At 51.9% G+C, this 72,089-nt stretch overlaps 1 pseudogene; it reads left to right on the forward strand.

Annotated features, from left to right (window-relative positions):
- The first annotated feature begins 22,138 nt into the window (after nucleotides 1-22,138).
- LOC147092227 (rho-related GTP-binding protein RhoF-like) lies at nucleotides 22,139-33,390 on the forward strand (annotated as a pseudogene).
- Nucleotides 33,391-72,089: the final 38,699 nt, after the last annotated feature.

A 72,089-nucleotide genomic window follows, 5' to 3' on the forward strand; every position in this document is an offset into this window, starting at 1 on the left:
GAAGGAGGGGTTTAGCGATTCACAACCGCTGATTGGAATTGGTCACAGTGCAGTGGAAAAAGGCTGCCTGACCAGGTAAATTACCGTAAACCAGGTAAAGGAAGGTAAATTACCGTAAACCAGGTAAAGGAAGGTAAATTACCGTAAACCAGGTAAAGGATGCCCCCTACACAAGGCAGCTGAAAAACACTGTAAAGCGTGCCACGGCTGTCAGATAGTAGCCAGACCCAACCCACCTGAGCCGTTGTGACCAACACCATTACCGGAGGGCCCCTGGCAGGATGTAGCTATAGACTTACTGGGACCCTTGCCATCCAACCACTCCATTCTTGTGGTAGTTGATTATTATAGTCACTACTATGAATACGACATCATGACCTCCACAACAACAGAGAAGGTTATTGATAGTTTAGAGTCAATTTTCAGCCGTCATGGTTTGCTAATCACCTGCAATTCTGATAATGGTCCCCAATTCAGATCTGAACTATTCAAAGAATACTGTGAAAACAATGGGATCAAACACCTGAAAACGACAGCAAAATGGGCTCAAACTAACGGAGAAGTCGAGCGCCAGAATGCATCGCTGATGAAGAGAGTCAGAATTGCTCAGTCAGAAGGATTAGATTGGAAACGTGAACTTAGAAAATATGTGACTGTGTACAGGAGCATTGACCATGCCACGACAGGACCCGGCAGAGCTGCTCTTTAAACGGAAAATGAGAGGAAAGCTGCCAGACATCACAGAGTCGCGCGCAGACATGGAAGTACGTGACCGGGACGCAAAACAAAAGACAAGTCCAAACTGTACGCAGATGAACAGCGGAGAACACAATACTCAGAGGTGGAAGTTGGCGACACGGTGCTGGTACGGCAGGACAAAGTGGACAAGTTCACCACTCCTTTTAATGCCACACCCCACAAAGTTTTGAGTAAAACAGGGAGTCAAGTAGTAGTAGAATCTCCAGACGGAGCACGCTACTCAAAAAAAACTACGTTTGTGAAGAAATACAGAACCAATGGACCAAAGGAGACACTCCATGAGCAGGAGGAAACACAAGGGACTGAGGACAGTATAGTAGACCCTGACACACATACCACTGTGACACAGGCAATACCCACTGACACCAACATGTCAGACATACCCAATACAGCCAGACCTCAAAGGGTTAAAAGAAAACCCCAAAGACTGTCTGATTATGTCACAACATAAACTGTGCGAGAACTGCATGGGTGATGTTAAATGTTTAAACCTGGGAATTATTTAGTTGTGTGTTAAGACACAAGTTTGTAAAAAGTTTATAAACCAAATAAGTTATGCAGTGTTATTGTAAGCAACAGTTTGTAAACTGCAAGTTTGTTTCCAAAGAAAAGGGGAATGTTGTGTCTTGATTGCGAGTTTGAGACCAGTAAATACGGTAATGTGCATTGCATTATGGGAATTACCCGGGAAACGGCCAGCCATTTTACGCAATAAAGTGAATATCGTACTTATAAGCCTGTCTGCCTGATTCTGTGCTTTAATGCGTTCAAACAACAATAACCTCCTCCAGCCCCTACAAACCTCCCTATCTCTGTAACCTCCTCCAGCCCCTACAAACCTCCCTATCTCTGTAACCTCCTCCAGCCCCTACAACCCTCCCTATCACTGTAACCTCCTCCAGCCCCTACAACCCTCCCTATCTCTGTAACCTCCTCCAGCCACTACAACCCTCCCTATCTCTGTAATGTCCTCCAGCCCCTACAACCCTCCCTATCTCTGTAACCTCCTCCAGACCCACAACCCTTCCTATCTCTGTAACCTCCTCCAGCCCCTACAACCCTCCCTATCTCTGTAACCTCCTCCAGCCCCTACAACCCTCCCTATCTCTGTAACCTCCTCCAGCCACTACAACCCTCCCTATCTCTGTAATGTCCTCCAGCCCCTACAACACTCCCTATCTCTCTAACCCCCTCCAGCCCTACAACCCTCCCTATCTCTGTAACCACCTCCAGCCCCTACAAACCTCCCTATCACTGTAACGTCCTCCAGCCTCACAACCCTCCCTATCTCTGTAACCACCTCCAGCCCCTACAACACTCCCTATCTCTGTAACCTCCTCCAGCCCTACAACACTCCCTATCTCAGTAACCTCCTCCAGCCCCGACAACCCTCCATACCTCTGTAATGTCCTCCAGCCCCTACAACACTCCCAATCTCTCTAACCCCCTCCAGCACCTACAACCCTCCCTATCTCTGTAACCTCCTCCAGCAGCTACAACCCGCCCTATCTCTGTAACCTCCTCCAGCCCCTACAACCCTCCCTGTCTCTCTAACCTCCTCCAGCCCCTACAAGCCTCCCTATCTCTGTAACCTCCTCCAGCCCCGACAACCCTCCCTAACCCTGTAACATCCTCCAGCCCTAAAAACCCTCCCTATCTCTGTAACCTCCTCCAGCCCCTACAATCCTCCCTATCACTGTAACGTCCTCCATCCACTACAACCCTCCCTATCTCTGTAACCTCCTCCAGCCCCTACAAACCTCCCTATCACTGTACCCTCCTCCAGCCCCACAACCCTCCCTATCTCTGTAACCTCCTCCAGCCCCGACATCCCTCCCTGTCTCTGTAACCTCCTCCAGCCGCTACAAAGCTCCCTATCTCTGTAACCTCCTCCAGCCCCTACAACCCTCCCTGTCTCTGCAACCTCCTCCAGCCCCTACACCCCTCCCTGTCTCTGTAACCTCCTCCAGCCCCTACAACCCTCCCTATCTCTGTAACCTCCTCCAGCTCCTACAACACTCGCTATCTCTGTAACCTCCTCCAGCCCTACAACACTCCCTATCTCTGTAACCTCCTCCAGCCCCTAAAACCCTCCCTATCTCTGTAACCTCCTCCAGCCGCTACAACACTCCCGATCTCTGTAACCTCCTCCAGCCCCTACAAACCTCCCTATCTCTGTAACCTCCTCCAGCCACTACAACCCTCCCTATCTCTGCAACCTCCTCCAGCCCCTACAACACTCCCTATCCCTGTAAACTCCTCCAGCCCCTACAACCCTCCCTATCTCTAAAACCTTCTCCAGCCCCTACAAACCTACCTATCTCTGTAAACTCCTCCAGCCCCAACAAACCTCCCTATCTCTGTAACCACCTCCAGCCCCTACAACCCTCCCTATCTCTATAACCTGCTCCAACACCACAAACCTCCCTATCTCTGTAACCTCCTCCAGCCCTACAACCATCCCTATCTCTGTAACCTCCTCCAGCCCCTACAACCCTCCCTATCTCTGTAACCTCCTCCAGCCCCTACAACCCTCCCTATCTCTGTAACCTCCTCCAGCCCCTACAACCCTCCCTATCTCTGTAACCTCCTTCAGCCCCTACAACCCTCCCTATCTCTATAACCTGCTCCAGCACCACAAACCTCCCTACCTCTGTAACTGTTACGTCTGTGAATAATTGAGACACGGACAGCAGGAGTGAACAAAATAAGTCTTTACTGGTGGAAGTCCATAGTGAAACTAAAAACACAGAGGCTCACTAGCGCCTTTTATACAGGGGTGGTCACTGCCAGTACTGCAGTCTGAGACCAGTTATTCTCTTAAAGGTACATACACAACAATTCCTCCCCTTTTAGATAAACAGTCCATAACATTCATTTAACAACTAAATGATAACTAATTACAATCACAATTACTGTTGCTAGATACATTGGTTAAGTTTAAGCAATTATAAGTTCAGTCTTTGAGGAGGCTTCCTGATTCTGTCTGGATAACGCCTCTTTGGGGTATCAGGTTCTTCTGGCAAGGTTGAGTCGGGATCAATGTCGTTGTTTGGTTCATCTGCTTCCAATGTCACCGATTCTGCGGTAGCTGCAATTGGTACGTCGATTTCATTACCAGGTGTATCAGATCGTGGTGTGGAGTTGACGTTTTCCAGTGACTCTAGAATCTGGTCAGCATGGCATCTTACAATGCTCTCTCCAACGTCCACGGTATACATGAGAGGTCCTTGCCGTGTACAAATCGTTCCTGGCTGCCATTTCTCAGTGCGGTAGTCCCGGGCCAAAACTGGTTGACCTATCTTAAAACTCCTGGTCGGCCTTTCATTCATATTCTGAAACTGCCTGTTCTCCACATCTCTTCGGACATTTGGCTTAACCAAATCCAAGCGGCATCGTAGTCTTCGATTGAAGAACATCATGGCTGGAGTTTGGTTGGTAACCGCATGTGTCGCATTCCGGTAGGCAAACAAGAAGTTGTCCACCTTGTGTTGTAGGGGTATATCTTCATTACACATTGCCTTGATAGCCTTCTTGAATGTTTGAACAAACCTCTCAGCCAATCCATTCGTGGCTGGATGATATGGGGCAGATGTGTAATGCTTAACACCATTGTTCTTTAAGAACCTCCGGAACTCTTCAGACACAAACTGTGGTCCGTTGTCAGAGCAAATCTGTTCAGGCAGCCCATTCCTGGCGAATATGGTTCGTAAAACTGTGATAGTTTTTTCTGTGGTGGTTGAGGACATTTTTATTACCTCTGGCCACTTTGAATGTGCATCCACCGCAATTAAAAACATCGAGTCCATGAAGGGACCAGCAAAATCAATGTGCACCCTTTGCCATGGAGATGAGGGCCACTCCCATGGATGTAGAGGAGCTTCTGGTGGGGCGTTTTGGACCTTCTGGCATCCTGCACAGCTCTTGGTCATCTCTTCGATTTCTCTATCGATTCCCGGCCACCACACAAACACTCTGGCTAAGTTCTTCATTTTTTCCCCACCCAGATGACCCTCATGAAGCTCATTGAGCACTCTATCCGTCAACTTAGGTGGAATTACTACTCTGGATCCACACATCAAGGTTCCTCTGCACACTGACAGCTGTTCTCTTCTCGGCGAGAATGCTGGCAGCAGTGGTTCGCCATGTGCTGGCCATCCCTTCACCGTTAAATCATAGACCCGTGATAGTGTCGGGTCATTCCGTGTTTCCTTTTCTATGTTTGCATTCGTCACAGGGAGACATTCGACTATGGTCGAGTGGAATAACTCCATTGGATCCACTGCAAGGTCTTCTTCTTCCACTGTCGGCAACGGTAGTCATGTCAATCCATCAGCATTCCCAAGCTGGTTAGTTCCTTTGTACTCGATGTCATATTGGTGTGCCCCTAGGAAAAGGGACCACCTCTGCAGCCGTTGCGCTGTCATTATCGGTACGCCCTTCTGAGGGTTGAAAATGAAGACAAGAGGTTGATGATCGGTTAGTAGAGTAAATTTTTGACCGTGCAGGTAGTGATTGAACTTCTTCACCCCCCACACTAGGCTGAGGGCCTCGCTGTCAATCTGGGCGTAGTTACGCTCGGCAGAAGTTAACGAGCGTGACGCAAAAGCTATCGTCCTCTCTAAACCATCAAGGAATTTACGTGACAGTACCGCCCCAATGTCGTAGGGAGACGCACCACACGCCAGTCTGATCGGCAGTGCTGGGTTGTAGTGAGCCAATACTTCTCTTGAAGTGATTAAGTCCTTACTCTTCTGAAAGGCCCGCTTACAATCATTGCTCCATTTCCATGCTACTCCCGTTCGCAGCAGGGCGTTCAGTGGGTGCAGAATTGTCGACAAATTCGGCAAAAACTTATGGTAGTAATTCACCAATCCGAGGAATGACCTCAGTTGCGACACATTTTCAGGCGCTGGGGCCTTAACAACCGCTTCAATTTTGTCAGGGGACTTATGTAACCCCTCTTCATCAATCACGTGGCCACAATACGATATCTGTTTCTTTCAAAATTCGCACTTGGGGCGGTTGGCTCGTAGCCCATGTTCCCGTAGTCTAGTGAGCACCTGCTCTAGGTTGGCAAGGTGTTCACTGTCATCTTCACCTGTCACTAGGATGTCGTCCAAGTAACACTGAGTCCCCGGAATCCCTTGCAGGACTTGTTCCATCGCTCTTTGCCATATCGCCGGAGCTGATGCTACTCTGAATACCAGTCGATTATACTGGTAAATACCTTTGTGAGTGTTTATCATGAGATACTTCCTGGAGGATTCTTCAACCTCCATCTGCAAATATGCTTGTGCTAGGTCAATTTTTGTAAAACGCTTCCCTCCAGATAGTGAGGCGAAGATATCTTCTATCCTTGGAAGAGGATATTGTACTGTGTGAAGGACTGGGTTCACCGTCACCTTGAAATCCCCACAGATGCGAACCTTCCTTGGCTCCTCAGACTTATTGCTTAACGTTTTCTTCATGACAGGAACGATGGGTGTCGCCCACTCGCTCCAGTCGACCTTAGACAACACGCCTGCCTTCTCCAGATTCTCCAGCTCTGCCTTGACGGCTGGGCGAATTGCATATGGTACCGGTCTTTCTTTGAAAAACTTGGGAATTGCATTCTCTTCTATTTTTATCGAGGCGGTTACGCCTTTAAGAGTGCCCAGTTCTTGTTGAAATACCTCTTTGGCGTTAGCTAAGAATGTTGACAATCGTCCAGGAGTGACGTCTTCATCTTTTTCACCGTCCACCGTCATTGCATGAATGGAGTGCCAATCTAAGTTTATCTTCCTGATCCATTCACGTCCCAATAACGGTGGTACACCATTTGGCAGTATGTAGAGATACAATTTCCGTATTTTCTTGTCGTTGTATTCGACAGGCACCCTTATTTTTCCTCTGGGGTATACTTTTTGCCCCGTATACGTCGTCAAGACGATGGATGTCTCCCTCAAGGGTATGTGTGAAAATAGCCGCTCGTAGTCTCGTCGATTCATGACGGTTAGAGCTGATCCTGTATCCAATTCCATTTTAACTTGGGACCCTGCTATCGTGAGGGTGACCCAAATGGTTCGGTGATCCTCTTTTGCGATTACATTGTGAAGTTTGAGACAGCTTAGTCTCTTGTTCCTGGATTCACTATCGCTCATCTGGTCTTCGGAACTACTGTCCGTCATCTTTTGTATTTTCTTGTACGGTTCCTTAGTAGCCTTTTTGTTGTCGCTGGTCTTCTTCCCAGACCTGCAAACTCGTGCAATGTGTCCCATCTTTCCGCATTGCCTACATATTTTGTCCTTGGACCAGCAGTCCTTCTGGTCATGGTTAGTTCTGCCGCAGCAATAACATTTTGCAAATCCCCGTGTCATTGCGTGGGTGCCGTATTCCTGTGGCTTTTGTTGTATTTCCGCAGCTCCCCTGGCTGATGCTTCGTACGCTACTGCCATGCTGAAAGCCTTATCTAGCGTCAGCTCTTTCTCTGAGAGTAACTTCTTCTGTGTTCCTTCACTCAGGAGTCCACAGACAAATTTGTCCCGTAGGGTATCTGCCAGTCCTGCTCCGAACTGGCAGTGCTTTGACAGCTTGCGTAGTTCCGTAAGGTAATCAGCATTGCTCTCATCTTTATGCTGAGTTCTCCTGTGGAATTTAAATCTTTCTGCTATCAGCAGCGGTGCAGGGATTAGGTGTTCCTGTAGGACAGCAACAATTTCGTTAAAACTCTTCGCCTTCGGTTTGGCTGGAGTAATCAGGTCCCGCAATAAGCCGTACGTTCTAGCACCCATTAAGTTTAGCAATACCGATGCCTTTTTCTCATCGGCTATTTCGTTTGCCTCGCAATATACCTCGACTCTTTCCACATACGTGGTCCAGTCCTCTATTGTATTATCAAAGGCAGTGATACAGCCAGTCTTCGGCATCTTGAAAATCTAAAATGGCGCCTCCCGCGCTTTGCCTTCTTCCCCGATTTAACAAAAGGGTGCCTCCTGTGCTTTGCCTTCTTCCCCACTGATTAAGATGGCGCCTCCCGCGCTTTGCCTTCTTCCCCGCTGTTGCTTGCGCTGCTTTCCGCGGTTTCCATTGTAACCTGCAGCTCCTCGCGGTTTCCTGCGCGTTTAATATTTCTTTTTTTTATTATTTTCCCGTCGTGGAACAACCCTGTGGGACTCTTGCCTCCCTCTTCTCGGGTCTGTACGCAGCCCGGCTTCGTAGCACCGGCCGCGCCCTGTGTGCTCCACCCTCTCTCTCTCTCCTCTTCCCGACAACGCTGCTCGGCCCCGTTGCAAGCCACCCGCTCGAGTTCTAGACCGCCGCAGCCCAGGAAGGATGGGTGTACTACCTGCCACCAGCCCGATTAGCTGAAGCACCGTCGACAGGAACCAGGCCCCGCTTTCGACAGCTTCTCCAGCAATCTTCAACTCCGCTAACACAGGGGCGGATGCCCACGGTCGACGCCCGTTTCTACTGCTTCTTTCTTCCTTCTGGCCTCGACCTCTGCTCACTTCGCTGCAGGAATGGATCCCAGGAGGTGGTGCAGACTGTAGGTAAGTTCGTATCTGCTCGTCGCCAGTATTATGTCCGTGTATGATTGAGACACGGACAGCAGGAGTTGAACAAAACAAGTCTTTACTGAAAGGAGTCAATCGGGAAACTGAAACTACAGAGGCTCTCTAGCGCCTTTTATACAGGGGTGGTCACTGCCGGTACTGCAGTCTGAGACCAGTTATTCTCTTAAAGGTACATACACAACACGTACGACCCTCCCTATCTCTATAACCTCCTCCAGCCGCAACAACCCTCCCTAGATCTGTAACCTACTCCAGCCCCTACAAACCTCCCTATCTCTGTAACCTCCTCAAGCCCCTACAACCCTCCCTATCTCTGTAACCTCCTCAAGCCCCTACAACCCTCCCTATCTCTGTAACCTCCTCAAGCCCCTACAACCCTCCCTATCTCTGTAACCTCCTCCAGCCCCTACAAACCTCCCTATCTCTGTAACCTCCTCAAGCCCCTACAACCCTCCCTATCTCTGTAGCCTCCTCCAGCCCCTACAACCCTCCCTATCTCTGTATCCTCCTCCAGCCCCTACAACACTCCCTATCTCTGTAACCTCCTCCAGCCCTACAACACTCCCTATCTCTGTAAACTCCTCCAGCCCCTCCAGCCCTCCCTCTCTCTGTAACGTCCTCCAGCCCCTACAACCCTCCCTATCTCTGTAACCTCCTCCAGCCCCTACAAACCTCCCAATCTCTGTAACCTCCTCCAGCCGCTACAACCCTCCCTATCTCTGCAACCTCCTCCAGCCCCTAAAACCCTCCCTAACTCTGTAACCTCCTCCAGCCCCTACAACCCTCCCTATCACTGTAATCTCCTCCAGCCCCTACAAACCTCCCTATCTCTGTAACCTCCTGCAGCCCCTAAAACCATCCCTACCTCTGCAACCTCCTCCAGCCCTACAACACTCCCTATCTCTGCAACCTCCTCCATGCCTACAACACTCTATATCTCTGCAACCTCCTCCAGCCCCTACAACACTCCCTATCTCTGTAACCTCCTCCAGCCCCTGCAACACTCACTATCTCTGTAACCTCCTCCAGCACTACAACCCTCCCTATCTCTGTAGCCTCCTCCAGCCCCTACAACCCTCCCTATCTCTGTAACCTCCTCCAGCCGCTACAACCCTCCCTCTCTCGGTAACCTCCTCCAGCCCCTACAACCCTCCCAATCCCTGTAACCTCCTCCAGCCCCTACAACCCTCCCGATCTCTGTAACCCCCTCCAGTTCCTACAACCCTCCCTATCTCCGTAACATCCTCCAGCCCCTACAACCCTCCCCATCTCTGTAAACTTCTCCAGCCCCTACAAATCTCCCTATCTCTGTAACCTCCTCCAGCCCCTACAACACTCCCTATCTCTGCAACCTCCTGCAGCCCTACAATACTTCCTATCTCTGCAACCTCCTCCAGGTCCTACAACCCTCCCTATCTCTGTAATGTCCTCCAGCACCTGCAACCCTCCCTATTTCTGTAACCTTCTGCAGCCCCTACAACACTCCCTATCTCTGTAGCCTCCTCCAGCCCCGACAACCCTCCCTATCTCTGTAGCCTCCTCCAGCCGCGACAACCCTCCCTATCTCTGTAACCTCCTCCAGCCCCGACAACCCTCCCTATCTCTGTAACCTCCTGCAGACCCTACAACCCTACCTATCTCTGCAATCTCCGCCAGCCCCTACAACCCTCACTATCTCTATAACCTCCTCCAGCCCCTACAACCCTCCCTATCTCTGTAACCTCCTCCAGCCGCTACAACACTCCCTATCACTGTAACCTCCTCCAGCCCCTACAACCCTCCCTATCTCTGTAACCTCCTCCAGTCCCTACAACACTCCCTACCACTGTAAACTCCTCCAGCCGCTACCACCCTCCCTATCTCTGTAACCTCGTCCAGCCCCTACAATCCTCCCTATCTCTGTTACCTCCTCCAGCCCCTACCACCCTCCCTGTCTCTGTAACTTTCTCCAGCCCCTACAACACTCCCTATCTCTGTAACCTCCTCCATCCCCGATAAACCTCCCTATCTCTGTAACCTCCTCCAGCCCCTACACCCCTCCCTGTCTCTGTAACCTCCTCCAGCCCCTACAACTCTCCCTATCTCTGTAACCTCCTCCAGCCCCTTCAACCCTCCCTATTCTTATGTTCATTAATAAATAGACATTCTTATTATGAACACAGCTAGCTTTTGCTACACACTTTTATTGAGCACATGTGGTCTAGGTACAGTATCTGTAGAGGCATCCATCTTGACTGCTGCCTTGTGGGTAGCCTAGTGCCTCATGGGTAATGTAGTCTTAATATACATACAGCTGGGTAGTGTAGTCTTATATACAGCTATACGGCTCCACCTAGTGTCCACTATAGAATGACATGTTATTGATCATTACATCCCCCTATCTTTGAGGTTTAACAAAATCAATATCAATCAACTTTCAAGAAAACAATAAAGATAATATCAGTAACGCTTTTGTTACTGCTCTATAAACATAAACATTTTCAAAACAGTCAACACATTTTCAAAGCTTTTCATTGTACTCAAAGATTAAGTCTATCAGGCTTTTTTACTTCACGTGTGGATCTTCTCAATGTGTCTTCATGAGATTTTTCTGGCGGTGAATGACAAGATCCAGTTGCGACATTGTCATCAATCTGGTCTTGAATAGTCTCTTGTGTTTTTGGGAGAGCAATATGCATCAAATTTTTTTAGCACATCTTCTAATTTTTCTCTGTTCTCCTCTGGATTAAATACAAATGTATTAAATGCTTCTATCGCCTGTGGGCCTGCAACCGTAAGCAGCAACGCTATCTTCCTTGCGTCTGGCTTCGTACCGAATCCGATGGCTGCAATGTAGAGTTCGAATTGTTGTTTAAGTGTCTGCCAATTGTAGTCGATATTTCCTGTGAGTTTCAAACGCTCTGGTGGCTTCAAATTCTCCATGTCGCTTTTCACAATTTTCAGCAGATCTTCACCACCCTGGTACCATCTTATGTTCATTAATAAATAGACATTCTTATTATGAACACAGCTAGCTTTTGCTCGACACTTTTATTGAGCACATGTGGACTAGGTACAGTATCTGTAGAGGCATCCATCTTGACTGCTGCCTTGTGGGTAGCCTAGTGCCTCATGGGCAATGTAGTCCCAATGTACATACAGCTGGGTAGTGTAGTCTTATATACAGCTCTACGGCTCCACCTAGTGTCCACTATAGAATGACATGTTATTGATCATTACACCGATCTCTGTAACCTCCTCCAGCCCTACAACCCTCCCTATCTCTGTAACTTCCTCCAGCCCTACAAATCTCCTTATCTCTATATCCTCCTCCCACCACTACAACCGTCCCTATCCCTATAACCTCCTCCAGCCCCTACAACCCTCCCTGTCTCTGTAACCTCCTCCAGCCCCTACAACCCACCCTATCTCTGTAACCCCCTCCAGCCCCTACAACCCTCCCTATCTCTGTAACCTCCTCCAGCCCTACAACCCTCCCTATCTCTGTAAGCTCCTCCAGCCCTACAACCCTCCCTATGACTGTAACCTCCTCCAGCCCCTACAACCCTCCCTATCTCTGTAACCTCCTCCAGCCCCTACAACCCTCCCTATCTCTGTAACCTCCTCCAGCCCGGATAACCCTCCCTATCTCTGTAACCCCCTCCAGCCCCTACAACCCTCCCTATCTCTGTAGCCTCCTCCAGCCGTACAACCCTCCCAATCACAGTAACCTCCTCCAGCCCCTACACCCTCCCTATCTCTGTAACCTCCTCCAGCCCCTACAACCCTCCCTATCTCTGTAACCTCCTCCAGCCCCTACAATCCTCCCTACCTCTGTAACCTCCTCCAGCCCTACAACCCTCCCTATCACTGTAACCTCCTCCAGCCCCTACAACCCTCCCTATCTCTGTAACCTCCTCCAGCCCTACAACCCTCCCTATCACTGTAACCTCCTCCAGCCCCTACAACCCTCCCGATCTCTGTAACCTCCTCCAGCCCTACAACACCCCCTATCTCTGCAACCTGCTCCAGCCCTACAACCCTCCCTATCACTGTAACCTCCTCCAGCCCCTACAACCCTCCCTATCTCTGTAACCTCCTCCAGCCCCTAAAACCCTCCCTATCACTGTAACCTCCTCCAGCCCCTACAACCCTCCCGATCTCTGTAACCTCCTCCAGCCCTACAACACTCCCTATCTCTGCAACCTCCTCCAGCCCTACAACACTCCCTATCTCTGCAACCTCCTCCAGCCCAACAACACTTCCTATCTCTGCAACCTCCTCCAGCCCCGACAACCCTCCCTATCTCTGTAACGTCCTCCAGCCCCGACAATCCTCCCTATCTCTGTAACATCCTCCAGCCCCTACAACACTGCCTATCTCCGTAACCTCCTCCAGCCCTACAACCCTCCATATCTCTGTAACCTCCTCCAGCCCTACAACACTCCCGATCGCTGTAACCTCCTCCAGCCCCTACAACCCTCCCGATCTCTGTAACCTCCTCCAGCCATACAACACTCCCTATCTCTGCAACCTCCTCCAGCCCTACAACACTCCCTATCTCTGCAACCTCCTCCAGACCTACAACACTTCCTATCTCTGCAACCTCCTCCAGCCCCGGCAACCCTCCCTATCTCTGTAACGTCCTCCAGCCCCGACAATCCTCCCTATATCTGTAACCTTCTGCAGCCCCTACAACCCTCCCTATCTCTGTAACATCCTCCAGCCCCTGCAACACTGCCTATCTCCGTAACCTCCTCCAGCCCTACAACCCTCCCTATCCCTGTAACCTCCTCCAGCCCCTACAACCCTCCCGATCTCTGTAACCTCCTCCAGCCCTACAACCCTCCCTATCTCTGTAAACTTCTCCAGCCCCTACAACCCTCCCTATCTCTGTAACATCCTCCAGCCCCTGCAACACTGCCTATCTCCGTAACCTCCTCCAGCCCTACAACCCTCCCTATCCCTGTAACCTCCTCCAGCCCCTACAACCCTCCCGATCTCTGTAACCTCCTCCAGCCCCTACAACCCTCCCGATCTCTGTAACCTCCTCCAGCCCTACAACCCTCCCTATCTCTCTAACCTCCTCCAGCCCCTACAACCCTCCTTATCTCTGTAACCTCCTCCAGCCCCTACAACCCTCCCTATCTCTGTAAGCTCCTCCAGCCCCTACAACCCTCCCTATCTCTGTAACCTCCTCCAGCCCTACAACACTCCCTATCTCTGCAACCTCCTCCAGCCCTACAACATTCCCTATCTCTGTAACCTCTTCCAGCCCCTAGAACCCTCCCTATCTCTGCAGCCTTCTCCAGCCGCGACAAACCTCCCTATCTCTGTAACCTCCGCCAGCCCCTACAACCCTCCCTACCTCTTTAACCTCCTCCAGCCCCTACAACCCTTCCTGTCCCTGTAAACTCCTCCAGCCCATTCAAACCTCCCTATCTCTGTAACCTCCTCCAGCCGCTACAACCCTCCCTATCTCTGTAAACTCCTCCAGCCCCTATAACCCTCCCTATCTCTGTAACCTCCTCCAGCCCCTACAACACTCCCTATCTCTGTAACCTCCTCCAGCTGCTACAACACTCCCTATCTCTGTAACCTCGTCCAGCCCCTACAATCCTCCCTATCTCTGTTACCTCCTCCAACCCCTACAACCCTCCCTATCTCTGTAACTTTCTCCAGCCCCTACAACACTCCCTATCTCTGTAAATTCCTCCAGCCCCGATAACCCTCCCTATCTCTGTAACCTCCTCCAGCCTCTACACCCCTCCCTGTCTCTGTAACCTCCTCCAGCCACGACAACTCTCCTTTACTCTGTAACCTCCTCCAGCCCCTACAACCCTCCCTATCTCTGTAACCTCCTCCAGCCCTACAACCCTCCCTATCTCTGTACTCTCCTCCAGCCCCTACACCCCTCCCTATCTCTGTAACCTCCTCCAGCCACTACAACCCTCCCTATCTCTGTAACCTCCTCCAGCCCTACAACACTCCCTATCTCTGTAACCTCCTCCAGCCCTACAACACTAACTATCTCTGCAAACTCCTCCAGCCCTACAACCCTCCCTATCTCTGCACCCTCCTCCAGCCCTACAACACTCCCTATCTCTGCAACCTCCTCCAGCCCTACAACACTTCCTATCTCTGTAACCTCCTCCAGCCCCTACAACCCTCCCTATCTCTGTAACCTCCTCCAGCCCCTAGAACCCTCCCTATTTCTGTAAGCTTCTGCAGCCCCTACAACACTCCCTATCTCTGTAACCTCCTCCAGCCCCTACAACCCTCCCTATCTCTGTAGCGTCCTCCAGCCCCACAACCCTCCCTATCTCTGAAACCACCTCCAGCCGCTACATCCCTCCCTATCTTGGTAACCTCCTCCAGCCCCTACAACACTCCCTATCCCTGTAACCTCCTCCAGCCCCTACAACCCTCCCTATCGCTGTAACCGCCTCCAGCCTCTACAACCCTCCCTATCTCTGTAACCTCCTCCAGCCCTACAACACTCCCTATCGCTGTTACCTCCTCCAGCCCCTACAGCCCTCCCTATCTCTGTAGCCTCCTCCAGCCGCGACAACCCTCCCTATTTCTGTAACCTCCGCCATCCCCTACAACCCTCACTATCTCTATAACCTCATCCAGCCGCTACAACCCTCCCTATCTCTTTAAACTCCTCCAGCCCCTACAACCCTCCCTGTCCATGTAACCTCCTCCAGTCCCTACAACCCTCCCTATCTCTGTAACCTCCTCCAGCCGCTACAAACCTCCCTATCTCTGTAACCTCCTCCAGCCCTACAACCTTCCCTGTCTCTGTAACCTCCTCCCGCCCCTACAACCCTCCCTATCACTGTAACCTCCTCCAGCCCTACAACCCTCCCTATCTCTGTAACCTCCTCCAGCCCTACAAACCTCCCTATCTCTGTAACCTCCTCCCGCCCCACAACCCTCCCTCTCTCTGTAACCACCTCCAGTCCCCACAAACCTCCCTATCTCTGTAACCTCCTCCAGCCTTACAACCCTCCCTATCTCTGTAACCTCCTCCAGCCCTACAACACTCCCTATCTCTGCAACCTCCTCCAGCCCTACAACATTCCCTATCTCTGTAACCTCCTCCAGCCCCTAGAACCCTCGCTATCTCTGCAGCCTTCTCCAGCCGCGACAAACCTCCCTATCTCTGTAACCTCCGCCAGCCCCAACAACCCTCCTTATCTATATAACGTCCTCCAGCCCCTACAACCCTCCCTACCTCTTTAACCTCCTCCAGCCCCTACAACCCTCCCTGTCCCTGTAAACTCCTCCAGCCCATTCAAACCTCCCTATCTCTGTAACCTCCTCCAGCCGCTACAACCCTCCCTATCTCTGTAAACTCCTCCAGCCCCTACAACCCTCCCTATCTCTGTAACCTCCTCCAGCCCCTACAACACTCCCTATCTCTGTAACCTCCTCCAGCCCTACAACACTCCCTATCTCTGTAACCTCCTCCAGCTGCGACAACACTCCCTATCTCTGTAACCTCGCCCAGCCCCTACAATCCTCCCTATCTCTGTTACCTCCTCCAGCCCCGATAACCCTCCCTATCTCTGTAACCTCCTCCAGCATCTACACCCCTCCCTGTCTCTGTAACCTCCTCCAGCCACTACAACTCTCCTTTACTCTGTAACCTCCTCCAGCCCCTACAACCCTCCCTATCTCTGTAACCTCCTCCAGCCCTACAACCCTCCCTATCTCTGTACTCTCCTCCAGCCCCTACACCCCTCCCTATCTCTGTAACCTCCTCCAGCCACTACAACCCTCCCTATCTCTGTAACCTCCTCCAGCCCTACAACCCTCCCTATCTCTGCAACTTCCTCCAGCCCTACAACCCTTCCTATCTCTGCAACCTCCTCCAGCCCCTGCAAACCTCCCTATCTCTGTAACCTCCTCCAGCCCCTACAACGCACCCTATCTCGGTAACCTCTTCCAGCCCCTACAACCCTCCCTATCTCTGTAACCTCCTCCAGCCCCTAGAACCCTCCCTATTTCTGTAAGCTTCTGCAGCCCCTACAACCCTCCCTATCTCTGTAGCCTCCTCCAGCCCCTACAACACTTCCTATCTCTGCAACCTCCTCCAGCCCCTGCAACCCTCCCTATCTCTGAAACCACCTCCAGCCGCGAAATCCCTCCCTATCTTGGTAACCTCCTCCAGCCCCTACAACCCCCCCTATCCCTGTAACCTCCTCCAGCCCCTACAACCCTCCCTATCTCTGGAACCTCCTCCAGCCTCTACAACCCTCCCTATCTCTGTAACCTCCTCCAGCCCTACAACACTCCCTATCGCTGTTACCTCCTCTAGCCCCTACAACCCTCCCTATCTCTGTAGCCTCCTCCAGCCGTGACAACCCTCCCTATTTCTGTAACCTCCGCCAGCCCCTACAACCCTCACTATCTCTGTAACCTCATCCAGCCGCTACAACCCTCCCTATCTCTTTAAACTCCTCCAGCCCCTACAACCCTCCCTGTCCATGTAACCTCCTCCAGTCCCTACAACCCTCCCTATCTCTGTAACCTCCTCCAGCCGCTACAAACCTCCCTATCTCTGTAACCTCCTCCAGCCCTACAGCACTCCCTATCTCTGCAACCTCCTCCAGCCCTACAACACTCCCTATCTCTGCAACTTCCTCCAGCCCTACAACACTTCCTATCTCTGCAATCTCCTCCAGCCCCTACAACCCACCCTATCTCTGTAACCTCCTCCAGCCCCTACAACCCTCCCTATTTCTGCAAGCTTCTGCAGCCCCAACAACACACCCTATCTCTGTAACCTCCTCCAGCCCCTGCAACCCTCCCTATCTCCGTAACCTCCTCCAGCCCTACAACCCTCCCTATCACTGTAGCCTCCTCCAGCCCCTACAAACCTCCCTATCTCTGTAACCTCCTCCAGCCCTATAGCCCACCCTATCTCTGCAACCTCCTCCCGCCCCTACAGCCCTCCCTGTCACTGTAACCTCCTCCAGCCCCTACAACCCTCCCTATCTCGGTAACCTCCTCCAGCCCCTACAAGCCTCCCTATCTCTGTAACCTCCTCCAGCCCCGACAAACCTCCCTATCTCTGTCACCTCCTCCAGCCCCTACAACCCTCCCTATCTCTGTAACCTCCTCCAGCCCCTACAAACCTCTCTATCTCTGTAACCTCTTCCAGCACCTACAACCCTCCCTATCTCTGTAACCTCCTCCAGCCCTATAACCCACCCTATCTCTGTGAACTCCTCCCGCCCCTACAACCCTCCCTATCTCTGTAACCTCCTCCAGCCCCTACAACCCTCACTATCTCTGTAACGTCCTCCAGCTCCTACAACCCTCCCTATCTCTGTAACCTCCTCCAGCCCTACAAACCTCCCTATCCCTTTAACCTCCTCCCGCCCCTACAACCCTCCCTATCACTGTAACGTCCTCCAGCCACTACAACCCTCCCTATCTCTGTAACCTCCTCCAGCGCCTACAAACCTCCCTATCTCTGTAACCTCTTCCAGCCCTACAACACTCCCTATCTCTGTAACCTCCTCCAGCCCTACAAACCTCCCTATCTCTTTAACCTCCTCCCACCCCTACAACCCTCCCTATCACTGTAACCTCCTCCAGCACCTACAACCCTCCCTATCTCTGTAACCTCCTCCATCCCCTACAACCCTCCCTATCTCTGTAACCTCCTCCAGCCCTACAACCTTCCCTGTCTCTGTAACCTCCTCCAGCCGCTACAACCCTCCCTATCTCTGTACCTCCTCCAGCCCCTACAACCCTCCCTATCTCTGTAAACTCCTCCCGCCCCTACAACCCTCCCTATCACTGTAACCTCCTCCAGCCCTACAACCCTCCCTATCTCTGTAACCTCCTCCAGCCCTACAACCCTCCCTATCTCTGTAACCTCCTCCAGCCCCTACAACCCTCCCTATCTCTGTAACCTCCTCCAGCCCCTACAGCACTCCCTATCTCTGTAACCTGTTCCAGCCCTACAACTCTCCCTATCTCTGTAACCTCCTCCAGCCCCTACAACCCTCCCTATCTCTGTAACCTCCTCCAGCCCTACAACCCTCCCTATCTCTGTAACCTCCTCCAGTCCCTACAACCCTCCCTATCTCTGTAACACCATCCAGCCCTACAACCCTCCCTATCTCTGTAACCTCCTCCAGCCCTACAACCCTCCCTATCTCTGTAACCTCCTCCAGCCCTACAAACCTCCCTATCTCTGTAACTCCTCCAACCCCTACAACCCTCCCTATCTCTGTAACCTCATCCAGCCCCTACAACCCTCCCTATCTCTGTAACCTCCTCCAGCCCTGCAACCCTCCCTGTCTCTGTCACCTCCTCCAGCCGCTACAACCCTCCCTATCTCTGTAACCTCCTCCAGTCCCTACAACCCTCCCTATCTCTGTAACCTCCTCCAGCCCTACAAACCTCCCTATCTCTGTAACCTCCTCCCGCCCCTACAACCCTCCCTATCACTGTAACTTCCTCCAGCCCTACAAACCTCCCTATCTCTGTAAACTCCTCCCGCCCCTACAACCCTCCCTATCACTGTAACCTCCTCCAGGCCCTACAACCCTCCCTATCACTGTAACCTCCTCCAGCCCTACAACCCTCCCAATCTCTGTAACCTCCTCCAGCCCTACAAACCTCCCTATCTCTGTAACCTCCTCCCACCCCTACAACCCTCCCTATCTCTGTAACCTCCTCCAGCCCCTACAACCCTCCCTATCTCTGTAACCTCCTCCAGCCCTACAACCCTCCCTATCTCTGTAACCTCCTCCAGCCCCTTCAATCCTCCCTATCTCTGTAACCTCCTCCAGCCCTACAACCTTCCCTATCTCTGTAACCTCCTCCAGCCCTACAACCCTCCCTATCTCTGTAACCTCCTCCAGCCCTACAACCCTCCCTATCTCTGTAACCTCCTCCAGCCCCTACAACCCTCCCTATCTCTGTAACCTTCACCAGCCCCTCCAACCCTCCCTATCTCTGTAACCTCCTCCAGCCCTACAACCCTCCCTATCCCTGTAACCTCCTCCAGCCCTACAAACCTCCCTATCTCTGTAACCTCCTCCAGCCCCTACAACCCTCCCTATCTCTGTAACCTTCACCAGCCCCTACAACCCTCCCTATCTTGGTAACCTCCTCCAGCCCCTACAACCCTCCCTATCTCTGTAACCTCCTCCAGCCCTACAAACCTCCCTATCTCTGTAACCTCCTCCAGCCCCTACAACCCTCCCTATCTCTGTAACGTCATCCAGCCCCTACAACCCTCCCTATCTCTGTAACCTCCTCCAGCCCCTACAACCCTCCCTATCTCTGTAACCTCCTCCAGCCCTACAACCCTCCCTATCTCTGTAACCTCCTCCAGCCCCTACAACCCTCCCTATCTCTGTAACCTGCAAGTCTTTCTTTCTTTCGACTTCTTTGCAGCCCCCCCACCCCCTGCTCCATGTTCACCTGCAAATCCTGCCCCGTGAGTCTGTGATTGTGCACATCTTTACGTGAGCTTGAGTGAGTGTGTACATGTTTGTGAGTGTGAGTGTGTGCGTGTTTGTGTGAGTGTGCGTGAGTGTGTACATTTTTGTGTGAGTGTGAGTGAGTGTGTACGTGTTTTTGTTAGTGTGAGTGAGTGTGTACGTTTGTGTGAGTGTGTATATGTTTGTGTGAGTGTGAGTGAGTGTGTACATGTTTGTGTGAGTGTGTACATGTTTGTGTGAGTGTGTATATGTTTGTGTGAGTGTGAGTGAGTGTGTACATGTTTGTGTGAGTGTGTATATGTTTGTGTGAGTGTGAGTGAGTGTGTACATGTTTGTGTGAGTGTGTATATGTTTGTGTGAGTGTGTGTGTGTGTTTGAGTGGAGATTGAGTGAGGTGATACCGAATGAAGCAGAATTTGTTCAATATAACTGACCAAGAGAGGGCAGCAACTTACACCTCAACACAGATTCACACACACCAGACTCTCTCTGACTCATAAGAACATAAGAAATAGGAGCAGGAGTCGGTCATTCGGCCCTTCGAGCCTGCTCCGCCATTCAGTGAGATCATGGCTGATCTTCGACCTCATCTCCACTTTCCCGCCCGATCCCTATATCCCTCGATTCTCTTAGTGTCTGAAAATCTATCGATCTCTGTCCTGAATATGCTCAACGACTGAGCCTCCACAGCCCTCTGGGGCAGAGAATTCCAAAGATTCACCGCCCTCTGAGTGAAGAAATTTCTCCCCATCTCAGTCATACAATCACAGAATCATAGAATGGTTACAGCACAGAAGGAGGCCATTCGGCCCATCGAGCCCGTGCCAGCTCTCTGCAGGAGGCTGTTGCCTGCCCAGTGCCAGGGTTAAGGATATCTCCTCACGGCTGGAGAAGAACTTGGAGTGGGAGGGGGAGGATCCAGTTGTTGTGGTCCACGTAGGAACCAACGACATAGGTAGAACTAGGAATGAGGTTCTGCTGAGGGAGTTTGAGGAGCTAAGGTCTAAATCAATAAGCAGAACCTCAAGGGTAATAATCCCTGGATTACTACCTGAGCCATGTGCAGATTGGCATAGGGTCAGGCAGATCAGAGTGTTAAATGCATGGCTCAAGAATTGGTGTGGGAAGAAGGCGTTTCGATTCATGGGGCACTGGCACCAGTACTGGGGAAAGAGGGAGCTGTTCCGTCGGGACGGGCTCCACTTAAACCGGGCTGGGACCAGCGCCCTGGCAAATCGAATAACTAGAGCTGTCGATAGGGCTTTAAACTAAAAAAGGGGGGTAAGGGTCAGGTGAGGGGAAATTTAGAAATCTAAAGAGAAAGGTCAAGGCAAAAGAGCAGTGTAGCGATTTGGGTAAAAATAAGCAGTGTGACAGGAAGGGACAGAAGAAATTCGGTTGGTTGCGCCACCAATTAGCACCTAAAGAGGCCGAGAAGTGGGGCGCTAGCCAATTTCCGGGCGGGCGCAGGGCGCGTAGCGCCTCGCCCCATATTGAGCATGCATTTAGCGCCGGCGCTAAATCTTAGCGCCCGCTCATGGGCGCAGGCAGATTATGACGTCATTTGAGTGTGCAACGCCTTTTGGGCGCCCCGGACCGGAAATTCAGTGGCGCCCCCCTCCGTAGCGCCTGGCGCTAATAGTGACAGCTTACCTGGAACCTTACCAAGTCGCCCTTGGGCTGGAGGAGCGTTATTTAAAGGGGACTGGTGTGGTTTAAAAGCGGCAGCCATTTTTGGAGCACAACTTCCTCGAGAGCTACAAAGAGTTGCTGAGCTGCACACTGAGAGCCATTTGACCACTGAGCCAGCGCAGGCAGACGATCTTCAGCCTTCTGACCATCACCTTGCTGTTGGTGAGCCTTGACAACGGGGAACCTTCCTGTGGGCACTTATTATGGGGGCTGCATTGGAGGGGAACGTCCTGCTGCTGAATCATCTGGAAAGGGCACTGAGACGCTGGGAGAGGGGGGCGGGCATGGCCAGATGGAGGAGGGCCAACAGACGTCGCCACAGCAGACCTTACGCTGGCAGGGTTTTCCGACAGCAGTTTTCCTACATGAACATGCCGGAGGAGCAGTGTGTCAGAAGGCTGCGATTTAGAAAGGAGGTGGTGACTGAGCTGTGCCAGCTGCTTCAGCCAGATCTGCAACCTCAGATAAGGTGCAGGACATCTCTGTCGGTGGCTGAGAAGATGCCTGCTGGCCTGAACTTCTACACGAGCAGCTCTTCTCAGGCTGCGCGTCAGAGGCTGATCAGAAGTAGCTTCTAGGCCCCTCTCACGGAATGCTTGCTGCCATTCCAAGAACAGGAATGGAACCGGTCTGATACCCCCAAGCCTGTGAAGGGCAAGATGCATGTAAATAGCAAGCATGGCCATTGTAAATGAAGAAAGTGGTTCATTACACGAAATGTGGTTCCTTCAAACGTGAGAAAGCTATGGCAACAGAAAGCAAAACTAATACACTGACACATAACTGCCTCTCACACCCGGGAGGCTGTCCAAAACATAAATCATGTTCCGACCATCTTCCTTGGCCTTGATTCCAGTGCGCCAACCAAAGCATCCAATGCCCCATCAGTGAGGCGTTCCGCCCTCTGCCTCACCCTTTCCATGTCTTGCTAGGCTGGTGCGCCACAGGTAGGCTCCCACCGCTTTGAAGGCCTACAAGGCAGTGAGTGTGTCTGGTGATGCCAATTGACCTGCCCCTTTAAGAGCTGGCTGGCGCCAGTGTGTCTCAGGGAAAGTGATTATTGACAGCACCTGCGCTGCGCCCCGCCGTCGCTAAATTGGGTTGCGCCGCCGGGTTAGCACCTTAGGAGTCCCGTGCAGCGCCTGATTTAGCACCGCAATCAACTTCAGGGGCGCTGCAACCCAATATCGCGCTAGGTGGTGCTAAATTGCGCCTGGCGCTAAACTTTGCGCTTCGCCAGGACTAGCGCCCCAAACGGGGCTATACCGAATTTCTAGCTCTCAGAGAGTTTAATGGTAGCAGTGCAGCAGAGAATAAGGTCAAAGCAGGGAATAATGGTAAAAAATTTAAACTAAAGGCTCTTTATCTGAATGCACGAAGCATTCATAGCAAGATAGATGAATTAGTGGCACAAGTAGAGATAAATGGGTTTGATCTAATAGCCATTACAGAGTCATGGTTGCAAGGTGACCAAGGTTGGGAACTAAATGTTCCAGGGTACTTGACATTTCAAAAAGACAGGCAGAATGGAAAAGGAGGGGGAGTAGCCCTGATAATAAAGGATGACATAAGGACAGTAGAGAGAAAGGATCTCTGCTCGGAAGATCAGGAAGTAGAATCAGTATGGGTGGAGAGAAGGAATAACAAGGGGCAGAAAACACTGGTGGGAGTAGTATATAGGCCCTCTAACAGTAGTTATACTGTTGGACAGAATATTAATCAAGAAACAGTAGGAGCTTGTAACAAAGGTAATGCAACAATTGTGTGGGACTTTAATCTTCATATAGACTGGACAAATCAAATTGGCAAAGGTAGCCTGGATGACGAGTTAATTCGGGACAGTTTCCTAGAACAATACGTCATGGAAGCAACCAGGGAACAGGCTATTTTAAATTTTGTATTGTGTAATGAGACAGAGTTAATTAGCAATCTCATATTAAAGGATCCTCTGGGGAAGAGTGATCATAATATGATAGAATTTCACATTAAGTTTGAGAGTGGCTTGCCTAAGTCCGAAACTAGAGTCTTAAACTTAAATAAAGCCAATTACATAGGTATGAGGGGCGAGTTGGATAAGGTAGATTGGAAAAATAGATTAAAAGGGACGGCGGTAGATAAGCAATGGCTAGCATTTAAAGAAATATTTCATAATTCTCAACAAAATACATTCCATTGAGAAACAAAAACTCCACGGGAAAAGAGATCCATCCGTGGCTAACTAAAGAAGTTAAAGATAGCATTAGATTGAAAGAAGGAGCTTATAATGTTGCGAAGAATAGTAGTAAGCCTGAGGATTGGGAGAGTTTCAGAAACCAGCAAAAGATGACCAAAAAATTGATAAAAAGGGAACAAATAGAATATGAGAGAAAACTAGCAAGAAATATAAAAGCAGATTATAAGAGTTTCTACAAGTATGTAAAGAGGAAGAGAGTAGCAAAAGTAAACATTGGTCCCTTAGAGGCTGAGACAGGAGAAATTATTATGGAGAATAAGGAAATGGCAGAAATGTTAAACAAATATTTTGTATCTGTCTTCACAGTAGAAGACACAAAAAACATACCAAAAATGGTGGGGAACCAAGGGTCCAATGAGGGTGAGGAACTTAACGTAATTAATATAAGTAGAGAAAAAGTACTAGCGAAACTAATGGGACTAAAAGCCAACAAATCCCCTGGACCTGACGGCCTACATCCTAGGGTTCCAAAATAGGTGGCTGAAGAGATAATGCATTGGTTTTGATCTTCCAAAATTCCCTAGATTCTGGAGAGGTCCTAGCGGATTGGAAGGTCACAAATATAACCCTGCTATTCAAGAAAGGAGGGAGAGAAAAAAACAGGGAACTACAGGTCAGTTAGCCTGACATCAGTCATCGGGAAAATGCTGGAATTAAGGAAGTGGTATCAGAGCACTTAGAAAATCATGACATGATTCGGCAGAGTCAACATGGGTTTATGAAAGGGAAATCGTGTTTGACAAATTTATTAGAGTTTTTTGAGGATGTAACTAGCAGGGTAGATAAAGGGGAACCAGTGGATGTAGTATATTTGGATTTCCAAAAGGCATTCGATAAGGTGCCACATAAAAGGTTATTCCACAAGATTAGGGCTCATGGGGTTGGGGGTAATATAGGAGCATGGATAGAGGATTAGTTAACGGACAGAAAACAGAGAGTTGGGATAAACGGATCTTTTTCAGGTTGGCAGGTGGGGTGCCATAAGGATCATTGCTGGGGCCTCAGCTATTTACAATCTATATTAATGACCGAGTTTGCTGACAATACAAAGCTAGGTGGGACAGTAAGCTGTGAGGAGAACACAGAGTCTGCAAAGGGATATAGATAGACTAAGTGAGTGGGCAGTAAGGTGGCAGATGGAGTATAATGTAGAAATGTGAGGTTATTCACTTTGGTAGGAAGACTAGAAAAACAGAATATTTTTTAAATGGTGAGAAACTTTCAAATGTTGGTGTTCAGAGAGATTTGGGTGTCCTTGTGCAAGAAACACAGAAAGCTAGCATGCAGGTACAGCAAGCAAGAAGGAAGGCAAATGGCATGTTGGCCTTTATTGCAAGGGGGTTGGAGTATAAGAGTAAGGAAGTCTTGCTACAATTGTACAGGGCCTTGGTGAGACCACACCTGGAGTACTGGGCACAGTTTTGGTCTCCTTATCTAAGGAAGGATATACTTGCCTTGGAGGCGGTGCAACAAAGGTTCGCTACATTGATTCCTGGGATGAGAGGGCTGTCCTATGGTGAGAGATTGTGTAGAATGGGCCTACACTCTCTATAGTTTGGAAGAATGAGAGGTGATCTCATTGAAACATATAAGATTCTGAGGGGGATTGACAGGGTAGATGCTGAGAGGCTGTTTTCCCCTGGCTAGAGAGTCTAGAACTAGGGGGCACAGTCTCAGGATAAGGGGTCGGCCATTTAAGACTGAAATCAGAGGATTGTGAATCTTTGGAATTATCTGCCCCGGAGGGCTGTGGAGGCTCAGTCGTTGAGTATATTCAAGGCTGAGATCGATAGATTTTTTGGACTCTAGGGGAATCGAGGGATATGGGGATTGGGCTGGAAGGTGGAGTTAAGGTCAATGATCAGCCATGATCTTATTGAATGGTGGAGCAGGCTCGAGGGGCCGTACGGCCGACTCCTGCTCCTATTTCTTATGTTCTTATGTTCTTAATAGCACTTCAGCTAGTCCCACTCCCCCGCCCTTTCCCCATAGCCCTGCAAATGTTTTTCCTTCAGGTACTTATCCAACTCCCTTTTGAAAGCCACGATTGAATCTGCCTCCACCACCCTTTCAGGCAGTGCATTCCAGGTCCTGACCACTCGCTGCGTAAAAAAGTTTTTCCTCGTGTCGCCTTTGGTTCTTCTGCCAATCACCTTAAATCTGTGTCCTCTGGTTCTCGACCCTTCCGCCAATGGGAACAGTTTCTCTCTATCTACTCTGTCCAGACCCCTCATGATTTTGAACACCTCGATCAAATCTCCTCTCAATCTTCTCTGCTCCAAGGAGAACAACCCCAGCTTCTCCAGTCTATCCACATAACTGAAGTCCCTCATCCCTGGAACCATTCTTGTCAATCTCCTCTCAACCTTCCCTGCTCTAAGGAGAACAACCCCAGCTTCTCCAGTCTCTCCACATAACTGAAGTCCCTCATCCCTGGTACCATTCTGGTCAATCTCCCCTTAACCTTCTCTGCTCTAAGGAGAACAACCCCAGCTTCTCCAGTCTATCCATGTAACTGAAGTCCCTCATCCCTGGTACCATTCTCGGAAATCTTTCCTGCACCCTCTCTAAGGCCTTCACATCCTTCCTAAAGTGCGGTGCCCAGAATTGGACACAATACTCCAGTTGAGGCCGAACCAGTGTTTTATAAAGGTTCATCATAACTTCCTTGCTTTTGTACTCTTTGCCTCTATTCATGAAGCCCAGGATCCCGTAAGCTTTTTTAACTGCTTTCTCAACCTGCCCTGCCACCTTCAACGATTTGTGCACACATACCCCCAGGTCTCTCTGTTCGTGCACCCACTTTAGGATTGTACCCTTTAGTTTATATTTCCTCTCCTCATTCTTCCTACCAAAATGTATCACTTCACACTTTCCGCATTAAATTTAATCTGCCACGTGTCCGCCCATTCCACCAGCCTGTCTGTGTCTTCCTGAAGTCTGTCACTCGCCTCCTCACTGTTCACTATACTTCCAAGTTTTGTGTCATCTGCAAATTTTGAAACTGTGCCCTGTACACCCACGTCCAAGTCATTAATATATATCAAGAAAAGCAGTGGACCTATAACCGACCCCTGGGGAACACCTTGTATATCATGTTTGACAAATCTGATTTTTGAGGTTGTAACTAGCAGGGTAGATAAGGGGGAACCAGTGGATGTAATGTATTTGGATTTTCAGAAAGTATTCGATAAGATGCCACACAAGAGGTTATCACAAAAAATTAGGGCTCATGGGATTGGGGGTAATATATTAGCATGGATTGAGGTTTGGTTAATGGACGGAAAACAGAGTGACAAATAAATGGGTCACTTTCGGGTTGGCAGGCTGTAACTAGTGGGGTACCGCAAGGCTCAGTGCTTGGGCCTCAGCTATTCACAATCTATATTAATGACTTAGATGAGGGGATCGAGTGTAATGTGTCCAGGTTTGCTGACGATACAAAGCTAGGTGGGAAAGTAAGCTGTGAGGAAACATAGAAATATAAAAACATAGAAGATAGGAGCAGGAGTAGGCCATTCGGCCCCTCGGGCCTGCTCCGCCATTTAATGAGATCATGGCTGATCATCCAAATTCAGTACCCGGTCCCTGCTTTCTCCCCATATCCCTTGATCCCTTTAGCCTTAAGAAATATATCCAACTCCTTCTTCAATATATTTAATGAATTGGCCTCAACTGTCTTCTGTGGTAGAGAATTCCACAGGTTCACCACTCTCTGGGTGAAGAAATTCCTCCTCATCTCTGTCCTAAATGGCTTACCCCTTATCCTTAGACTGTGACCCCTGGTTTTGGACTCCCCCTCCATCGGGAACATCCTTCCTGTTAGAATTTTATAAGTTTCGATGAGATCCCCTCTCATTCTTCTAAACTCCAGTGAGTATAAACCCAATCGACCCAATCTCTCCTCATACGTCATTCCTGCCATCCCAGGTATCAGCCTGGTGAATCTTCGCTGCACTCTCTCCATGGCAAAGAAAGGGAGGGAGAGAGGGAGCGAGACGGAGAGAGGGAGCGAGAGGGAGAGAGAGGTAGTGTTAGGAGAAGAGGGTGTGATGGAGAGAGAGGGAGGGAGGGAGGGCGGTGGAAGGAGAGAGTGTCGGAGAGAGGGAGGGAGACAGAGAGAGGGAGTGAGTGAAAGATCCCCTCAGTCCGGCCTATGTTCTCACCGCTCTGTTTCGTTCTATTCCAGACCTATGTCCCGACAGTGGCGGAGATATTCCCGACACACTTCCGCTGCGGCAGTCAGCTGCTGGAGATCAGCCTGTGGGATACAGCAGGTCAGTGCGAAGAAACAGAGTCGAAGGCAGTGAAAGATCACATCACCTTCTGTGGTGCGCAGTTACACTGGCTCAGTCCCACACACACACACACACAGAGCAGGAAAGGCCCAGGCTCCATCCCCGGCCTAGTGCTGAGTGAGCCTGATCTCACACCCGGTGTGGGACTGAGCCCCACAGACACACACACAGAGCAGGAAAGGCCCAGGCTCCATCCCCGGCCTAGTGCTGAGTGAGCCTGATCTCACACCCGGTGCGGGACTGAGCCCCACAGACACACACAGATAATATCCTTGAATAATTTGAGACATGATGTGCGGTGAGTGTAGCTTGCTCGGGACGAACGGGTGATTTTGGACCTATGGCTCCCAAAGCGCTCCACTATTGGGGCTATCCTCACCTCACATGGGGCTGAATGGCCTCCTCCTGTTCCTGTGTAACAGGCTCGAGGGGGCTGAATGGTCTCCTCCTGTTCCTGTGTAACAGGCTCGAGGGGGCTGAATGGCCTCTTCCTGTTCCTGTGTAACAGGCCCGAGGGGCTGAATGGCCTCCTCCTGTTCCTGTGTAACAGGCCCGAGGGGCTGAATGGGCTCCTCCTGTTCCTGTGTAACAGGCTCGAGGGGGCTGAATGGCCTCCTCCTGTTCCTGTGTAACAGGCTCGAGGGACTGAATGGTCTCCTAGGCAACAGGCTCGAGAGGCTGAATGGCCTCCGCGGCAACAAGCTCGAGGGGCTGAATGGCCTCCTCCTGTTGCTGTGTAACAGGCTCGAGGGACTGAATGGTCTCCTAGGTAACAGGCTCGAGGGGCTGAATGGCCTCCTCGTGTTCCTGTGTTGCTAAGATTTCTCTCTGTCATTCCATTCCCAGTGGTTGCCGGAAGTGAGTCACTTTTGTGTGGGAATCCCAGCGTTCCTGGTCGGATGCAAGAAAGACCTCAGGATGAACAAAATCTGCCTCCGGAAACTGCAAAAAACCGGCCAGGAACCCATTCACATACACCCAGGTAAAGACTCCTCCGAGGGACCCCCTCACCGCGATCCCCGTCTCCCCCTCACCGCGTTCCCCGTCACCCCCTCACCGTGCTCCCCGTCTCCCCCTCACCGTGATCCCCGTCTCCCCCTCACCGCGTTCCCCGTCACCCCCTCACCGCGCTCCCCGTGTCCCCCTCACCGTACTCCCCGTCTCCCCCTCACCGTACTCCCCGTCTCCCCCTCACCGCGATCCCCGTCTCCCCCTCACCGCGATCCCCGTCTCCCCCTCACCGTGATGCCCGTCTCCCCGTCACCGCGCTCCCCGTCTCCCCCTCACCGCGATCCCCGTCTCCCCCTCACCGCGCTCCCCGTCTCCCCCTCACCGCGCTCCCCGTGTCCCCCTCACCGAGTTCCCCGTCTCCCCCTAACCGCGATCCCCGTCTCCCCCTCACCGCGTTCCCCGTCTCCCCCTAACCGCGCTCCCCGTCTCCCCCTCACCGCGCTCCCCGTCTCCCCCTCACCGCGATCCCCGTCTCCCCGTCACCGCGCTCCCCGTCTCCCCCTCACCGCGCTCCCCGTCTCCCCCTCACCGCGCTCCCCGTCTCCCCCTCACTGCGCTCCCCGTCTCCCCCTCACCACGATCCCCGTCTCCCCCTCACCGCGATCCCCGTCTCCCCCTCACCGCGCTCCCCGTCTCCCCCTCACCGCGTTCCCCGTCTCCCCCTCACCGCGATCCCCGTCTCCCCCTCACCGCGTTCCCCGTCTCCCCCTCACCGCGCTCCCCGTCTCCCCCGCACCGCGTTCCCCGTCTCCCCCTCATCGCGATCCCCGTCTCCCCCTCACCGCGTTCCCCGTCTCCCCCTCAGCGCGATCCCGTCTCCCCCTCACCGCGATCCCGTCTCCCCCTCACCGTGATCCCCGTCTCCCCCTCACCGTGATCCCCGTCTCCCCCTCACCGCGATCCCGTCTCCCCCTCACCGCGATCCCCGTCTCCCCCTCACCGCGATCCCCGTCTCCCCCTCACCGCGTTCCCCGTCTCCCCCTCACCGCGTTCCCCGTCTCCCCCTCACCGCGTTCCCCGTCTCCCCCTCACCGCGATCCCCGTCTCCCCCTCACCGCATTCCCCGTCTCCCCCTCACCGCGATCCCCATCTCCCCCTCACCGCGATCCCCGTCTCCCCCTCACCAAATTCCCCGTCTCCCCCTCACCAAATTCCCCGTCTCCCCCTCACCGTGTTCCTCGTCTCCCCCTCACCATGATCCCCGTCTCCCCCTCACCGCGATCCCCGTCTCCCCCTCACCGCGATCCCCGTCTCCCCCTCACCGCGCTCCCCATTTCCCCCTCACCGCGTTCCCCGTCTCCCCCTCACCGCGATCCCCGTCTCCCCCTCACCGCGCTCCCCGTCTCCCCCTCACCGTGTTCCTCGTCTCCCCCTCACCATGATCCCCGTCTCCCCCTCACCGCGATCCCCGTCTCCCCCTCACCGCGATCCCCGTCTCCCCCTCACCGCGCTCCCCATTTCCCCCTCACCGCGATCCCCGTCTCCCCTTTACCACGTTCCCTGTCTCCCCCTCACCAAGATCCCCGTCTCCTCCTCATCGCATTCCCTGTCTCCCCCTCACCGCGATCCCCATCTCCCCCTCACCACGATCCCCGTCTCCCCCTCACCGTGTTCCCCGCTGTCACCCTCACCGCGCTCCCCCCGTCTCCCTCACTGCGTTCCCCGTCTCCCCCTCACCGTGCTCCCCGTCTCCCCCTCACCGTGATCCCCGTCTCCCCCTCACCGCGTTCCCCGTCACCCCCTCACCGCGCTCCCCGTGTCCCCCTCACCGTACTCCCCGTCTCCCCCTCACCGTACTCCCCGTCTCCCCCTCACCGCGATCCCCGTCTCCCCCTCACCGCGATCCCCGTCTCCCCCTCACCGTGATGCCCGTCTCCCCGTCACCGCGCTCCCCGTCTCCCCCTCACCGCGATCCCCGTCTCCCCCTCACCGCGCTCCCCGTCTCCCCCTCACCGCGCTCCCCGTGTCCCCCTCACCGAGTTCCCCGTCTCCCCCTAACCGCGATCCCCGTCTCCCCCTCACCGCGTTCCCCGTCTCCCCCTAACCGCGCTCCCCGTCTCCCCCTCACCGCGCTCCCCGTCTCCCCCTCACCGCGATCCCCGTCTCCCCCTCACCGCGCTCCCCGTCTCCCCCTCACCGCGCTCCCCGTCTCCCCCTCACCGCGCTCCCCGTCTCCCCCTCACTGCGCTCCCCGTCTCCCCCTCACCACGATCCCCGTCTCCCCCTCACCGCGATCCCCGTCTCCCCCTCACCGCGCTCCCCGTCTCCCCCTCACCGCGTTCCCCGTCTCCCCCTCACCGCGATCCCCGTCTCCCCCTCACCGCGTTCCCCGTCTCCCCCTCACCGCGCTCCCCGTCTCCCCCGCACCGCGTTCCCCGTCTCCCCCTCATCGCGATCCCCGTCTCCCCCTCACCGCGTTCCCCGTCTCCCCCTCAGCGCGATCCCGTCTCCCCCTCACCGCGATCCCGTCTCCCCCTCACCGTGATCCCCGTCTCCCCCTCACCGCGATCCCCGTCTCCCCCTCACCGCGATCCCGTCTCCCCCTCACCGCGATCCCCGTCTCCCCCTCACCGCGATCCCCGTCTCCCCCTCACCGCGTTCCCCGTCTCCCCCTCACCGCGTTCCCCGTCTCCCCCTCACCGCGTTCCCCGTCTCCCCCTCACCGCGATCCCCGTCTCCCCCTCACCGCATTCCCCGTCTCCCCCTCACCGCGATCCCCATCTCCCCCTCACCGCGATCCCCGTCTCCCCCTCACCAAATTCCCCGTCTCCCCCTCACCAAATTCCCCGTCTCCCCCTCACCGTGTTCCTCGTCTCCCCCTCACCATGATCCCCGTCTCCCCCTCACCGCGATCCCCGTCTCCCCCTCACCGCGATCCCCGTCTCCCCCTCACCGCGCTCCCCATTTCCCCCTCACCGCGTTCCCCGTCTCCCCCTCACCGCGATCCCCGTCTCCCCCTCACCGCGCTCCCCGTCTCCCCCTCACCGTGTTCCTCGTCTCCCCCTCACCATGATCCCCGTCTCCCCCTCACCGCGATCCCCGTCTCCCCCTCACCGCGATCCCCGTCTCCCCCTCACCGCGCTCCCCATTTCCCCCTCACCGCGATCCCCGTCTCCCCTTTACCACGTTCCCTGTCTCCCCCTCACCAAGATCCCCGTCTCCTCCTCATCGCATTCCCTGTCTCCCCCTCACCGCGATCCCCATCTCCCCCTCACCACGATCCCCGTCTCCCCCTCACCGTGTTCCCCGCTGTCACCCTCACCGCGCTCCCCCGTCTCCCTCACTGCGTTCCCCGTCTCCCCCTCACCGTGCTCCCCGTCTCCCCCTCACCGTGATCCCCGTCTCCCCCTCACCGTGCTCCCCGTCTTCCCCTCACCGTACTCCCCGTCTCCCCCTCACCGCGATCCCCATCTCCCCCTCACCGTGCTCCCCATCTCCCCCTCACCGCGTTCCCTGTCTCCCCCTCGCCGTGTTCCCTGTTTCCCCCTCACCGCGTTCCCTGTCTCCCCATCACCGTGATCCCCGTCTCCCTCTCACCGTGATCCCCATCTCCCCTCACCGTGATCCCCATCTCCCCCTCACCATGTTCCCCGTCACCGTGATCCCCATCTCCCCCTCACCGTGATCCCCATTTATCATCACCACATTCCCCGTCTCCCCCTCACCGCGTTCCTCGTCTCCCCCTCACCGCGATCCCTGTCTCCCCCTCACCCCGCTCCCCGCCTCCCCCTTACCGAAATCCCCGTCTCCCCCTCACCAAATTCCCCATCTCCCCCTGACCGCACTCCCCGTCGCCCCCACACAGCGCTCCCCGTGCCCCCTCATTGCACTCCCCGTGTCCCCTCACCGCGCTCCCCCTCACCGCGCTCCCCCTCACCGCACTCCCCGTGTCCCCTCACCGCGCTCCCCGTGTCCCCTCACCGCGCTCCCCCTCACCGCGCTCCCCGTGTCCCCTCACCGCGCTCCCCGTGTCCTCTCACCGCGCTCCCCCTCACCGCGCTCCCCGTGTCCCCTCACCGCGCTCCCGCTCAGCCCTCACCGGTCTGGGGCTCTGGGGAATCAGCCAGTGCCTGCCCAGCGCGAGCGAGGATGAGCGCCTTCAGCACGGGCAGGGACCGGCGATCACCCCGGGGACGTGGGTGGGGCGCGGGTGTGAAGTGCGGAGGAGCGTCGGGGAGGGGAGGTGGCGATGATAATAATCCCGCTCTGCCTCCCGGTTGCAGGGACAGACCATGGCTCGCAGGATCCGGGTGGCGGGGTTCCTAGAATGTTCGGCCAAGCTCCCGGAGACGGTGGTGGAGACGTTCCGGGAGGCCACACTCGCCACGATCAGCGGCTGCAGGAGGAGCAGGAGGAGGAAGGCCAGGAGGAGCGGTGTGTTGTCGTAGCGACCAGGCCCGAGCCGAACCGCGGCCGGTCGACGCTTCTTTAAGACGGCCTCCTCCTCCCAAGAACTTCCCACGGAGAGGGGCTGGTGGAGCCCACGGACCCGGGATTTATTCACACGAGCGTCGGGACCCCTTTACTGGGCCGGAGTGAGGGAGTGAGGCCTCACTGAATTCCACGGTGAGCGTACCAAGGCCCAGACACACAGAGCAGGAAAGGCCCCGGCTCCACCCTCGGCCTAGTGCCGAGTTAGCCTAGTGTGGTCCTGAGCTCCACACACACAGAGCAGGAAAGGCCCAGGCCCGATCCTCGGCCTAGTGCCGAGTTAGCCTGATCTCACACCCGGCGTGTGGTCCTGAGTGTAAAGTCTGTGGGTTGTGCAGTTAATAAATACACAGACGTCAGAAGTAACAAACAAACAGGTCTTTACTATTCGAAGGTCCGGGCGAATCTGCCCCAGCAATCCTGCCACAACACTTATATACTGGTGTGGTCACTATCGGTATTACAGTATACAGAAGCCAAACAAATAGTGCCACACCTAAAGTAGTTCTCTTAAAGGTGAACGGTTACATTCAATAGTTCCCTTAAAGGTAGACGGGTACATACACTACAATCCTCCCTTTTTAGCTTATTACTTACAGAGTCCCCGTTAAACATACATATCTTCAACTTACTATAAAACAAATTACAGCTATAATCTCGGTGGAGTCAATGTCATATAAAACAATTTACAGATATAATCTCGGTGGAAACAGTTCACAGGTTCAGTCTCTGCGGAAACAGTTCATAGATTCAGTCTCTGATCTTGACTCGTTCCGAACAACATTTCTTTGGCGTAGCCGGTTCACCTGGCTAGCGTGACTCCTCCATAGCCTTTTTCTTGACGTAACAGCTTGAACTTTCGTCCTGTTGAACCAGCAGTGCGGACTTTTACAACCAACTGGCTGTCTTGACATTTTCCAGTTTTTCAACTAATTTAGCTCCTTTAGTAATGTCCCGCCTGGGATGGTAGAAGTGCTAATATTTTAGACAGTTATTATCTTCTGCTTCTTCTTTTTCTTTTCTGCCTTTTTGAAACTCTCGGAGCTCCTTTCTCGGCTGCCAGCTGTAGCGCCACCAACTCTCTATGTTCCTTAGACCTTAAGTGCTTCATCCGGATTTCAGCACTTTGGGAGTTTTCATCACAAGCTGGGCAGACCACATCCTCGTAATATTCAGTGTCACTCAATAGGTCATGGTAATATTCGGGTTCGTCCTGAGTTAGGCCAGCGAGAGAGCCTTCTTCTTCCTCCTCACCCGTCTGGACGTTAGCTGACGGTGGTTCCTTCCCTAGACATCTTTCTTGAAAAGACTTCTTCATGCATTCATATTCATCCCGCTCTTCCTGGGTTATCTGCCATTCCTTCACGACGGACCTCATTTGTGAGTTCAATACCTTCCCTTCCATCGGGAATTGCGTTATCAGGCTATTTAAAACTTCTACTGAAGTAACGGTTTCCACATTCTTCTGTTCACCTTGACGTGATTCAACGTACTTTTGGCATCCTTGTAAAATTTGTGTTGTCACCTCAGCTATCTCCGTGACTTTTGAGAGCTCCGAACTCGTTCCCCCTGAAGATTGAAGCTCGTGTTCAGATTGTTCCCCTTGCAGAGTCTTGTCCTTCAGCATATGAAGGAGTTGGCTGACCGTTAACTCTTCCCTGGGAACACGGTGTGGTAAACCACTGTATTGTATATTGCCACCTCTGGGTGGCGCTGTGTATGGAGGCATGCCTCAGCTGACTCCACCCACCACTGTGTGGGTTTCGTTCAGACTTGTTCAGTCACTCACGAAGAAGCATGGTCTCTTCTTAGCTAATAAAAGCCTTATTCATCTCTTCTTTCGACTCGTCATCTCTTCTTCGACTCATCACCTTTTATGAAGTAATTGATAAGCGTATCAATTTTATTAGCTAAAAGTTAAATGGCGACACCTGAGGAGCAACAACAGCAACGGATACAGCAGACATTGCTGAGAGCCCTCAGACCATCACGCCTGGACCTCGACCCTCAAGAGGTGGGTGCATCAGCCAAGTTCGAACACTGGCTGAGCTGCTTTGAATCCTTCCTCGCAATCTCACAGGTTACAGAGGAGGATCACAAACTGAAAATTTTGACCGCCCAGGTGAGCCATCAAGTATATATGCTAATCCGGGACTCTAATACGTACGTGGCGGCCCTCGAGCTACTAAAAGGGCAATATACGCGCCCAGTGAACACAATTTACGCCCGACACCTCTTGGGATCCCGCAGGCAGCAACCGGGAGAATCGGTAGGGGCATTTGCACGGGCGCTACTGGCACTCTGCAGAGACTGCGATTGTAAAGCGGTAACGGCTGTGGAGCACGCGCAGGGACTCGCCTGTGATGCCTTCGTCAGGGGCCTCCAGTCAGACCACACCCGGCAGAGACTGCTAGAAAGCAAGGAACCCGACCTGAAGACGGCCATTGCCCTTGCGCTCTCGTTAGAGGAGGCCCACCGAAACCTCGAGGCATACCCCCGTAACGGCGCCGAGACATGGCAATCGAAACCGTGGGACACGGGACCGCCGCCCCCGGCACCAACCGCTGCAGCGACCCAACCGAGACAGCAGCCTCCGGTAAGAACTGCTTCGATGCCCAGTAACCAGGCCCAAAAATGCTATTTCTGTGGCCAGTTAAAACATCCCAGAGCGCACTGCCCAGCTAAGACAGCTACCTGCTCGGGCTGCGGGAAGAAAGGCCATTACGCTAACGCCTGCAAGGGGAAGCCAGCCAGCAGCGCAGCGTGCGGGCCGTGGGAGCAGCCATCTTATCCGCCATTTTGTGTACCCCCGGCCGCATGGCATCCGCCGCCATCGTATCCAACGCACTCAACCGCCATTTCGTCACCGGAACCGACCACCGTCTCGGCGGATGACTATAGTGACTCACTAAGCCACATACTGGCCTCCGTGACGCTGGATCAAGCCCTCCCTCACCATCTATCCAGCTCCATGATGGATATCGCGGTAAACGGCCGCGCCACCAGTTGCCTGATCGACAGCGGGAGCACAGAGAGTTTCGTCCACCCCGACACGGTACGTAGCCACTCCCTCACGATTCTGCCAACGCACCATCGCATTTCTATGGCGTCCAAGTCCCAGTCAATGGACATCAGCGGCTACTGTGTGGTGACCCTGTCAGTAGGGGGCACTGAATATAAAAAATTTAAACTGCTAGTCCTGCCCCGTCTTTGCGCTGCCGTCCTGCTAGGGTTGGATTTTCAGTGCCACCTTAAGAGTGTCACACTAGCATACGGTGGACCCCTCCCCCCACTCACAGTCTGCAGCCTTTCCACATTAAAAGTCCCCCCCCCTCCCCTGTTCGCTAACCTCACCCGCGACTGTAAACCCATCGCTACCAAAAGCAGGCGGTACAGTGCCGGGGACAGAGCTTTTATCAGCTCTGAGGTGGAGCGGCTATTGAAGGAGGGCATTATCGAAGGTAGCACTAGCCCCTGGCGAGCCCAGGTTGTAGTCGTTAAAACCACTGCAAAACGCCGCATGGTAATCGACTACAGCCAAACCATAAACCGGTACACCCAGCTGGACGCGTACCCCCTCCCTCGCATATCTGATATGGTCAATCAGATTGCGCAATACAAAGTATTCTCCACCATCGACCTTAAGTCAGCGTACCACCAGCTGCCCATCCGCCATGAGGACCGCCAGTATACTGCCTTCGAGGCAAACGGCCGCCTCTACCACTTCCTTAGGGTCCCCTTCGGCGTCACCAACGGGGTTTCGGTCTTCCAAAGGGAGATGGACCGAATGGTTGACCAGAACGCGCTGCGGGCAACCTTCCCCTATTTGGATAACGTCACCATCTGCGGCCACGACCAGCAGGACCACGACGTTAATCTAGCAAATTTCCTCCGTACGGCCCAACGGCTGAACCTAACGTACAATAAGGAAAAATGTATGTTTCACACCAAGCGCCTGGCCATCCTCGGCTGCGTGGTGGAGAACGGAGTCATCGGGCCCGACCCCGACAGAATGCGCCCCCTAATGGAGCTACCCCTTCCCCACTGCCAAAAAGCACTGAAGAGATGCCTGGGGTTTTTCTCCTACTACGCCCAGTGGGTGCCCCTCTATGCAGACAAAGCCAGGCCCCTCATCAAAGCCACCTCCTTCCCCCTGACACCAGAGGCGTGTGCAGCCTTCACTCTTATCAAGAACGATATCGCGAAGGCCGCAATGCACGCGGTGGATGAGTCCATCCCCTTCCAAGTGGAGAGCGATGCCTCCGACTTCACCCTAGCCGCGACCCTTAACCAGGCGGGCAGACCCGTGGCCTTTTTCTCAAGGACCCTCCAGGGCCCCGAGACGAGACACTCCTCCGTCGAAAAGGAGGCCCAGGCTATTGTAGAAGCGGTGCGTCACTGGAGGCATTACCTGGCCGGGAAACGATTTACCCTGCTCACTGACCAGCGTTCAGTAGCTTTTATGTTTAATAATAAGCAGAGGGGTAAAATCAAGAACGACAAGATCTTGAGGTGGAGAATCGAACTCTCCACCTACAATTATGATATCTTGTATCGGCCAGGGAAACTCAATGAGCCCCCAGATGCCCTATCACGTGGTACATGCGCCAACGCGCAGAGTGATAGGCTGCAGTCCCTCCACAATGACCTCTGCCACCCGGGGGTCACCAGGTTTTTCCATTTTATCAAATCCCGTAACCTGCCCTACTCCATCGAGGAGGTCAGGACCATGACCAAGAGCTGCCAAATCTGCGCCGAGTGCAAACCGCACTTCTATAGGCCGGACAGAGCAAGCCTGATCAAGGCCACCCGCCCCTTCGAACGCCTGAGCGTCGATTTTAAAGGGCCCCTCCCCTCCGCTGACCGCAATGTGTACTTCCTCAACATAGTTGATGAGTACTCCCGTTTCCCCTTTGCCATCCCTTGCCCAGACATGACCAGTACCACGGTCATCAAGTGTCTGAATGACATCTTCGCTCTGTTCGGGTTCCCCAGCTATATACATAGCGACAGGGGCTCATCGTTCATGAGCGACGAACTTCGGCAGTACCTGCTAACAAGAGGTATCGCCACGAGCAGGACCACCAGTTACAACCCCCGGGGGAACGGCCAGGTGGAAAGGGAGAACGCGACGGTTTGGAAGGCAGTCCTCTTAGCACTAAAATCTAAGGGCCTTCCGACCTCCCGCTGGCAGGAGGTCCTCCCTGCAGCGCTCCACTCCATTCGGTCACTGCTTTGTACTGCCACTAATGCGACCCCTCATGAGAAAATGTTCATTTTCCCCCGGAAGTCTACATCGGGAACCTCGCTACCGGCATGGTTGACTTCTCCTGGGCCCGTCCTACTGCGGAGGCACGTGAGGACGCATAAAACGGACCCCCTGGTCGAGCGGGTGCACCTCCTACACGCCAACCCCCAGTATGCCTGGGTGACATACCCAGACGGGCGGGAGGACACGGTCTCCATACGAGATCTCGCACCCTCGGGTACCCCTGAATTACCACCGTTATCCCCCTTACCACCGTTATCCCCCTTACCACTGTTATCCCCCACCACCCCTCCCAACCCAACCCCTGCAGACGGCATGCCAAAGCCCCAGGAATCTTCGCCAACCACCCAGACACCAGACCCGACGTCGGATGCTGCAACACCACCGCCGCCACCACGACGATCAGGACGTCAGACAAGGCCTCCTGATAGACTTAACTTGTAGTACCCTTCACCCCGCCGGACTTCACATTAAACAAGGGGTGAATGTGGTAAACCACTGTATTGTATATTGCCACCTCTGGGTGGCGCTGTGTATGGAGGCATGCCTCAGCTGACTCCACCCACCACTGTGTGGGTTTCGTTCAGACTTGTTCAGTCACTCACGAAGAAGCATGGTCTCTTCTTAGCTAATAAAAGCCTTATTCATCTCTTCTTTCGACTCGTCATCTCTTCTTCGACTCATCACCTTTTATGAAGTAATTGATAAGCGTATCACACGGTGGATCAGAGTCTTCTCCATTTCATCCACCTCTTTCTCCAATACTTCCACCTTACGTTCCTCTTGAACTTTGGCTTTCAGCGCTCGGAAAAGTTGCGCCCTGATGCTCTCTAGTTCATGTTCAGGGACCATTCTTACAGTCTCTGAGTTTCTTACAGTTTCCTTTTCTTCCACTGAAAGGATTCCCAGTTGAATCTGTTCTTCAAGTTGTTGAACCTCGGTCATTGCCGCCTCATATTTGTCTTGGGTGTCCTTCAATGTTTTTATGAGTTCTTGGACATCCTGTCTTTCATGCTCTGCCATGTTTTTCACCTCTAATTTCTCATCTATGGATGGAACTTCTACCGATGAGTCTGTCTTGGCCTTGAGCTCATCAAGAATTTCCTGCAGCCTTTGGACTTCTTGCTCATGTTCAACCTTTAGTTGTTCATATGCTTCTACTGAAACTAGCTTTTCGGAGGCTGCCGAGTTAACCCCCTCCAGAATTGTAGCCTGGGCCTGTTCATACTGTTCTTTCAACTTCTCACACTCTGCTTGTAAGGAGTCGTAGAGAAGAACTGGAATAAAATCCTGGCTCCCTGAAGATTCCTCTTCCTTTGGTTCGTTCTGTAAATATTCTAGTTCCTGAACAGCATCAGGGGAATGTGATTGGTATTTGACCACGATGGCTCTATGGTCGCTCTCTGCTTGAGCTAGCTGTCTCTGTTGTCTTTCCAGGTTCTCCCATTCGGTGTCCCAGAACCTTTCCATATTTTTCATCTCTTGTACGAGACGGTCACTCAACTGTTCTAATTGTTGTCGTACTTTGACATAAGTTTGCGTCCGAGCTCGGTGTTCTTCCGTCATGGATATGTCCGTAACTTGAACAGGCTCAGAATTCTCTGTCAACCTGGAGTTCTGCTCTGCAGCTTTATTCTTCTTGGTACCATAAGTCCTTCTGCATGTCTTCGTTTTCTTCCCCATCGTCGGCAAGTCCCTTTTAGCCTTGTCTTCCATATTCGACTTGGCCTTATCATCATCCATTTCAGAATCTGAGCTAATAGCTTGCACCGAGTCCTCCCTCATTATGGCTTTTAGGTAATGCCATTCCATGTCTATTTTCTTAATCCACTCCCGTCCTAGAAGTGGTGGTCCTCCCTCAGGTAATACGTACAAGCTCATTCTTGGGTGTTCTTTACCCCTATCTCTCACCTTGACTCTTATTTTCCCCACGGGGTATACGTTATGCCCCGTGTATGTCTGTAATACGAACTTGGTATTTCTTAAAGGTATGTGAGAGAATAGCCGGTGGTAGTCCCTTCGGTTGATGACTGATAGAGCTGATCCAGTGTCCAGCTCCATTTTTACTTGGACTCCAGCTATTTTTAGTATGACCCAGATGGTCTGTAGATCCGTTTCTTTACCCACATTGTGGATTCTCAGACTACCCAGCTCCTGGTTGTTTGGGTCTGAGCCTGAATTCTGTTCGTCTGAACTCTTCTCAGCCACCTTGTGTACCTTGTTGTACTTTTCTTGTGGTGGCTTCCTTTGATTGTTGGTCTTTTTCCCGGACCGGCATACCTTCGCGATGTGACCCAGTTTGCCACATTTCCTACACTCTTGGTTCTTAAACCAGCATTGATTCTGGTCATGCGTTGTCTTCCCACAACGGTAGCATTTTGTTGTGCTTGAAGTAATTTGGTCCACCCCGAGTGCCATAGAGTCATAGAGTTTTACAGCACAGAAAGAGGCCCTTCGGCCCATCGTGTCTGCGCCGCCCATCCATCCCTGTCCAGTCTAATCCCATTTTCCAGCATTTCCAGCATTGGTGGAGAACAGTTCAGCCACTGGACTGGCTCTCGCACAGTCTCTCTCCCCTTGCTCGGCTCTGTCTCTCTCTCCCACCTGCACGGTTCCTGTTCACCTCCCAGCCCTCTCGCAGACCGGTGTTTCCCTCCCCGGCTGCGGCTGGGTTTCTCTTCCCGCGCCTACTCACAGTCTCAGCGCTTCGTGGCTGCGGTCGCTGCCCGGTTTTCCCGCCGATCGAGGTCCGACTGTCTCACGACGCCGTTGGACCCGACTTCTGACCGGCTCCGCTCCCCCCTCGACCGTGGTTGAGTGCTCTGCCCTTATCCTCCGGATATTCTCTACACCTTCCCCTACTCACAGTCTCCGCGGCCGCCTTGTTTCCTGCTGATCGGCTCACTCCGCACCGTGGTAGAAGGGTAGTCAGTGCCTGTTGCTGATGGAAGGTTTTGTTGCTAAAGTCTTCCTCCTTCCTCCTGCTGCAGCCTCGTGTTTTCTTTTAGCAGCACGACGAGGGCGGTTGCCTCTCTTCGACGCTCTTCGTTGCTTTGGTAGTCTTGCCGCAGGGTACGATCGGACTCGTCGCCACTGTAAAGTCTGTGGGTTGTGCAGTTAATAAATACACAGACGTCAGAAGTAACAAACAAACAGGTCTTTACTATTCGAAGGTCCGGGCGAATCTGCCCCAGCAATCCTGCCACAACACTTATATACTGGTGTGGTCACTATCGGTATTACAGTATACAGAAGCCAAACAAATAGTGCCACACCTAAAGTAGTTCTCTTAAAGGTGAACGGTTACATTCAATAGTTCCCTTAAAGGTAGACGGGTACATACACTACACTGAGCTCCACACACACAGAGCAGGAAAGGCCCAGGCCCGATCCTCGGCCTAGTGCCGAGTTAGCCTGATCTCACACCCGGCGTGTGGTCCTGAGCTCCACACACACAGAGCAGGAAAGGCCCAGGCCCGATCCTCGGCCTAGTGCCGAGTTAGCCTGATCTCACACCCGGCGTGTGGTCCTGAGCTCCACACACACAGAGCAGGAAAGGCCCAGGCCCGATCCTCGGCCTAGTGCCGAGTTAGCCTGATCTCACACCCGGCGTGTGGTCCTGAGCTCCACACACACAGAGCAGGAAAGGCCCAGGCCCGATCCTCGGCCTAGTCCTGAGTTAGCCTGATCTCACACCCGGCGTGTGGTCCTGAGCTCCACACACACAGAGCAGGAAAGGCCCAGGCTTTGGTCACTTTGGGGGAACGGGAGGCAGCGTCTGAAACCAGCCGCGCGCGAGACAGTCGCCAGCGGCTTCATTGACCCTTGTTTCTGGAATCAGTCCCAGAGACTCCTGTTAACCGTCCAGCGATGTTGTGACTGATTGAGATCGCCTGGACTTTGATTAATCAATATATCGAACTGACTGGAACCCAGCACGTTACACGGTGTGTGGAAGGAGCTGTGATTGATTATCGCACTGATTAGACTGAATAAAGAGTATTAACCAGATGTTTCAATGTTTCCTAGTCCTTGAACTTGTATATTAGACATAAAGGATGTTATGGCAACATTCCATAATAACCCCACATCAGGGCAACATCCCATAATATCCCCAACGGAGGGTGAAGTTTGAGAGAGAGTTAGGGGACTAGAGGGATGGGCTTCGATGGGAGAGTTAGGGGACTAGAGGGATGGGCTTCGATGGGAGAGTTAGGGGACTTGAGGGATGGGCTTCGATGGGAGAGTTAGGGGACTGGAGGGATGGGCTTCGATGGGAGAGTTAGGGGACTGGAGGGATGGGCTTCGATGGGAGAGTTAGGGGACTGGAGGGATGGGCTTCGATGGGAGAGTTAGGGGACTTGAGGGATGGGCTTCGATGGGAGAGTTAGGGGACTAGAGGGATGGGCTTCGATGGGAGAGTTAGGGGACTTGAGGGATGGGCTTCGATGGGAGAGTTAGGGGACTGGAGGGATGGGCTTCGATGGGAGAGTTAGGGGACTGGAGGGATGGGCTTCGATGGGAGAGTTAGGGGACTGGAGGGATGGGCTTCGATGGGAGAGTTAGGGGACTGGAGGGATGGGCTTTGATGGGAGAGTTAGGGGACTAGAGGGATGGGCTTCGATGGGAGAGTTAGGGGACTGGAGGGATGAGCTTCGATGGAGAGTTAGGGTACTGGAGGGATGGGCTTCGATGGGAGAGTTAGGGGACTAGAGGGATGGGCTTCGATGGGAGAGTTAGGGGACTTGAGGGATGGGCTTCGATGGGAGAGTTAGGGGACGAGAGCGATAGGCTTCGATGGGAGAGTTAGGGGACTGGAGGGATGGGCTTCGATGGGAGAGTTAGGGGACTAGAGGGATGGGCTTCGATAGGAGAGTTAGGGGACTAGAGGGATGGGCTTCGATGGGAGAGTTAGGGGACTTGAGGGATGGGCTTCGATGGGAGAGTTAGGGGACTTGAGGGATGGGCTTCGATGGGAGAGTTAGGGGACTAGAGGGCTGGGCTTCGATGGGAGAGTTAGGGGACTAGAGGGATGGGCTTCGATGGGAGAGTTAGGGGACTAGAGGGATGGGCTTCGATGGGAGAGTTAGGATACTGGAGGGGTGGGCTTCGATGGGAGAGTTAGGGGACTAGAGGGATGGGCTTCGATGGGAGAGTTAGGGGACTAGAGGGATGGGCTTCGATGGGAGAGTTAGGGGACTAGAGGGATGGGCTTCGATGGGAGAGTTAGGGGACTGGAGGGATGGGCTTCGATGGGAGAGTTAGGATACTGGAGGGATGGGCTTCGATGGGAGAGTTAGGGGACTAGAGGGATGGGCTTTGATGGGAGAGTTAGGATACTGGAGGGATGGGCTTCGATCGGAGAGTTAGGGGACTAGAGGGATGGGCTTCGATGGGAGAGTTAGGGGACTGGAGGGATGGGCTTCAATGGGAGAGTTAGGGGACTAGAGGGATGGGCTTCGATGGGAGAGTTAGGATACTGGAGGGATGGGCTTCGATGGGAGAGTTAGGGGACTAGAGGGATGGGCTTCGATGGGAGAGTTAGGATACTGGAGGGATGGGCTTCGATGGGAGAGTTAGGGGACTAGAGGGATGGGCTTCGATGGGAGAGTTAGGATACTGGAGGGATGGGCTTCGATGGGAGAGTTAGGGGACTAGAGGGATGGGCTTCGATGGGAGAGTTAGGATACTGGAGGGATGGGCTTCGATGGGAGAGTTAGGGGACTAGAGGGATGGGCTTCGATGGGAGAGTTAGGATACTGGAGGGATGGGCTTCGATGGGAGAGTTAGGGGACTAGAGCGATGGGCTTCGATGGGAGAGTTAGGGGACTAGAGGGATGGGCTTCGATGGGAGAGTTAGGGGACTAGAGGGATGGGCTTCGATGGGAGAGTTAGGGGACTGGAGGGATGGGCTTCGATGGGAGAGTTAGGGGACTAGCGGGATGGGCTTCGATGGGAGAGATAGGGGACTAGAGGGATGGGCTTCGATGGGAGAGTTAGGGGACTGGAGGGATGGGCTTCGATGGGAGAGTTAGGGGACTAGAGGGAGGGCTTTGATGGCAGAGTTAGGGGACTGGAGGGATGGGCTTCGATGGGAGAGTTAGGGGACTAGAGGGATGGGCTTCGATGGGAGAGTTAGGGGACTAGAGGGATGGGCTTCGATGGGAGAGTTAGGGGACTGGAGGGATGGGCTTCGATGGGAGAGTTAGGGGACTGGAGGGATGGGCTTCGATGGGAGAGTTAGGGGACTAGAGGGAGGGCTTTGATGGGAGAGTTAGGGGACTAGAGGGATGGGCTTCGATGGGAGAGTTAGGGGACTAGAGGGATGGGCTTCGATGGGAGAGTTAGGGGACTAGAGGGATGGGCTTCGATGGGAGAGTTAGGGGACTGGAGGGATGGGCTTCGATGGGAGAGTTAGGGGACTAGAGGGATGGGCTTCGATGGGAGAGTTAGGGGACTGGAGGGATGGGCTTCGATGGGAGAGTTAGGGGGCTAGAGGGATGGGCTTCGATGGGAGAGTTAGGGGACTAGAGGGATGGGCTTCGATGGGAGAGTTAGGGGACTGGAGGGATGGGCTTCGATGGGAGAGTTAGGGGACTAGAGGGATGGGCTTCGATGGGAGAGTTAGGGGATTAGAGTGATGGGCTTCGATGGGAGAGTTAGGGGATATAAGAACATAAGAAATAGGAGCAGGAGTAGGCCAATCGGCCCCTCGAGCCTGCTCCGCCATTCAATAAGATCATGGCTGATCTGATCCTAACCACCAATCCACTATCACAGAACCATCTCCTGAATCTAACAGAATTAGACACACGAAATAGGAGCAGGATCAGGCTACACGGTCCCTGGGCCCGCTCCGCAACCCACAGGGCCATGGCCGATCCGAACCTAGACTCATGTCCAAATTCCTGCCCGCTCCCCGTAACCCTTAATTCCCTTTACTTCTAGGAAACTGTCTATTTTTGTTTTAAATTTATATAATGATGTAGCTTTAACAGCTTTTTGGGGCAGCATATTCCATGGACCTACCACCCTCTGAGTGAAGTAGTTCCTCCTCATCTCAGTTTTGAAAGAGCAGCCCCTTATTCTAAGACTATGCCCCCTAGTTCTAGTTTCACCCTTCATCGGGAACATCCTCCCCGCATCCACCCGATCCAACCCCTTCACAATCTTATATGTTTCAATAAGATCGCCTCTCATTCTCCTGAACTCCAATGAGTAGAGTCCCAATCTACTCAACCTCTCCTCATATGTCCATCCCCTCATCCCCGGGATTAACCGAGTGAACCTTCTTTGTACTGACTCGAGAGCAAGTATGTCCTTTCTTAAGTATGGACACCAAAACTGTACGCAGTATTCCAGGTGCGGTCTCACCAATACCTTGTACAACTGAAGCAATATCTCCCTATTTTTATATTCTATCCCCCTAGCAATGAAAGCCAGCATTCCATTGGCCTTCTTAATCACTTGCTGCACCTGCATACTAACCTTTTGAGTTTCGTGCACCAGGACCCCCAGATCCCTTTGTACTTCAGTACTTTCAAGTTTCTTGCCATTAAGATAATAACTTGCTCTACGATTTTTCCTGCCAAAGTGCATAACCTCACACTTTCCAGTATTGTACTCCATCTGCCAAATCTCTGCCCACTTACTTAGCCTGTCTATGTCCCCTTGCAGGTTTTTTATGTCCTCCTCACTCACTGCTTTCCCTCCCATCTTAGTATCATCTGCAAACTTTGATATGTTACACTCGGTCCCCTCCTCCAAATCGTTAATATAGATTGTAAAGAGTTGGGGACCCAGCACTGACCCCTGCGGAACACCACTAGTTACTGATTGCCAGTCTGAGAATGAACCATTTATCCCAACTCTCTGCCTTCTGTTAGGTAGCCAATCCTCTATCCATGCCAGAATATTACCCCCAATCCCGTGATTTTTTATCTTAAGCAATAATCTTTTGTGTGGCACCTTGTCAAATGCCTTTTGGAAGTCTAAATACACTACGTCCACTGGTTCCCCTTTATCCACCCTATACGTTACTTCCTCAAAAAACTCCAGCAAATTTGTCAAACATGACTTCCCCTTCATAAAACCATGCTGACTTTGTCCTATTAAATTATGATTATCCAAATGTCCTGTTACTGTCTCCTTAATAATGGACTCCAAAATTTTACCTACCACAGATGTTAGGCTAACCGGTCTATAGTTTCCAGCCTTCTGTCTACTGCCCTTTTTAAATAAGGGTGTTACATTAGCAGTTTTCCAGTCTGCCGGGACCTTTGCCGAGTCCAGGGAGTTTTGGAAAATTATTACCAATGCATCCACAATCCCTACCGCCACTTCCCTCAAGACCCTAGGATGTAAGCCATCAGGTCCAGGTGATTTATCCGCCTTGAGTCCCATTATTTTACCGAGTACCACTTCCTTAGTGATTTTGATCGTGTTTAGCTCCTCCCCCCCCCTTTAGCCCCCTGTTTGTCCAGTGTTGGGATATTCTTAGTGTCTTCTACTGTAAAGATTGATGTAAAATATTCATTCAGTGTTTTTGCCATCTCCATATTTCCCACCATTAATTTCCTGGTCTCATCCTCTAAGGGACCAACATTTACTTTAGCCACCCTTTTTCTTTTTATATAACTATAAAAACTCTTACTATCTGTTTTTATATTTTTTGCTAATTTACTTTCATAATCTATCTTCCCTTTCTTAATCAATCTTTTTGTTATTTTTTGCTGTCTTTTAAAGTTTTCCCAATCCTCTATCCTCCCACTAGATTTGGCTACCTTATATGCCCTCGTTTTTAGTCGAATACTATCCTTAATTTCTTTACTTAGCCACGGATGGCTGTCTTTTCTTTTACACCCTTTTCTTCTCAGTGGAATATATATTTTTTGGAAGTTGTAAAATAACTCCTTAAATGTACACCACTGATCATGTATCGTCTTACCCTTTAATCTATTTTCCCAATCCACTCTACTCAATTCCGCTCTCATACCTTCATAGTCTCCTTTATTCAAGCTTAGCACGCTTGTTTGAGATCCAACCTTCTCACCCTCTAATTGAATATGGAATTCAACCATGTTATGGTCACTCATTCCAAGGGGATCCTTTACTAGGACATTTTTAATTAATCCCGTCTCATTACACAGGACCAGATCTAAGGTTGCTTGCCCCCTGGTCAGTTCAGTTACATACTGCTCAAGAAACCCATCCCTAATACACTCAATGAACTCATCCTCAAGGCTGCCCTGCCCAATTTGATTTGTCCAATTAATATGATAGTTAAAATCCCCCATAATTATAGATGTTCCCTTGTTACAAGCCTCAACTATTTCCTGATTGATACTCCGTCCAACAGAGTTGCCACTGTTTGGAGGCCTATAGACTACGCCCACTCGTGTTTTTTTCCCCTTATTATTCTTTACCTCCACCCAAACTGTTTCATTATCCTGATCTTTTGACCCAATATCATTTCTCTGTATTACAGTGATTCCTTCCTTTATTAACATAGCCACCCCACCTCCCCTTCCTTCCTGCCTGTCCTTCCTGATCGTTAAATAACCTGGTATGTTTAATTCCCAGGCATTGTCACCCTGCAGCCATGTTTCTGTAATGGCCACAAGATCATACCCATATGTAGTTATTTGTGCCATTAACTCGTCTATTTTGTTACGAATGCTACGTGCATTCAGATAGAGAACTTTCAAAGATGTTTTATGACACTTAGTTCCTGCTTTTGCCCTTTTTATTACTTTACCTTTTATTCCATACCTTTTGCCCCTTCCTGACACGCTCTGGTTTTTAATTTCCCCACTGCTACCTAAGTCTATGACCTTCTCTGTTGTCATTTTTATTATTTGCTCTCTAGGAACCTCCCCCGCACTAGTTAGTTTAAAGCCCTCTCTACAGCCCTAGTTATATGATCTGCCAGGACTCTAGTCCCAGCACTGGCCAAGTGAAGCCCGTCCCAACGGAACAGCTCCCTCCTGCCCCAGTACTGGTGCCAGTGTCCCAGGAAGCAAAACCCATTTCTCCCACACCAGTCTTTGAGCCACGCATTTAACTCTCTAATTTTATTTGTCCTAGCCAAATTTGCTCGTGGCTCAGGTAATAATCCAGAGAGATTATTACCCTTGTGGTTCTGCTTTTTAATTTGGCCCCTAGCTGCTCAAACTCCCTCAGCAGAACCTCCTTCCTTGTCCTATCTATGTCATTGGTACCAACATGGACCACGACAACTGGATCCTCCCCCTCCCACTCCAAGTTTCTCTCCAGTCCAGAGGAGATGTCCTTAACCCTGGCACCGGGCAGGCAACACAGCCTTCAGCACTCTCACTCTCGGCTGCAAAGAACTCTATCTATCCCCCTAACGATACTATCCCCTACCACTACAACATTTCTTTTAACTCCCCCCCCACTTGAATGGCCCCCTGCTCCACGGTGCTGTGGCCAGGTTGCTCATCCTCCCTGCAGTCCCTGCTCCTGTCCCTGTCATGATATCAGCAAATAGAGATGGTATTTGCCTGTTCGATTATGATGCCTTAATAGCATGTTTGCAGGTATTGATTACTTATGCCTGACCAGCAGAGGTCATGTGAGAGACAAGCAGTTTCGGTTTAGTTTCAGTTTCGTTCTAGATGCATCACTAGCATCATGTCTCCTGTAAAAGCTGTACAAAAGGTTTGAACAGACTTTAGATAAAAACTCATTCTCTTTCATAAATCTCTCATCATTGAACCCACAAAGAAATCAATACATGGTGTCAGAAGTGATTGAAAGAGATGAAGAGAAAAAATCTGAAGTTAAATCAGCTCTCCACAGATTAGCAAGCCAAAAGAGAACATCGTTGCTTACCATTAGAGAATAGCTAACGAAGTGAAAAAATGGAAGGTTTACACCCACCGGCGACGCTTCAATTGACAGGTAATGTGGCTGAAAATTGGGGGAGATTCAAACAACGTGTGGGGTTGTATTTATCAGCAATCGGAGCTGACGAGAAAAGTAATAAACAGAAATCGTCACTGTTTTTACATGTCGTGGGTGATGAGGCGCTGGAGGTGTATAATAACTTCACATTCGCTGCTGATGGAGACAAAATGAAGTTAGATAAAATAATGGAACAGTTTGAGGCCTACTGCATACCTAAACGTAACGTGACGTTTGAGAGGCACAGATTTTTCACGTGTACAGAAAATGGGTGAGACTATTGATCAGTATGTGACTGAACTGAGAAACAGAAGCAAATCGTGTGAATTTGGGGGACTGACAGACTCGCTGATAAAAGACAGACTGGTGTGTGGTATTCCAGATAATGGTCTAAGGGAAAGACTGCTAAGAGAGCACGATCTAGACCTGGGAAAAGCCATAGCACTGTGTAGGGCTACAGAGACTATGAAGTTGCAGGCAAAGGAGCTGTTCAGTGACAATAGCTGCAACGTGGATGCAGTGAGAAAGAACGGATACAAACCGTTTAACAAAACGAGCGCCAATGTGAAAAAAGAGGCGTGGCCAGCGAACGAAAATGAAAGGGACAATCGAAAGACATGTAGTCGATGCGGTACACAGCATACACCAAGAAAGTGTCCAGCATATGGTAAAAAATGCAATAGTTGCAACAAGAACAACCATTATGCCCGTTGCTATAAGAATCAAATGCAACAAAGCAAGGTCCATGCAGTAGATGAAAGCGAGATAGAGGAGTTCAATGTAGATGTTGTGTCTGAAAACAAAGAAGAAGAAAGAGACTGGATGTTGACACTAAAAGTGAATGACATACCACATTCCATTTAAATTGGATACTGGAGCACAAGTTAACGTGATATCAGAGACTGATTTTAAGAAAATTAGACCCAGACCAAAGATACATGGAATAAAAGTGAAAGTGTCAGGATACACAGGTACTGATATACCAGTGAAAGGAAGATGCATTGTCAAAGTAACACACAAGGACAGAGAGCACACGCTAGCATTAATCGTGGTGCCAAAGGATGTGCAAGCCATACTAGGTTTAAAAGCCTGTGAGAGACTGAACCTGGTAAAGAGAGTCCTCGTTGTGGAAAGCGAAGGAGAGACAGTCTATGATTAACTGAATGTTGCGTACACACCGGGTAAGCTGATGTATACAGCAGACATGTTGTCCAGAGCTGTTGACCCAGGAGAGCCCGCAAACACAGTGAAAAGACTGAAGTACAAGGCAAAAGACAGTGGAACTGACGTCTACCAAAGCATGCTTGTATACCACACAACGCCGCTCGAGTGTGGTAAGTCACCAGTCCAACTCCTGATGGGACGTCGGCTAAGGTCAAACCTACCCATCCCGGAGAACCTCCTGAAAACAAAAGAGGGGGAGAAAGTGAGGAAGTTCAAAGAGCAACAGAAAGAAAAGCAAAAGTACTACTATGACAGAGGAACACAAAACCTACCTGAACTCCACACTGGTGACCAAGTAAGGTTGAAAGACAAAACAAACACATGGACTCAGAAGGGAACTGTCCTGAGTGAAGTTCAACCAAGATCATACACCATTCAGACAGATGAGGGTGCTGTTCTGAGAAGAAATCATCGAGATCTTCTCATGGGACCAGCCACAGTAGGTCAAGAGACTGATACTGTTGAACAACCTGATCACACAGCTGAGAACCAATCATCTGAGGCAACAACTCAGATTCAAGGACAATCAATCAGAAAATCCTCAAGACACGTGAAGCCTCCTGAGAGACTCATTGAGCAAATTTAAGGACTATTGTTATAGAAGGAAGTAATGTTATCTTATTCTTTCTTCAAGTTCTAGTGTATTGACATATTTCATGTGAACACACAAAGCAAGGTTAAAAAACCTTGATCATGATAATGATAATGTAAGTTCATTAAGTGTTACAGTTAAAATGCAGATTAATACAAAGAAAACATGTTGTTAGTTAAAAGTAAAATACTTTTGTTTTAAGGAAAGGAGATGTAATGATATCAGCAAATAGAGATGGTATTTGCCTGTTCGATTATGATGCCTTAATAGCATGTTTGCAGGTATTGATTACTTATGCCTGACCAGCAGAGGTCATGTGAGAGACAAGGGCCTAGAAATTGAGTTATGGCGCAGCCAGGGCTTTAGCGCCGGAAGTTAGTGCCGGAGCTAAGTCGCGCTGGTCGGGCCCAAAATTCAATAGTTCTGCGCCCAAACGGCTGCCGGCGCTGCTGAGAGGTGTTTGCGCCTGAAAACTGGCGCTACGTGCTGAATATCGGCGCTATTCCGGCGCTGCGGCGCCCGCTGCGGTGCGGCAGGTTCGGGAAGTGCAGGCCTCCTCCTTCCCTTAAGGAGGAGCTGCCTGCACCCGGCCGCGGCCCGCGAAAATCATTCTAAAAATGAGCCCGGCACCTCGGACAAGTGCCGGGCTTGCTTCTGTTCCGGGGGGGGGGGGGGGGGGGAAGTCCGGGGAGGGAGCTGCGGCCAGGCGGCCGGCGGGAAAGCGGCCGGCCGCCGCGGGGCCTTTAATGCGCCGGCGCAAAGTCAGGTAAGACTCTGTTGCCAGAGTCTTAGTTGCAGCTGCCACGGGCGAGGCGGCCGCAACTGAATTTCGGCGCTGGGGCCCGTCGCCATGGCAACCGGGACGCTGCACACACCGATGACGTCATCGGTGCCGGCGCAGCGCTACCGGTCTAGCGCGGCGGAAGGGCCCCAGGCAATTTCGGCGCCGGCGCCAATTGCAGCGCTAGGCCCTCTAGCGCCGCAAAAGCGGCGCTAAGGCAACTCAATTTCTAGGCCAAGCAGTTTGGGTTTAGTTTCAGTTTCATTCTAGATGCATCACAGCATCATGTCTCCTGTAAAAGCTGTATAAAAGAGTTGAACAAAGCTTTAGATTAAAAGACATTCTCTTTCATAAATGTCTCCTCATTGAACCCACAAAGAAATCAATACAGTCCCCACAGGGAGTAAGAGCCTCGAGCCTGTTGGACAAGTGCAAGGGCTGCGGCTCCTCCAACACTACCTCCTGGATCCCCGTACCTGCCTCACTTCTAGCCACACCATCCTGACCCTGGCCACGGACTACATCTGAATTAATTAATCGAATTGGTGTGACTACCTCGTGATACACAGAGTCCAGGTAACTCTCCCCCTCCCTGATGTGTCACAGTGTTTGAAGCTCGGACTCCAGCTCTTCACGACGGAGCCGGAGTTCCTTGAGCAGCCAACACTTACTGCAAATGTGATCACTGTGAGCATCAATGGTGTCCACCAGCTCCCACATATTGCAGCAGCAACACATCACCTGATCTCCCATTCTATGTAATTAATTAAATTTATTAATATTATTCTTAAATATCCTCTGCCCCGATTCTAGAGGGATGGGCTTCGATGGGAGAGTTAGGGGACGAGAGATGAGCTTTGAGGGGAGGGTTAGGGGACTAGAGAGACTGGGTTTGAGGGGAGGGTTAGGGGACTCGTGGGAGAGAGTTTGAGGTTATAGCTGAGCTAGAAAAGGAAGCTCTCCACTACAAACAGCGAGAGATCTTTGGGTCAGTCTGACCTTGGTCACTGGGATGTGTGACAGCCAGAGCTTCCTGATGGTGGGATGGGTTAGGAGCTCCTCCCAGATCCACCCACAGGAGGCCCCGTGCAGGAACCCGGGGGCTGTGTACACAAATGCGAAATCGTGAGTCATTGGAATAATTGTTCTTCAGGCTGGAGAGCTGCTCCGATAGACTCTGAAAGGTCAGGGTGGAGCTTGTGTGCCCATTCTCTGCACGGTCACACGTCCCCAAGGTTATCATCTGTGGCCTTTACTGAGCCTTTGTGGAACACCTGCACACCTTTAGACAAACCAAGCCTTGGAACACGAGTATAAAGTGTTTCAGGAGCTAGGCAATGCCCGGAGACTGAGGGCAGGAGTCACAGAATCACACGACACCCTGAGATGATTCACGTGGCTTCAAGAATAAGGTCAGTTTTCACAGGTTAGATACAGTGTAGTGTGTCCCCCACTTTATACCCAGTGTCAGCATCGAGCGCTCCCAGGGCAGGTACAGCACAGGTTAGATACAGTGTAGAGCTCCCTCTACATTACCCTGACAGTGTGTCCCCACTTTATACCCAGTGTCAGCATCGAGCGTTCCCGGGGCAGGTACAGCACGGGTTAGATACAGTGAAGAGCTCCCTCTACATTACCCTGACAGTGTGTCCCCACTTTATACCCAGTGTCAGCATCGAGCGCTCCCAGGGCAGTTACAGCACGGGTTAGATACAGTGTAGAGCTCCCTCTACATTACCCTGACAGTGTGTCCCCCACTTTATACCCAGTGTCAGCATCGAGCGCTCCCAGGGCAGGTACAGCATGGGTTAGATACAGTGTAGAGCTCCCTCTACATTACCCTGACAGTGTGTCCCCACTTTATACCCAGTGTCAGCATCGAGCACTCCCAGGGCAGGTACAGCACGGGTTAGATACAGTGTAGAGTTCCCTCTACATTACCCTGACAGTGTGTCCCCACTTTATACCCAGTGTCAGCATGGAATACTCTCCACTTGCCTGGATGAGTGCAGCTCCAACAACACTCAAGAAGCTCGACACCATCCAGGACAAAGCAGCCCCGCTTGATCGGCACCCCTACACCACCTTAAACATTCACTCCCTCCACTACCGGCGCACCATGGCTGCAGTGTGTACCATCTACAAGATGCACTGCAGCAACTCGCCAAGGCTTCTTCGGCAGCACCTCCCAAACCCGTGATCTCTGCCACCTAGAAGGACAAGGGCAGCAGGCGCATGGGAACACCGCCACCTCCAAGTTCCCCTCCAAGTCACACACCGTCCTGACTTGGGAATATATCGGCCGATCCTTCATCGTCGCTGGGTCAAAATCCTGGAACTCCCTCCCTAACAGCGCTGTGGGAGCGCCTTCACCACACGGACTGCAGCGGTTCAGGAACATAAGGACATAAGAAATAGGAGCAGTAGTCGGCATAGTGGTTAGCACTGTTGCCTCACAGCGCCAGGGACCCGGGTTCGAATCCGGCCTCGGGCGACTGTCTGTGTGGAGTTTGCACATTCTCCCCGTGTTTGCGTGGGTTTCCTCCGGGTGCTCCGGTTTCCTCCCACAGTCCAAAGGTGTGCGGGTTAGGTTGATTGGCTATGATAAATTGACCCTTAGTGTTAGGGGGATTAAATACGTGGGGTTACGGGGATAGGGTGGGATATGTGTTGGTGTAGGGGTTACGGGGATCGGGTGGGATATGTGTCGGTGCAGGCTCGATGGGCCGAAATGGCCTCTATCTGCACTGTGGGGTTTCTGTGATTCGGCCCCTCGAGCCTGCTCCACCATTCAATAAGATCAGGGCTCATCTTCTACCTCATCTCCACTTTCCCACACTATCCCCATATCCCTTGATTCCCTTAATATCCAAAAATCTATCGATCTCAGCCTTGAATATTCTCAATGACTGAGCCTCCACAGCCCTCTGGGGTAGAGAATTCCAAAGATTCACCGCCCTCTGAGTGAAGAAATTCCTCCTCATCTCAGTCCTAAATGGCCGACCCCTTATTCTGAGACTGTGACCCCTGGTTCTAGACTCCCCAGCCAGGGGGAAACATCCTCCCTGTCAAGCCCTGTAAGAATTTTGTATGTTTCAATGAGATCACCTCTCAAGGGTTACGGGGAACGGGCAGGAAAGTGGAGCTGAGGCCAGGATCAGATCAGCCATGATCTCATTGAATGGCGGAGCAGGCTCGAGGGGCCGAATGGCCGACTCCTGCTCCTACGTCCTATTCTTCTAAACTCCAGAGGACACAGGCCCAGTCTACACACCACCACCTTCTCCAGGGCAAGTAGGGATGGGCAATAAATGCTGGCCTTGCCAGCGACGCCCACGTCCCGAGAATTAATAAAAAATGTTAGTGAGTGTGTAAGTGTTTGTGTGAGTGTGAGTGAGTGTGTAAGTGTTTGTGTGAGTGTGAGTGAGCGTGTAAGTGTTTGTGTGAGTGTGAGTGAGCGTGTAAGTGTTTGTGTGAGTGTGAGTGAGCGTGTAAGTGTTTGTGTGAGTGTGAGTGAGCGTGTAAGTGCTTGTGTGAGTGTGAGTGAGTGTGTAAGTGCTTGTGTGAGTGTGAGTGAGTGTGTAAGTGTTTGTGTGAGTGTGAGTGAGCGTGTAAGTGCTTGTGTGAGTGTGAGTGAGCGTGTAAGTGTTTGTGTGAGTGTGAGTGAGCGTGTAAGTGTTTGTGTGAGTGTGAGTGAGCGTGTAAGTGCTTGTGTGAGTGTGAGTGAGCGTGTAAGTGTTTGTGTGAGTGTGAGTGAGCGTGTAAGTGTTTGTGTGAGTGTGAGTGAGTGTGTAAGTGCTTGTGTGAGTGTGAGTGAGTGTGTACATATTTGTGTGAGTGTGAATGAGTGTGTGTGTAGGAATGGTCAAATTCCTATCTAGAGATTGGGTTCGACGCAGGCAATCAATCAAAAAGGTTTTTAATGTCAAACTAACGAGTTTAAACAGATTGCTGCAAGAGAACTATGAATACAGGTCTTAACAGGTCGGAGGCTCCGCGAGGACTGCCTGGGCGGTCCCGTGGATGGCGTCATGACGTCATCACGTTTTTCCCGCGTTTGGGTGATCACGTGATTAGCGGCATGACGTCATCGCGTTTGCCCGCGCTCTTAAAGGGACCGCACACTGTACATGCAAACAGTATATACAATGGTACAGATTTAGTCTGTAGCTAACACATCGTTAAAGGGAATTATGTACAGTTGTTCAGAGTCCCTCAGTGGCTCTGCCACATGCGCCCCCCCAGAATTGTCTTTAACGGAAAAAGTCAAACGGTGAGGAGGTCTGACAAGCCTGACAGAACGACTCCGGTATTCTCGAAGTGGAAGCTGTTGGACGGCGGGCGGTCTGGCGGGTGGTTGCACTTGTTCTGGCGTGACGACGGTGGGCGGCCGACCTCGTCTCGGTGGCTGTGCAGTTTCGACGGGACGGTCAAGGTCCAGGTGTGCTGGCTTCAAACGGTCGACCGAAATGTGGTCCGGTTTACCACCGACATCCACCTTGAAGGTTTTGTCTGCTGCCTCTAACATGCGGAAAGGACCAGTGTATGGGGCCTTGAGCGGATCCCGGTGAGCATCGTGGCGGATGAAAACGTAGTCGGCTTGTTTCAGCTCCGCTGGAACGTGAGAGCCCTGAAACCCGTGATGCGATGTGGGAACCGGCGCGAAACATCTGGCTGCTTCCTGGTGACTGATAAGCTGGCGTGAGGCGGACCATGGCTCCGTTGGTGTTGGCAGGAAATCCCCTGGCACTCGCAGCGGCTGACCATAAACGAGCTCTGCCGCGGAAGAGTGAAGATCTTCCTTGGGGGCCGTGCGAAGGCCCAACATGACCCACAGCAGCTTGTCTGCCCATCCGGCGTCTTGGAGGCTGGCCCTCAGTGCAGCCTTAAGCGACCTGTGAAAACGTTCGCACAGACCGTTCGCTTGTGGGTGGTAGGCTGTGGTGCGGTGTAACTTGACACCGAGTTGTTGAGCCACCGCATTCCAGAGTGCGGAGGAAAACTGCGGTCCCCGGTCCGAAGAGATGTCAGCAGGCACTCCAAAACGGGCGACCCATGAAGAGATGAACGCCCTGGCCACGACCGCCGAAGTAGTAGATGACAGGGGAACTGCCTCCGGCCATCTGGTGGTGTGATCTACTATGGTCAGGATGTGCGTAAAACCATGGGAAGTGGTCCTACCAGGCCCACATTAACGTGGTCAAACCGTCGCTCAGGAACTGCAAAGGTGGCCAATGGAGCCTTGATGTGGCAGACCACGCAGGTGTTGGCCCAGACGTGGACATCTTTATGCATGCCCCACCAAACGAACTTAGACGACATTAGCTTCTGAGAAGCCTTCATTCCTGGGTGTGACAACCCATGTATTGCGTCAAACGCCTTGCGGCGCCAGGCGACCGGTACAATAGGGCGAGGGTCCCGAACGGAGACGTCACACAGCAACGTGGTACCAGCCGAATGGAACCTGATGTCGGCCAACTGGAGGCTAGTGGTGTTGGTGCGGTAAGCCTGCACTTCTGGGTCTGAGACTTGGTCTGCTGCCATGAGGGCGTAGTCGATGCCCAGCTGGACCGCATGCACGGTCGCGCGGGAGAGGCAGTCTGCCACCAGGTTGTCTTTACCGGCCACGTGCTGAATATCTGTGGTAAATTTGGAGATGTATGTCAGCTGACGTTGTTGTCGAGATGACCAAGGTTCAGCGGTCTTGGCCATGGCAAAAGTCAGTGGCTTATGGTTGACGAAAGCAGTGAAAGGACGTCCTTCCAACAAGAACTGGAAATGGCAGATGGCCAGAAAAAGGGCTAGTAACTCCCTGTCGAAAGTACTGTACGCCCGCTCGTTACGCCGCAGTTGACGGCTGAAGAATGCCAACGGCCGCCACGTCCCGTTTACCTACTGCTCCTGAATGGCGCCGATTGCGTAATCTGACGCGTCGGTGGTGAGGGCGATGGTGGCTCCTGGCAGCGGGTGCGCCAGCATGGTCGCGTTGACTAAGGCGCTCTTGGTGTCGGTGAATGCCCGGTCCAGGTCAACCGTCCAGCCCACCGGATCCTTGCCAGACTTGCCCTTGAGGGCCTCGTACAGGGGCTGCATGAGCAGTGCTGCCTTAGGCACGAAAGGGTGGTAAAAGTTTACCATGCCTAGGAATTCCTGCAGAGCCCTTATGTTCTGCAGGCGTGGAAAGGATGTCACCACCTCCACCTTCGCCTGCAAAGGAACCGCTCCATCTGCGGTGATGCGATGCCCCAGGAAATCGATTTGTCGCAGGCCAAACTGGCACTTAGCCGGGTTGATAATCAGGCCGTGTTGGCTGAGGCGTTGAAAAAGGGTGCGTAGATGGCAAAGGTGCTCCTCCTTGGTGGGGCTGGCGATCAAAATGTCATCCAGATAGATAAAGATGAAGTTGAGGTCCCGCAGCACGGAATCCATCAGGCGTTGGAAAGCCTGGGCAGCGTTCTTTAAGCCGAAAGGCATGCGCAGAAATTCAAAAAGGCCGAATGGGGTGATGACTGCGGTCTTCTGGATGTCCTGCGGGTGCACCGGGACCTGGTGGTAGCCCCAGACGAGGTCGACCTTGGAGAAGAAGTTGTTTCCAGCCAAATGGGCAGAGAAATCCTGAATGTGGGGGATCGGCTATCGACCAGGAGTGGTGGCGTCGTTTAGGCGCCGATAGTCGCCGCAGGGCCGCCATCCGCCGCCAGGTTTCGGAACGATGTGAAGAGGCGAAGACCAGGGACTATTTGACCTGCGAATAATCCCTAAGCGTTCCATTGTAGCAAACTCCGCCTTCGCGACCGCTAGCTTGCCAGGTTCGAGGCGCCGGGCCCGCGCGTGGACCGGGGGGCCGGTGGTGGTGATTGTGATGTATATACCTTTAAGGGGGGGGAACTACTTTTTACAGCTCATGTATACTGTAGTACCGGCAGTGACCACACCTGTATATAGCACTGAGTAGTAATCTGTACAGTTCAGTTCCAGAGTGAGCCACGTTGAGTAAACACCTGTTGTACCGTTCTCCTGCAGTCGTGTGTCTTACGACCGACAGACACAACATTGGCGACGAAGCAAATTCGATTCTACCTGCAACTCTGCATCACCTCCCAGGGATTCGTTCCTGGAGATCAGTGGATTGGAGGTCAAGGCCAGAGACTCGGGCGTCGACCACGGGCAACCACCCAGTCATCCAGCAGAGACTCGAGAATTGCGGGGGTGGCTGTTGAGAGCCAGGCTTGGCTTTCCAGTCGCGGTGGTCCAGCGAAACGGGCTGGCAACAGGTAGTGCGCAGACCCTTCCCGGACAGCGGCGGGCTAGAGCCCGACCGAGCGGCACAGCAAAGGGCCGAGCAGCGTCGACGGGAGAGAGAGAGAGAGGGCAGGGCGCACAGGGCGCAGCCGGTGTTCAGGGGCCGAGCAGCGTCGAGGAGAGGGAGAGAGACGCGCAGAAACCCGCGAGGCGCCGCCATTGCCATGAGGACCGCCGAGAGCGGTGTTGGCAGCAGCGCAGGAGAAGCGCGCGAAACCTACAGGGCACCGCCATTGCCACGAGGACCGCCGAAAGCGGCGTTGGCAGCAGCGGGGGAGGAAGGAAAGCGCGGGAGACACCATTTTAAGCCATTGGGAGACGCCATTTTAAGCCACACCCAAAATGCCGAAGAGTGGCAGTATCACCGCATTTGACAATGAAGTCGAAGATTGGACTACATATGTCGAACGGATAGAGGTATACTGCAAGGCAAATGAGGTGTCAGATGACAAGAAAGCGTCGGTATTGTTAAATTTAATGGGTGCAAAGACGTATGGCTTATTACGAAATCTAGTAACCCCAGCGAAGCCAGTGGAAAAGAGTTTTGGAGACATAGTGACGATACTACAGGAACATTTAAACCCCACACCGCTGCTGATAACAGAAAGATTCAAGTTTCACAAACGGAACCAGCATAAGGATGAAAGCAATGCTGAATATTTAACAGAACTGCGCAAACTATCGAAACACTGCCAGTTTGGAACGGGACTGGCAGATACCTTAAGGGATAAGTTTGTGTGTGGGCTTCAAAGTGAAGGAACCCAGAAACGGCTTTTATCTGAAAAGGACCTTACGCTGGACAAGGCTTTCAGCATTGCGGTATCATATGAAGCAGCAGCACGGGGCGCTGCAGAGATACAACAGAAACTGCAAGAATATGGCACAAACGAAATGTCATACAGAACAGAGAAGTGCTATCGCTGCGGCAGAACAACACATGACCACAATGATTGCTGGTTCAAAGACAAAGTGTGCAGACAGTGTGGAAAAGTAGGACACATAGCACGAGTCTGCAGGTCGGTAAAGAAAACCAGCAATAAGAAATCTCCAAAAGAAAAGTACAAGAAGGTACATAAGGTGACGGAGAATAGTTCAGATGAACAAAAGAGTGATACCGACTCCGAAAACAGGGAGCTGAGTTGTCTGAAACTACATAATGTGATCAAAACGTAGGATCACCGAACCATTTGTGTCACTCTCAAGATAGCAGGAGTCCAGGTAAAAATGGAATTGGACACAGGATCAGCCCTAACAGTCATAAACCGACGGGACTACGAGCGGCTATTCTCACATATACCCTTGAGAGACACAAAAATTATTTTGAAGATGTACACGGGGCAAAAAGTCTACCCCAAAGGAAAAATAAGGGTGACCGTTATATATAACGGTAAGGAAACACCAAAACTAGACCTGTATGTATTGCAAGATGGAGGACCACCATTACTGGGACGTGAATGGATCCGGAAAATACAGCTGGATTGGCATTCCATACAAGCACTGACTGTGGCTGCCAAAAAAGATGACGACGTCACACCTGGGCGACTGTCAAAGATCCTAACCGACGCGCAAGAAGTGTTCCAGCAAGGACTCGGAACACTAAAAGGCATGACAGCAACAATCAAAATCGAAGAAAATGCAAGCCCAAAGTTTTTTAAGGCCAGACCGGTACCTTATGCGATCCGCCCAGCCGTCGAAGCAGAGCTGGAGAATCTGGAACGTTCAGGTGTACTGTCCAAGGTAGACTGGAGCGAGTGGGCTACACCCATCGTCCCTGTGATGAAAAAGTCGTTGAGCAGCATGCCTGGGGAACCAAGGAAGGTTCGCATCTGTGGGGACTTTAAGGTAACAGTGAACCCAGTCCTTCACACTGTGCAATATCCACTTCCGCGGATTGAAGGTATTTTCGCCTCGCTATCTGGAGGGAAACGCTTCACTAAGATTGATCTGGCCCAGGCGTATCTGCAAATGGAGGTAGAAGAAGCATCAAAAAAATACCTCACAATCAACACCCATAAAGGTCTCTACCAATACAACCGGCTGGTATTCGGGGTAGCATCAGTTCCGGCTATTTGGCAAAGGGCAATGGAACAAGTCCTGCAAGGGATCCCAGGGACCCAGTGTTATTTGGACGACATCCTGGTCACGGGCGAAAATGACAGTGATCACCTCGCCAACCTGGAGCAGGTGCTCACTAGATTGAAGGAATATGGGCTCTGAGCTAACTGCCCCAAATACAAGTTTTTTAAAAAACAGATCTCGTATTGTGGCCACGTTATCGATAAAGAGGGGTTACATAAGTCCCCAGAAAAGATTGAGGCAGTAGTCAAGGCTCCAGCACCGGAAAACGTGTCACAACTGAGGTCATTCCTCGGGCTGGTAAACTACTACCATAAGTTCTTGCCAAATTTGTCTACAATACTACACCCACTGAACACCCTACTGCAAACTGGAGTGCCATGGAAGTGGGGTGACGAATGTAAACGAGCTTTCCAGAAGAGCAAAACACTAATCACATCGAAAGAGGTATTGGCCCATTTCAACCCAGCACTACCAATTCGGTTGGCGTGTGATGCGTCACCCTACGGCATTGGAGCGGTGCTGTCGCACAAATTCTCGGACGGCTCAGAGAGGCCAATAGCCTTTGCGTCACGATCACTAACCTTAGCCGAGCGTAACTACGCCCAGATTGACAGGGAGGCCCTCAGCCTAGTGTGGGGAGTGAAAAAGTTCAATCACTATCTGCACGGGCAGAAATTCACCTTGCTGACTGACCACCAGCCTCTTGTCTCCATTTTTAATCCGAAGAAGGGCGTTCCGGTGATGACTGCGCAATGACTACAAAGATGGTCACTCTTTCTAGGGGCGCACCACTATGAGATTGAATATAAGGGCACGAAACAGCATGGAAATGCTGATGGGCTATCATGCCTGCCACTGCCTACTGCGGAGGAAGCACCAACAATGGATCCTGTCGAAATATTTCATTCGACTATAGTTGAATACCTACCGGTAACTAACGCTCATATAGAAAAGGAGACCTGAAATGACCAGACACTGCCTTGGGTATATGATTTGACGGTGAAGGGATGGCCAGCACATGGCGACTCACTGTTGCCAGCATTCTCGACAAGAAGAGAACAGCTGTCAGTGTGCCGGGGGACCTTGATGTGTGGATCCCGAGTGGTAATTCCACCCAAGTTAAGGGATAGAGTGCTCAATGAGCTTCATGAGGGTCATCTGGGAGGGGTAAAAATGAAAAGCCTTGCCAGGGCTTATGTGTGGTGGCCGGGAATCGATAAACAAATCGAGGACCTGACCAAGAGCTGCTCAGGATGCCAGAAAGTCCAAAATGCACCACCACATGCCCCTCTACACCCATGGGAGTGGCCCTCATCTCCATGGCAATGGGTGCATATTGATTTTGCTGGTCCATTCATGGACTCAATGTTTTTAATAGCCGTGGATGCGCACTCGAAATGGCCTGAGGTCATCAAAATGTCCTCCACCACCACGGAGAAAACTATTGCAGTCCTACGGACCATTTTTGCCAGGAACGGCTTGCCAGAACAGATTTGCTCCGATAACGGACCACAGTTTGTGTCCGAAGAGTTCCGGAGGTTTATGCAGAAGAATGGGGTAAGGCATTACACATCCACCCCGTATCATCCAGCCACAAATGGATTGGCTGAGAGGTTCGTACAAACCTTTAAGAAGGCAATAAAGGCGATGTACAATGACAACATTCCGCTGCAGCACAAGGTGGACAATTTCCTGTTCGCCTACCGGAATGCGACACATGCAGTCACCAACCAGGCCCTGGCCATGATGTTCTTTAACCGAAGGTTAAGATCTCACCTGGATTTGCTCAGACCAAACGTACGAAGAGATGTTGAGAGTAAGCAATTCCAGCACATCCATGAGAAACCAACAAGGAGCTTCAATGTAGGGCAACCAGTCTTGGCCCGCGACTACCGAACAGAAAAATGTCAGCCAGGAATGATATGCACACGGCAGGGCCCACTAATTTACACAGTGGACGTTGGGGAGAACATCGTGAGACGCCATGCTGACCAGATCCTAGAGTCACAGGAACAAGTCGACCCCATGCCTCGCCCATATGTACCTGGTGAGGAACCCGACGTACAGGTCGCATCTACCCCAGAAACAGTAGCATCGGAAGCTGATGAACCAACTGACGACAGGGGGCCAGAATCGCCTCCGCACCAAGAGTGAGACACTCGGGAAAGGCGCTATCCAGAAAGGATCAGGAAGCCTCCCCAAAGACTGAATATATAAATGGACTATTTTCAGCTAACGTTGTATGTTAAAAGTGTTAATTGTAATTAGTTTGATATTTAATTGTTAAATGAGTGTTATGGTATTGTTAATCTAAAAGGGGAGGAATTGTAATGTATGTACCTTTAAGAGGGGAACTACTTTTTACAGCTCATATATACTGTAGTACCGGCAGTGACCACACCTGTATATAGCACTGAGTAGTAATCTGTACAGTTCAGTTCCAGAGTGAGCCACGTTGAGTAAACACCTGTTGTACCGTTCTCCTGCAGTCTTGTGTCTTACTACCGACGGACACAACAGTGATGTGGTGTTCCATACCATGCTCGTGGCCGTGGAGGAGAACGTGGGCCTGGCCAGGTCTGGAAATTCGCCTAGCAGGCGAGCGAACTCATTCAGAGTCGGGAAAGCGCAGGAGACGTTGCGCGACATGGTGTTGCTACGGTGGGAAGGGATAGAGTGAAACGTGGCGGCGTTGATCAGCTGCCGGTTCCTTACATCGACTAGGAGGCCGTTGGCGCACTGGGAATCTGCACCGCGAATGGCTTGCAAAACCTTGGCCATAACGAATTCCCAGAAAAACCGCTGGCCGCCGAAGCACACCTGGACCCGCCGTCTGCCGAAGGTCCAAATAGCTCCGCCATTAGCCGCTTCGAGGGGGAGGCCGTGCCTCCCAGCCTGTACATCAAGCGCTGACGCGGGTAGGATGCTGCACTGCGCTCCGGTGTCGCACAGGAACCGACAACCGGAGAGGATATCTGTGATGAAGAGCAGTTTGCCTGCATTGCCGATCGCCATCGCGGCCGCGGGGCACCCGTTAGACCCGTTCTTCATTGGACGGAGTTGTTGTTTTATTTTGAGAGAAGCTGCACAGAGGGCGGCAACATCTCGCCTTCGCGCCAAACCGCGCATGGTAGAAGCACAGCCCCGCGGGCTGAGGAGCTGGGGCGGCGTCTGTGGGGAACGGGCGCCTCATGGCAGCGCAGTACTGTTGCGTAACTGTGAATATTTTGTCTGCCTCGGCAGCGAGCGCTGCGCAATCTTCGACCTCGGATCTCGCCAAGGCCGCTTGCACTTGCTCCGGTAATTGGCTGAGGAATAACTCTCTGAAGAGAAAGCATTCTGGTTCGGAGCCGAGGAGTGTGAGCATTTGGCTCATCAGCTCGGAAGGTTTGGAGTCCCCGAACCCGGGCATAGCGAGCAGCCAACGGGCGCGCTCTGATTTCGTGAGCCCGAAAACCTGTAGCAACCGCGCCTTGAGGGTCTCATACTTGGGGGATTCCTGAGAAGCCTGACGATCCGTGAGGCGGCAGAGCCATCGAGTGCGGAGACCACGTATAAGTATCGGGTCTGATCCTCAACGATGCCTCTCAGGGCGAACTGGGCTTCAACTTGGATGAACCACGAGGTCGCTTGTTGCTCCCAGAACTGCGGCAGCTTCAACGAAACGGCGTTTGCCTCCATGCTGTGTTCCTTTTGCGAAATCCGTTCACAAAAGTCGGGGCCACCAATGTAGGAATGGTCAAATTCCTATCTAGAGATTGAGTTCGACGCAGGCAATCAATCAAAAAGGTTTTTAATGTCAAACTAACGAGTTTAAACAGATTGATGCAAGAGAACTATGAATACAGGTCTTAACAGGTCGGAGGCTCCACGAGGACTGCCTGGGCGGTCCCGTGGATGGCGTCATGACGTCATCATGTTTTTCCCACGTTTGGGTGATCACGTGATTAGCGGCATGACGTCATCGCGTTTGCCCGCGCTCTTAAAGGGACTGTACATGCAAACAGTATATACAATGGTACAGATTTAATCTGTAGCTAACACATCGTTAAAGGGAATTATGTACAGTTGTTCAGAGTCCCTCAGTGGCTCTGCCACATGTGCATGTTTGTGTGAGTGTATACACGTTTGTGTGAGTGTGTACATGTTTGTGTGAGTGTGAATGAGTGTATACACATTTGTGTGAGTGTGTACATGTTTGTGTCAGTGCGAGTGAGTGTGTACATGTTTGTGTGAGTGTGTGAGTGTGTACATGTTTGTGTGAGTGTGAGTGAGTGTAATTATAATCATAATCATAATTAACTTTTATTGTCATTGTTAGTGCACAAGTGCAGTACAACGAAATGTAGGCTTGCGGCTCCCGAGAGTGTACATTTGGATTAAGACATTTAAACATTCAACATACATTTGGCTTGTAATACATTAACATAAACATAACCATAATAAAGTGCATCGGCAGATGTGCAGGCTTTAGAGTTTATTTGTGGAGTTCAGTAGGATGACAGCCCTGGGAAAGAAGCTGTTCCTAAATCTAGTCGTACGGGTGCGAATGCATCTGTAGCGTCTCCCAGATGGCAGGAGGGCGAACAGACTGTGGCTGGGGTGGGTAGGGTCTTTGATGATGGACCGTGACCTCCGTAAACAGCGTTTCTGGTAGATGTTCTCTATGGTTGGTAGCCGGGTGCCGGTAATGCGTTGGGCAGTTTTGACTACCCGCTGCAGGGCTTTCCGGTCATAGTAGCTACAGCTGCCATACCATACTGTGATACAGTTCATCAGGATGCTCTCTATAGTGCAGCGGTAGAAGTTAGAGAGGATCAGGGGTGACAGGTTACATCCCTTCAGCCTCCTTAGGAAATATAGGCGCTGCTGGGCCTTCTTCACCAGAGAGGAGGTGTTGAGGGACCAGGAGTGTGTGAGTGTGAGTGAGTGTGTACATGTTTGTGTGAGTGTGAGTGAGTGTGTACATGTTTGTGTGAGTGTGTGTGTGTTTGAGTGGAGATTGAGTGAGGTGATAACCGAATGAAGCAGAATTTGTTAAATATAACTGACCAAGAGAGGGCAGCAACTCACACCTCAACACAGATTCACACACACCAGACTCTCTCTGTCTCTCATAAGAACATAAGAAATAGGAGCAGGAGTCGGCCATTCGGCCCCTCGAGCCTGCTCCGCCATTCAGTGAGATCATGGCTGATCTTCTACCTCAACTCCACTTTCCTGCACTATCCCCGTATCCCTCGATTCCCTTAATATCAAAAAATCTATCGATCTCTGTCCTGAATATACTCAACGACTGAGCCTCCACAGCCCACTGGGGTAGAGAATTCCAAAGATTCACAACCCTATGAGTGAAAACATTTCTCCCCATCTCAGTCATAGACTCACAGAATCCCAGATTGGTTACCGCACAGAAGGAGGTCATTCGGCCCGTCGAGCCTGTGCCGGCCCTCTGCAAGAGCACCTCAGCTAGTCCCACTCCCCCGCCCTTTCCCCGTAGCCCTAGCATTTCCTTTCCTTCAGGTACTTATCCAACTCCCTTGTGAAAGCCACGATTGAATCGGCCTCCACCGCCCTCTCAGGCAGAGCATTCCAGATCCTGACCACTCGCTGCGTAAAAATGTTTTTCCTCATGTCGCCTTTGGTTCTTCTGCCAATCACCTTAAATCTGTGTCCTCTGGTTCTCGACCCTTCCGCCAATGGGAACAGTTTACATAGAAACATAGAAGATAGGAGCAGGAGTCGGCCATTCGGCCCCTCGAGCCCACTCCGCCATTTAATGAGATCATGGCTGATCATCCAAATTCAGTACCCTGTCCCTGCTTTCTCCCCATATCCCTTGATCCCTTTAGCCTCAAGAAATATATCCAACACCTTCTAGAATATACTTAATGAACTGGCCTCCACCGCCCTCTGTGGCAGAGAATTCCACAGGTTCACCACTCTCTGGGTGAAGAAATTCCTCCTCATCTCTGTCCTAAATGGCTTACCCCTTATCCTTAGACTGTGATCCCCGTTCTGGACTCCCCGACCATCAGGAACATCCTTCCTGCATCTAGTCTGTCCATCTAGTTTCTCTCTATCTACTCTGTCAAGACCCCTCGTGATTTTGACCACCTCTATCAAACCTCCGCTCAATCTTCTCTGCTCCAAGGAGAACAACCCCAGCTTCTCCAGTCTATCCACGTAACTGAAGTCCCTCAAACCTGGAACCGTTCTCGGAAATCTTTCCTGCACCCTCTCTAAGACCGTCACATCCTTCCTAAAGTGCGGCTCCCAGAATTGCAGACAATACCTCAGTTGTGGCCGAACCAGTGTTTGATAAAGGTTCATAGAGCAGATGCGTAAGAACATAAGGAATAGGAGCAGGAATAGGCCACTCGGCCCCTCGAGCCTGCTCCACCATTCAATAAGATCATGGCTGATCTTGGGCTCAAAGCCACTTCCCCGCCCGCTCCCCACAACCCTTCACTCCCTTATCTTGCAAAAATCTGTCTATCTCCACCTTCAATGTATTCAATGACCCAGCCTCCACGGCTCTCTGGGGCAGAGAATTCCACAGATTTACGACCCTCCGAGAGAAGAAATTCCTCCTCATCTCCGATCTAAAACGGCGACCCTTTATTCTGAAACTGTGCCCCTGAGTTCTAGATTTCCCCACGAGGGGAAACATCCTCTCTGCATCTACCTTGTCGAGCCCCCTCAGTATCTTATATTTTTCACTAAGATCACCTCTCATTCTTCTAAACTCCAACGAGTATAGGCCCAACCTGCTCAACCTTTCCTCATAAGTTTGTGGTCTTTGTGCACTTTGTGGACAGAATATTTCCTGGGCAGTTTTGCACATTGTCGGGTAGATGCCAGTGTTTGAATATTGTGTGTGTGAATCCCACCTCCCCTCTCCATCCTCCTATCGCTCCACCATTGGCGGCCGTGCCTTCAGCTGCCTGGGTCCCAAGCTCTGCAATTCCCATCCCTAAACCTCTCCGCCCCTCTACCACTCTTTCCTCCATTAAGACGCTCCTTAAAATCTACCTCTTTGACCAAGCTTTTGGAAACCTGCCCTCATATCTCCTTGTGTGGCTCGGTGTCAAATTTTGTTTCATAACACTCCTGTGCAGCATCTTGGGACGTTGTACTGCATTAAAGGCACTATATGAATGCAAGTTGTTGTTGTTGTTGATGTACGAGGAGCAAAGATGGGCAAATGGTGTCAATTTAGGAAGGATGCCAAGGCCTTGGAGAGGGTGAGGAGGAGATTGACCAGAATGGTACCAGGGATGAGGGACTTCAGTTACGTGGAGAGACTGGAGAAGCTGGGATTGTTCTCCTTGGAGCAGAGAAGGTTAAGGGGAGATTGACCAGAATGGTACCAGGGATGAGGGACTTCAGTTACGTGGAGAGACTGGAGAAGCTGGGATTGTTCTCCTTAGAGCAGAGAAGGTTAAGGGGAGATTGACCAGGATGGTACCAGGGATGAGGGACTTCAGTGACATGGAGAGACTGGAGAAGCTGGGATTGTTCTCCTTAGAGCAGAGAAGGTTAAGGGGAGATTGACCAGAATGGTACCAGGGATGAGGGACTTCAGTTACATGGAGAGACTGGAGAAGCTGGGATTGTTCTCCTTAGAGCAGAGAAGGTTAAGGTGGAGATTGAACAGAATGGTGCCAGGGATGAGGGACTTCAGTTATGTGGAGAGACTGGAGAAGCTGGGGTTGTTCTCCTTAGAGCAGAGAAGGTTAAGGGGAGATTGACCAGAATGGTACCAGGGATGAGGGACTTCAGTGATGTGGAGAGACTGGAGAAGCTGGGGTTGTTCTCCTTCAAGCAGAGAAGGTTAAGGGGAGATTTGACAGAGGTGCTCAAGGTTATATGGAGTGTTGACAGAGTAGATAAGGAGAAGTTGTTTCCAGTGGCAGGAGGGACGGTAACCAGAGGAAACAGATTTAAGTTAATTGGCAAAATAACCAGAGGGGAGATGAGGAGAATGTTTTAACGCAGCGAGTTGTTGTGATCTGGAACGCGCTGCCTGAAAGGGCGGTGGGAGCAGATTCAATAGTAACTTTCAAAAGGGGAATTGGAGAAATACTTGAGGGGGAAAATTTGCAGAGCTCTGGGGGAACGAGCAGGGGACAGGGGGTTGGGGGGGGAGTGTGGGGTTAATTCGACAGCTCTTTCAAAGAGCCGGCACAGGCACAATGGGCCGAATGGCCTCCTCCTGCGCTGTGGGATTATCTGATGCTAGCTCATTCCGAGCCATCTCGTGATTGAGGCAGAGAGGAGAGAGTGAATTGCGGACTCATCAAAGAACATCAAGCCTGCAAAGAAATGTAAAACCAACCTATTCAAAAGAATGCAGTCCAACAAGACACTTCATTACTGCATAAACAGCGGGTGCCTGTGGGCACGCAAGGACTTCTAGGGAGAACAAAGAATACTAATAATTCCTGTTTCTCAAACACGCCACTCACTTTATACCCAGTGTCAGCATCGAGCGCTCCCAGGGCAGGTACAGCACGGGTTAGATACAGTGTAGAGCTCCCTCTACATTACCCTGACAGTGTGTCCCCCACTTTATACCCAGTGTCCACATCGAGCGCTCCCAGGGCAGGTACAGCACGGGTTAGATACAGTGTAGAGCTCCCTCTACATTACCCTGACAGTGTGCCCCCACTTTATACCCAGTGTCAGCATCGAGCGCTCCCAGGGCAGGTACAGCATGGGTTAGATACAGTGTAGAGCTCCCTCTACATTACCCTGACAGTGTGTCCCCACTTTATACCCAGTGTCAGCATCGAGCGCTCCCGGGGCAGGTACAGCACGGGTTAGATACAGTGTAGAGCTCCCTCTATATTACCCTGACAGTGTCCCCCACTTTATACCCAGAGTCAGCATCGAGCGCTCCCAGGGGCAGGTACAGCACGGGTTAGATACAGTGTAGAGCTCCCTCTACATTACCCTGACAGTGTGTCCCCACTTTATACCCAGTGTCAGCATCGAGCGCTCCCAGGGGCAGGTACAGCACGGGTTAGATACAGTGTAGAGCTCCCCCTACATTACCCTGACAGTGTGTCCCCCACTTTATACCCAGTGTGAGCATCGAGCACTCCCAGGGCAGGTACAGCACGGGTTAGATACAGTGTAGAGCTCCCTCTACATTACCCTGACAGTGTGTCCCCCCAACTTTATACCCAGTGTCAGCATCGAGCGCTCCCAGGGCAGGTACAGCATGGGTTAGATACAGTGTAGAGCTCCCTCTACATTACCCTGACAGTGTGCCCCCACTTTATACCCAGTGTCAGCATCGAGTGCTCCCAGGGCAGGTACAGCACGGGTTAGATACAGTGTAGAGCTCCCTCTACATTACCCTGACAGTGTCCCCCACTTTATACCCAGAGTCAGCATCGAGCGCTCCCAGGGCAGGTACAGCATGGGTTAGATACAGTGTAGAGCTCCCTCTACATTACCCTGACAGTGTGTCCCCCACTTTATACCCAGTGTCAGCATCGAGTGCTCCTGGGGCAGGTACAGCACGGGTTAGATACAGTGTAGAGCTCCCCCTACATTACCCTGACAATGTGTCCCCACTTTCTACCCAGTGTCAGCATCGAGTGCTCCCAGGGCAGGTACAGCATGGGTTAGATACAGTGTAGAGCTCCCTCTACATTACCCTGACAGTGTGTCCCCCACTTTATACCCAGTGTCAGCATCGAGTGCTCCCAGGGCAGGTACAGCACGGGTTAGATACAGTGTAGAGCTCCCTCGACATTACCCTGACAGTGTGTCCCCCACTTTATACCCAGTGTCAGCATCGAGCGCTCCCGGGGCAGGTACAGCACGGGTTAGATACAGTGTAGAGCTCCCTCTACATTACCCTGACAGTGTGTCCCCCACTTTATACCCAGTGTCAGCATCGAGCGCTCCCAGGGCAGGTACAGCACGGGTTAGATACAGTGTAGAGCTCCCTCTACATTACCCTGACAGTGTGTCCCCACTTTATACCCAGTGTCAGCATCGATCGCTCCCAGGGCAGGTACAGCACGGGTTAGATACAGTGTAGAGCTCCCTCTACATTACCCTGACAGTGTGTCCCCCACTTTATACCCAGTGTCAGCATCGAGCGCTCCCAGGGCAGGTACAGCATGGGTTAGATACAGTGTAGAGCTCCCTCTACATTACCCTGACAGTGTGTCCCCACTTTATACCCAGTGTCAGCATCGAGCGCTCCCAGGGCAGGTACAGCACGGGTTAGATACAGTGTAGAGCTCCCTCTACATTACCCTGACAGTGTGTCTCCCACTTTATACCCAGTGTCAGCATCGAGCGCTCCCAGGGCAGGTACAACACGGGTTAGATACAGTGCAGAGCTCCCTCTACATTACCCTGACAGTGTGTCCCACTTTATACCCAGTGTCAGCATCGAGCGCTCCCGGGGCAGGTACAGCAAGGGTTAGATACAGTGTAGAGCTCCCTCTACATTACC

This window comes from Somniosus microcephalus, unplaced genomic scaffold (assembly GCF_052327205.1).
Source record: "Somniosus microcephalus isolate GS21.2 unplaced genomic scaffold, FLI_Smic_1.0 unresolved_chr2, whole genome shotgun sequence".
Taxonomy (NCBI): domain Eukaryota; kingdom Metazoa; phylum Chordata; class Chondrichthyes; order Squaliformes; family Somniosidae; genus Somniosus; species Somniosus microcephalus.